General features: G+C 40.6%; 2 long non-coding RNA genes across 2 annotated transcripts; both read left to right on the top strand.

Moving 5' to 3' along the window:
* The first annotated feature begins 36,480 nt into the window (after positions 1-36,480).
* On the top strand, positions 36,481-42,958 carry LOC103094831 (uncharacterized). Its single transcript, XR_001629710.2, has 3 exons — positions 36,481-36,717; positions 37,292-38,356; positions 42,632-42,958. It is a non-coding gene; the product is annotated as an uncharacterized LOC103094831 (long non-coding RNA).
* Positions 42,959-50,855: 7,897 nt separating this feature from the next.
* On the top strand, positions 50,856-63,857 carry LOC130459001 (uncharacterized). The gene is made up of 2 exons (XR_008918306.1): positions 50,856-58,542; positions 63,643-63,857. It is a non-coding gene; the product is annotated as an uncharacterized LOC130459001 (long non-coding RNA).
* Positions 63,858-72,089: the final 8,232 nt, after the last annotated feature.

The following is a 72,089-nucleotide window of genomic DNA, read 5'->3' as shown; positions in this document are numbered from 1 at the left end:
GAAGAAGGGACCATTTTACCTAGGTAACTGGTGAGGATAGTTGTCCTAATTCCTGTAATATAAATGTCAGCTGATGGAGGAATAGCCATTTTGGTTAGTTAAGAGACTAACTCCATAGATGTGTAGAAGTAAGGACCTGAAACCCTAACCTATATGTCAACATAAGGGGAAATGTAGCTTAACAAATTCAACAAACATCCATTAAGCTCCATTGAAGGCAAATTTCTGGAAAGAAAAATGACACAGTGTATTTCTGGGAGAAGCTTACATTAATTTGGAAGTGGTAGAGGAGGAGACACGTGTATTTTTATTTGTATTATAGAAGGAAGGGAACAATGAGAACAAAAGAGAAGCCCAAAGTATACTAGGAAAATTTGAGAAGGAAGGACATGGAATTTATAATCTAGTAGGAGACCATGGCACGTGGACAGATAATTATGATGAAAACAGACCATAATAAGAGTGATGGAAGATGCTTTGCCAATTCTATAGAAGAAAAGATCAATTTTGACCAGAGAATCAGGAAATGATTTATAGAGGGATGGCATTAACTGTGCCTTTATAAACTGTGCCTTGAGGGCAAGGACTTTTGTGTTTCATTTTGTCCCTACTACCTTGGACATAGTAGGCACTTAATAAATGCTTATTGAATAAATGAATATAAGTTAAGTAGATTCATTTTAAAAAACCTGACTGGTGATTTAATTGCCTTGGGGAACTACTGCTAGGGAAATTCTACCAATGTGGGTCCAAAATAGTCAGGTAACATATCAACGATGAGATGCTAAGTGATTTGCCCAGGGACAAATATATAGTATGTATTGAGACATATTTTTAACTCAAGTTTAGGAGGTTCTAAATTTAGATTTGGAGGGGACTTTGGGAGTCATTTATTTCAGCCTCTTTATTTTATAGATAACCAAACTGAGGCATAGAAAGTTTAAATGATTTGCCCAGGACTTAGTACTGTATAGGTTATGAGTACTAGTGTCAGAATTTGAACTCAGATACTCAAGAGCCCTTTCAAGTTGGAAGAATGAAAGAAGGTAACACAATATATGGAAGGGAAGAAAAAAGCATTTCTTCAGAATTTAGTATAGTCATAAATATTATTTCATTTGATTTTTACAATAACCCTGGGAGGTAGTTGTTATAATTAACCTCATTTTACAATTGAGGACACTGAGGAATATAGAGATGAAGTAACTTAACTAGTAAGTGTGTGAAGCTAGATTTTAATTTAGGTCTTTCTGACCAGGGGGGTGATTGCTCAGTGAGGTGGCACAGTGGATAAGGTACCAGGTCTGGAGTCAGGAAATCTCATCTTTCTGACTTCAAATCTGGCCTTAAACATAGGAGTTGGGTGACCCTGGGCATGTCACTTAATCCTATTTGCATCAGTTTCCTCATCTGTAAAATGAGCTGGAATAGGAAATAGCAAACCACTCCAGGATCTTTACCAAGAAAACCCCAAATGGGGGCACCATGGCACGACTAAACGACAACTTCTTGACTCTAGGCTCAGCCCTCTATTGACTGTACTCACCTAGCTGTCCCACTTCAGAAAGGCTTCAGGAACTTCTGATTCATTCTTGTACAGCAGCCATGCTAAGCTTTTTCAATGTCCAATTTTAGTACATATGTGGATTGGAAACCTATAGATGAAGTTCAGCTGTTAATCACCTGAGCTGTTAAAGGAGCAGAAAATCAGAGGCTTCTGGGACAGGATGCAGAGAAGGGTTGGAGACAGGCAGCTTAGAGACAGCCATCTATCCCTGCCTGCACCCTGCCTCCCCAGGCTCTTGCCCTTGTCCTCCCATTAATTAGTCACAGGAGGGTCACCCCACTTGTAGGAGGACTTCTTCGCTTTCTCTAGTCCCTTCTTGTGAGCAAGTCCCTATATGACTCTGGGACTTTGTTTTCACATCTGAAAAATGAAGGAGATGGACTCGAAGACCTCCAACATGCCACCCACTCCACAGTTATGCTCTTCTGGCTGGGTGCTACTGCTGGAAAAGCCACACTCTGTCCCATCCTCACCCCAGCCCACATACCTGCAGGCCAGGGAGTGAGAAGAGAATGGAGAAAATGGTGAGGATCTGCCAATACTTTAAAAGGATGGTTTTTTGTCATGCCCTAAAGACTCTTGTTTTTCTTTCTGACCATGCATGACATCCAAGCAGCTCCTGGTAGCTTGATCTTGGTAAGGAGGTTCAGTGTGCTGGGGATGAAGGTGGGTATAGACAGAGTTGGAGAGAAAAGAGAGACAGACAGACAGACAAAGTTGTTTGTTTCCCTTATTATCATTTTAGCTTTCATGGAAAAATAACCAGCAATTTTGGTCCAAATTCATGCACAAAAATTCCCTCAAAGCTGAGGATAAACGTTTTCTTTACGAGACACACACACGAAAATTAATACCTGTATAGAAATAAACACTGAATGAGCAATTAAAAAGTGGGAAACTAGTCTGTTTAGAGGCACAGATGCATAATAAGGAAACCAGTCTGTTGAACCTTGGGTTTATCCCTTGAAAGGGGGTGATTTGATTTTGGGAAAAGAGAACCTGCTTGAAGTCCCACATTTTGGGAGATTTGGGTGGAGGAATGTGATGATCAAATCAAAAAGATGTCTTTTCCCCACTGAGGCTGTGCAGTTTGCTAATCTCTTTGCAGAGATACTAAAAAACATCATGGATATCTTCATAGTTTTCACTGGTTGAAATTGAGGGGTAAGGGGAGAAGAGAGAGACAGAGAGAAACAATTAATAATGTTTTTTTTTAATTAAAAAAAAAAGCATTAAAATTCCAGAGCAGAGAATTTAACTAATCTCTAATTACTAAAAAGTGATACACAATTTTGAGGTAGCAAAGATGTATAAACACTTAGATTCCAATTAAGTACTTCCCTGACTCTAAAAGTCCCAGGCTAATACTTGGCTTTCCAGTGGCCTGTATCACTCAGCCCTTAGGGACATTTTCCATTTATCTGTCCTCTAGCTGGGGACTTGACTCAGTAGCTTGACTGCTTATCACTCACTCGATCAACACACCCACTGAGCTTCTAGTCTAGGTAACTTGTTTTAAGTATTTTAAGTATTAAGTCCTGCCAACCCCATTTGGGGGTTTATTGGCAGAGATACTGGAATGGTTTGCCATTTCCTTCTCCCAGTCATTTTACAGATGAGGAAACTGAGGCCAAAAGGTTAAGTAACTTGCCAGGGTCACAAAGCTAATAAATCTCTTTGGTCAGATTGGAACTCTGGAAAATGAATCTTCCTGACTTGGGTCCCAGCACGCTAGCCATTGCACCACCTAGGTGCCCATTTCTAGTCCTGGCACAGAGTAGATGCTTAATAAATCACACTTCCTTCCTTCTGCTTACTTCACAGTGGCATCAGTTCAAATGACAACTTCTGTTCATAACTATGAGCTTCACCAGCATAGGAGGTAACTACTTTTTCTAAGCAGAGATCCTTCTAGAACAGTGGTTCTTAACCAAGGGTCTGTGTGTAAAGTAATTTAAAAAATACATTTTGATGATTATATTTCAATATAATTGGTTTTATTTCACTTTATACATTTTTACTTTATATATCTAAAAACATTCATTAAGAAAGCGTCCAAGAGATTTTACCAGATTGCCAAGGCACTCTAGGACACATAAAAAGAATAAAAACTTTTATTAAAGAAGCTAATTTGAAGATTGTTTATTTCTGTTCCTAAAGGGTAGCTGGAAAAAAGCAGAAAATTAGGCTTTGTTGTTGTTTACTGTGCATTTTATAACTTGGTTTTACCAAACATTTTTTTATGCCTTAGAATTAATAACATATTGGTTCCAAGGCAGAAGAGTGGTAAGGGCTAGGCAAGGGGGATTAAGTGACTTGCACAGGGTCACACAGCTGGGAAGTGTCTGAGGCCACAATTGAACCCAGGACTTTGTCTCTAAGCCTGGCTGAACCACTGGCTGCCCCACTTCAGAACATTTTAAAATATGTACATAGAAGAGAACCCATTTAAAGAGCCAGAGTTTTCTTAACAATGGTATAAGGCCCAGTTGGAGGATTGTATTGGTTTGGGGATGTGGCCCTGGCTAGTTTATTTTGGGGGTGAGAGGATGGGACTCCATAGGCTGTTGTCTTTCCTCCAGTGGTTTATTTCCCTTTCCTTATTTAGAAAGAGGATTTGCATTTTCCCCAATTGCACGTGGTGTTGGTGGCAGGCTGCTCCAAGCTGGGGAGGCAGGAATTTGGAACAAAGACTGGAGGCTGGAGGAAATCACTCAATAGACTGTATCTGAGGTTTTGCTCTTGTTTTTCTTGCCACATCCTGATTGGTTTCATGGGGAAAACAATAGTCTCTGAAGAACTGAAACTGAATTTCACCAAGAGGGCACTGGAGGTGGGTAGTGGATTGGAGCAAAATAGAACATAGCCAGTGAGGAAATTTGAAGAACAAAAGGAAAAGAAGTTACCAAGAAAATGTATGAGAGGAAGAGAAGGGAGATTGGTTCCACAACAAGGGAGAGGGATGGTGGGAAGGCAGGCTGGGTGTCCTACTAGTATCTTTGGAATGACAAGAGAAAGCAAGGAAAGCTTCTAGCACATTGGGTAGACACCATGTAGTGAGCTTTTAGGAGGATGAGAACAAGAGTTGAAAAAGATGGGCAGACATGGATGGTTTGCCATTGGTATCATTTGAAAGAAAGAATGTATAAATCAACATCTTAGATCGATTTGAGGATTTGAACTTTCTCCTCTCTCTTTCATTTTCATGGGAGGGAGTGGTAGAGGAAAACTAAAGATCCTCCAATCTGGACTAGCCTTTTTTTTTAAGTTCATTTAATTAATTAATTAATTTAGAATATTTTTCCATGGTTAAATGATTTGTGTTCTTTCCCTCCCCTTCTCCTTCCTCCCTCCTGTAGGCAATGAGCACTTCTACTGGGTTTTACATGTCATAGATCAACGTCTATTTCCACATTATTGATATTTGCACTAGGGTGATCATTTAGAGTTTACATCCCCAGTCATATCCCCATTGACCCATGTGATCAAGCAGTTGTTTTTCTTCCGTGTTTCTACTCCCACAGTTCTTTCTCTGGATATGAATAGCGTTCTTTCTCATAAGTCCCTCAGAATTGTCCTGGATCATTGAATTGCTGCTAGTAGAGAAGTCCATTACATTCGATTGTGACACAGTGTATCAGTCTCGGTGCACAATGTTCTGGTTCTGCTCCTTTCAACTCTGCATCAGTTCCTGGAGGTTGTTTCAGTTCACATGGAATTCGAAATCTGGACTAGTTGCTGGATTATTGAAGGGCAGACCTTTAATGATTGTTAAGAGATGCAAATTGCCAAACAAGATTTAATACAATAACTGATTACAGTAATCAGTTTTAATACAATAATCTGTATAATGAATATTGTATTTCTTACTTTTCTCTATGGGTGGGAGAAAGGAGAGAATGTGGAAGTAACAATTAAAATAAAAGAAGAGTTAATGCCTGAAGTAAATTCAAGGACCTACAAAAATGCCTTTGAGCTCCATTTAGCTGGCTGATTTTTCTACACTCCTATAGAATGTGGCCCCTGGAGCATTAGACTCCCTTTCTGGAGAGAAAAGTCACACACAACTAAAACTCTGAAAAGTGACAGAGGCATCTTCTTAGGGAGAGAAATTAGCTGGGAGGATTTTCCTTGAATGATGACAAGGTGTGCAAGTGTTGTCCAAGCAGCAAATTCTTTGAAAATTAAAATGGACCAAATGGAAACCAATAAATTCATGAGACAACAAATATTAAAACAAAGTCAAAAGACTAAAAATATAAAAGAAAATGTAAGGTATCTCAGCAAAAATAACTGACCTGGAAAAACAAGAAGAAAAAATTTTAAAATCATTGGGCTTTCTGAACAACATCGCAAAAGAAAGACCTTAGACATCATATTTCAAGAAATCTTAAAGGCATTGCCTAGATCTCTTAGAACCAGAGGGGAAAGTGAAACTACAAAGCATCTACCAGTCACCCTCATTAAAAACTATTTCCCTCATTAAAAAAAGCTGAAGTTTAAACCTTAAGACTATAAGCTAAAAGAGAGATGGCAGAACCCTTTCCTTCTCTTATGGAAAAAAGGCAGCACCTCAGTAAAAGATTCTAGCTAAAACTAAAAGCTGGTAGCAGAGAGAAGCCCCACAACAATGTGCAGAGTAGAGCAGTACCCTGAAAAGGAACATGAGTCACGCCTGGCAAATATTATATGCAGGTGTACTGGGAGCAGCGTAATGACATCACCAGAAAACATTTGTGGCTCTGAAGCATGAGAGACACGGGTTATCCCTCCACATGCTTTTTCCTCTGGTGTGCCTCCACCATGTGTTTAATTGAATTCAATAAAGATTTATGCAAGATACTGAAACATGATGGTGATACAAAGACAAAAATAAAAATAAAAGATCCTTTCTTCGTAAAGAGACTATATTTCTTTTCAAAATTTGTTTTCTTTCATTTAGCAAAAATTCTCCTTCTCTTCCTCCCACCCCAAATGTCATCTCCAAATGAAAAGAAAAACAAAAGCTATCGCAAATATGTATAGTCAATCAAAACCGATTTCTACATTGTGTTAAAATTAAAATTAATGTCAATAATAAAATGTCATATTTTAAGGGACTTATTAATGATCATCAGAAATAAAGGAATAAAAGGGATACAAAATAAAGACTGCGTGCCCATGACTCATTAGCCATTTAAAAATCCTCACTCACCACCACCATGCTCCCCAACAGGGCCAAAAAGAGGGCGGGACCCTCCACGACCCTGCCTAATATCCCCTGTCTACAGGAAGTATGTAAGGAGAGGAAGTCAGTGGGCTCCTGGGAAATGTAGTTCTTTTTTTAGGGTAACAGATTTTCAATTATAAATTCCCTCTTGAGATCCATGGAAGACTAATCTCTCCAATGGATCTTGTAAACATAACCAACTTTGAAATTACAATAATTTGAGGATAAGAGGAAAAGAGAACAAAACCAATGATTGGTAGACATATTGACAAAAATCCAGTTAGGGGGCAGTCCCCTTCAGCATAAAAGTATACATACAAGACAAATGCATTCAACCCCACACAGTTCAAATCACCACATCCCAAAGTTCACTCTGGATCTTCTAGTGCAGGGCGTTGTCCATGCAAGCATCTTAATAGTGTTGTCTCCAAACAGTTCACTTTCTGGTTTCGGAGAGGTAGCATGTTTCTTATCCTAAAATTACTCTCAAAAAGAATTTAAACTTTGCATTTTAGAATAATTATACAATTGGCCTTGCCAAAAAAAAAAATATCTCATTCTTCACCTCTTTATTAAGAGACAGAGAATAGTTTATCACTAGTCCTCCAGAATATTATCATTACTCCTCTAGAATCATGGTTGGTCACTATACTGATAAGAATTCTGAATTCTTTCAAAGTCAATTACCGTTACCATATTGTCATTGTAGAAATTGTTCTGGTTCCCTCCACTTCCCTCTGCATCAATTCGTACAAGTCTTGCCATCTTCATCATTTCTTATAACATAACAGGAGTCTCTCATATTTATATACAATTCCTCCATTTATGTATACTCCTTCAGATTCCCATTCTTTACCACTACAAAAAAAATTAGAAATATTTTTGTACATTCTTAGAGTGTGTTTTGCTTGCTACTAATAGCTCCCTAAATCTCTTTCCTGGAGCTGTTCAGTCATTTTTCAGTTGTATTCAGACTCTTCATAATTGCCTTTGAGGTTTTCTTGGCAGAGATGTTAGAGTGATTTTTCAGTTCATTTCACAGATTAAGGAAACTGAGGCAAACAGGGTTCATTGACTTGCCCAGGGTTCTTCTTATGGATTTGTAGTCAGGTCTTCATGACGCCAGATTAGGAATTCAATCCACTGTGCCCCCTAGCTACCCTTCTTTAATCTACCCTCTTTCTAATTCCCCCCTTCTTCCTTCTTTTCCCTCCTATTTCCCTGTTGGATGAAATGTATATACATGTGTGTGTGTGTGTGTGTGTGTGTGTGTGTGTGTGACTGTCTAGTCTTCCTTGTTTTGAAAAGTTCAGAAGAGAGTGAAGTTCAAATGTTAGGCACTACTCCTACTCCCTTCCAGTTCCTTGTAGGTATTTGCTTGTTCACCCTGATTATATGAGATAAATCTTCCTAAACTGTGTTTATTTTCCCCCTCCAGTGCATTCCTCTTTCCCTCTCTTTCCATTCTTATCTTAAGATCATGGAGATATAAAAGAACCACTCCCAGCTCTTGTGCTCATCTATGACCCTGATGATGACAGGGTTCAGAAGAGACATATGCATCATTTTCCCATATTCAAACACAAGCAGTTTATCTTTGTTTAGTCTCTTATCATTATTCATTCATGTTTACCTTTTAATGTTTCTCCTCACTTTGGGGTTTGAACTTCAAAGTTTCTATGTGGCTCTGGTCTTTTCCTTAGGAATGCTTGGGAATCTTCTATTTTATTACAGATCCATTTCTTCTAGTGGCATTATTCTTAGTTCTGCTAGATAAGTTATTCTTCATTATAAGCTCACATCCTTTGCTGTCTGGACTATTATATGATAAGTTCTCTACTCTTTTATAGTGGTGGCTGCTAAATCATGTGTGATCCAGAATGTGGTTTCTCAGTATTTGAACTTTTTCTTTCTGGATGCTTGTAGTACTTTTTTCTTTGTCCTTGGGACTCTGGATTTTGACTATGATTTTCTTATGAGTTTTTATTTGGAGGTTTCTTTCAGAAGGTGACTGGAAGATGCTTTATATTTCCATTTTATCCCTGATTCTAAGATATCTGTGCAGTTTTCTTTTAAGATTCCTTGAAATATGATGTCTATGGTCTTTATTTTGTCATATTGTTCATATATATATTTATATTTAGTTGTTGTTATATTATTTAATGTTTTCTAAAATTTTTTCCCTCTATTTTCCAGGTCATTTTTTCCCCTCTGAGATGCTTTACATCTTCTTCTATATTTTTAGTCCTTTGACTTTGTTTTAATATTTTTTATTGTCTTATGAAGTTATTGGCCTCTATTTGGTTCATCTTAATTTTAAGGGAACTTATTGCTTGGGCAAAGCTTTCTATCTTTTGTACCAAGATGCTAATGCCGTCTCCAGTTCTTCCAGAGCTCTCATCTTTTCTCCATTTCTCCCTCAAATGTTCTCATTCTATTCATAAAAGCATTTTAAACTCTTCTTTAAAAAATCCTCTTGCTTCATCTTTTCCAGAAATTCTGGTTGAATTTTTGCCGGTGCTGTGTTTTTCTCTAAGGCTTTGCATGTAGATGTTTTGGAATAATTTTCTCTTGAGTTTGTGTCTTGAATTTCTCTACCATCATAATTGCTCTCTGTGGTGAGATTCTTGTTTTTGGTTGTTTAGCATGCTCATTCCTCCAGACTACTTCCTGACTTCAGCTTTGATGTAAAGGCTTGACTAGCCCTGTTGCTGCTTTTGGGGGATATTGAGGTTTGTGCTATTCTAGAATTTCAATGATAGATCGGGGACCTATAAGCTTTCAGAGTTACACAAGTGATGTGCTCCAGGGCAAAGTCTGCTTATTTCCTCCCTGGTCTCATCTCTGCAAGTTCCTGACCTCCATTTAAATCTGGTTAAGAGTAGGCTGCTCCAGTTAGCCAGTTGGAAAGCTCGATTGTCTCAGAGTGGCAGAATTGTAGGCTCCTCTTTGGTATGAGATTCCTGCTTTGGTTACTTCTCTGCAGGCTGAGCTGGATGCTGTAAGTGAGAGCCTGGTTTTGCCCCTATAAGCTGAGCCATGGCATTATCGAAGCTGCTGTGACTGGCTTCTGAATTTCTTCCTTCTTCCATACACACCCAGGGCCTCAGGAATGTCATCCCCTTGAGTAGGTTTCCTTCTCACTTTGCCCTGATTCTGTGACCTATGATTGTGTACTGGGGAGCTGCCAATTGGCACTTTTCTCTGTAATAGTATTCCAGTGTGGATCTAGAGGCACCCTGGTATGAGTCGAAAACTTCCTCTTACCCTATTATTGCACAGCCTTTCCATGGATTCTAACGTACTTTTTGCTAGAGTGTTGTGTACAAAATAGGTGCCTACTCGAGCCCTTCCTAGTGTCCACAGAAGGTCCTTGGGTAAAAAGTTGTGGACTGACTAGTAGAGAAAGGTAGACAGAGGGACCGAAGGAGGATTTCCCAAATAGAGCAGGATTCAGGGGCAGCTGCCCAAATCCCTCTCTGTCCTTCACCATTAGCTGGCTCCACTGGACCTAAGAGACAGTTTAGTTTATTTGGGAAAGGGCATAGGAGGGAGAGTCTTAGGTCAGAAGAGGATGAGTCCTTCCTAGCTCATTACAGAAAACTATACCCAGATCAGTTAGAGTGGGAGACAAGGAAGTGTATGAACTGATATGATGGTGGTGATTCTGCAAGGAGTTATGGGGAGGAGGAGAACTGGAGGAGGGCATCAAGAACCCCAAGTTCTGATTTCCTTCCAGACACTGGGACCAGAGCCTCCCTCTGGGTCACCACTGTCTCTTTGCTTAGGAATGGGAAAGAGGTGAGTATGGGGAGGTGGCAGCAAGTAGCTGTGATTCCCTGGTCCTAGTTCTTTTTTTTTATTTTGTCATTATAGTAAATACAACCTCCCTTCATTAGCATCTAAAACCCTGCAGGATCTGACTCCAGGCTAATTTTTCAGATGGATTTCACATTGCTTCCTGTCATGCGATCCATGTTCCAGCCAACTGGGTCTATTTGCTATTTCATCTATGTCTATGTGACAATAATAATGTCAATACTATTTGTGTAATAATAACAGTAATTTGTATGATAATACTATTTGTATAGCACTTTAAACTGTGTAGTGTATTTTCTCATCTCACTTGGTTATCTCATTTGGTCTTCACCATATTGCTGTGGGATGCTATTATTATTCTCAGGTGCTATTATTATTCCCATTTTATAGATGAAGAAACTGAACCTCAATGTGTCCCAAAAGGAAATTATCTTTCTCTTAAAATCTCCCTACCTCCTACCTTCCCTATTATTATGAAATATATCACCATCCTCCCAGTTCTAAAGGCTCATGACCTAGGAGTCATCTTGGACTCTACTATCTCTCGTCCACCATATCATATCCAAGTTGTTGCCAAGGCTTATTGATTTAACCTTTGCACCATTTCTTATTTATGCCTCCTTCTTCCCTCCTCTGGCACTGCTACCACCCTAGTACAGGCCCTTATCACTTCATCCCTGGATTCTTGCAGTAGTCTGCTAGAGGGTCTTCTTGCCTCAAGTCTCTCTCTAGTTCATCCTCTATTCAGCCACTAGAGTGATTTTTCTAAAGTGAAGGTCCAACCATACCCAATAAATTCTAGTCTCCCTCACATATTCAGGATCAAGGACAAAATGCTCTGACATTCAAAGCTCTTCCTAACCTATTTCCCCCTTCCCCTCCAAGCTTTCCAGTCTTCTTACACTTTACTCCCCTCTAAGTGCTCTTTGATCCAGTGATACTGGCCTCCAGGCTATTCCAAGAACAAGATACTACATGTCTCAGTCCCTGACATTTTCTTTGGTTATCCCCCACCCCTGGAATGCTCTTCCTTTTCTGTTCTCTGATATTTCAGGTTGTCTAGTTTGAAAAGGCGGCTTTCTGTTTTTGAACAGGACAGGAACTCCTTTTAATGAAAAAATAGGGATCTCAATGTTTATAGGGCTAGACTGGATGCCTCTGGTCCATTCCAGCTACACCTGGATGGTCCATGTCAAGGATCTTATGCTTAAGGAAGTGGCAAGCATGATTAGGGAGTACCCACCATGGTTTCAAAATAGACTCCTTCCTTAGAAAAGAAGAAATTCCCAACCCTTCTTCATTCCTTATTTACTATTTATCCTTTATCTATCTTGTTCCTACATATTTGTTTGCTTCTTTTCTCCCCCCTTAGACAGCGAGCTTTTTGAGAGCAGGGTCTACCTATGGCATATTTGTGTATGTCTAGCTCTCATCACAGTGCTTGGGCACATAGTTGGTGCTTGTTCCATATTTATTGACTATTTAGTATTAAACCTGGGAGAAGTTAAGTGACTGAACTTCCAGGATTCACACAGCTTGTCAGCATCTGAGGCAAGACTTGAACTTTGGTTTTCCCAACTATAAGTGCAGCCTTCTGTCCATTATACCACCTAGCTCCCCATTTTAGTGTAGCATCACTCACTCTCTCTTTCTTTCTTCAAATGCTTACCTTCTGTCTTAGAATCTACACTAACTATAAGCTCCAAGACAGAAGAGCAGTAAGGGCAAGGCAATTGGGATTAAGTGACTTGTCCAGGGTCACACAGCTAGGAGTCTGAGGCCAGATTTAAAGTTAAGTCCTCCTGATTTGAGGCCTCACTCTCTATCCATTGAGCCACTTAGTTGCCTCAACTTCCTGATGATAATTAAAGAGAACACATCTTTCTGGAAAATAAACTTATTCTCTGCCCAAATGGCATTTTCTTCCATCATCTTGCCTTCCTTTCCTATCCTGCTTGGCTCCTGCTTCCACCAGTCTGTCTCCCTTTTTTTAGATAGGTTGGACATCTGAATCTCTGTCAGCTCTCCCTCAGGTTAAGAAAAGGCTCTCTCACATTGTAGGGCTTAGGGAAAGTTACTTTGACAGGCATGCTGGCCGTTGATGCCAAGGGGTTATGTGAAAGCTCCTATTCTACAATTTGTGTGTGTGTGTGGGGAGGAAATGGAAGGAAATGTGTTGGTTTACTTTGAAAACTCAATGGGCCTCACCATGTCAGAATGGGGTTCTTGTGCCTCTGAGTTGCCTGGCCCCAGAAAGCTCTAGTTATTGACAGGGGCTGCAGAGCAAGGAAAGAAATAAAGCAAGGTTTCATCCCAATGAGCCATGTAAAATATGACCCAATCAGCCACTGGGCATTAGGGCTTTGCTCAGAGTCGTTTTAAAAATGGAAGTCAAGATTGACTCCGAGTCTCTCTCTGACTCTAGTAACTTGATGGAAAGCATTTAAAATATTCTTAGTTCCTGGGTAGGAACACTAAGTATCAGAAAACAAGTAAGTCTTGGAGGAATAGGAGAGGGGAGAATCATGGGGAAGGGAGGCTGGACAATATGAAGGTTTGGGAATCAATGTAGTAAAATGGATGGGGATGGACTGTAGAATAAAGTGATTCTTAGTTTACCTTGAAAGTATTTAAACAATTGGGAATACTCCTTCATCTTATAGAGGGATCATTCCTGCTGGAGCCAGTTTAACTACCAGGGTATGAAGGGATTTGTTTACTAGGTCAAAAAGGTTTTTCTCTGGGGAGCAGTCTAGGGTCTCTTCAGTCATATTTCTCTTAGGGCTGCTGCTATCTGCAGGGTATATGGGCTATTTCAGGGAGATGTGGCACATCTGGTGTGAGGGTTTGCCAAACCCTTTTCAGAGCTGCTCAACCGTCTTTGGGGTCCATCTTTCACCCAGCTCTCTCAGCTGGGGCGCTAAGAAGCTGTAGTATGCCCAGAGGCATAAAACCATCTCAGTAGATGGGTTAATTTAGGTTGAGGGTAACTGACAAGTCTCGAACCCTATCAGTGAGTTAGGGGCATGTCTGTCCCACATACGTGAAAACTTCCCCCGGTAGTATAGGTCATTGAGCACAATTTATTCCAACCGCATGAAGGAAGCTAAAGGAGGCTCTATGGAACACTTAAAGCTTTGTCAGATATTGAAGATGCCAAGGTCATCCACTGCATCCTGGGCCATTACTAGTCATTCTGATTTTTGTCTTTCCATTAGACTTGGCTGACTCTGGAAGGGAGAGTGAGGCTGATGACTTGGGGCAACTCTGCCTCTCATAAATCGAATTCACTTGCAAGTCAGGATATCACCCCATCATGTCATTGGCCCTCTTTGAAAAGGAAGACTAAAAAACAGTTATTCTGAGGTCCTGCTACTCATGCAGCCTCTGCAACGTGACTGTGTGGCCTAGGGGCAGAGACAGCTGGGAAAAAAAGACAAAACTCTCTCCAAAAAAGAGGAAATGCCCTCTGAATGGTGAATTGTCAGCACTGATGAGGTATATAATGAGAGAGAGAGACAGACAGATAGACAGACAGAAAGACAGAGACAGAGAGAGACAGATAGACAGACAGAAAGACAGAGAGAGAGTGAGTCAGAGAGACAGAGAGAGACAGAGAGGCAGACAGACGGACAGACAAGGAGACAGAGAGAGAGAAAGAGACACACACACACACACACACACACACACAGAGAGAGAGAGAGAGAGAGAGAGAGAGAGAGAGAGAGAGAGAGAGAGAGAGACTGTTGGCAGGCTTCCAAGGAAAGTTTACCATTATGGAGGTCTTTGAGGAATGAGAAGGAAGTGGAATGTTATTCATCCAGAACCAAGCCCTCCCCCACAATTCTTACCTGTGTAGTTAGTATTGGCTAATTTCTTTTCATTAGTCAGGTCCTATTCCCAAGATTGGGCGAAGCTAACAGGAGGACTATGGTGAATTGTACTTCTGGGGATTATTGACATTTTGTATCATGTGACTATGGAATGGGATGGTAGAACATGATCAGGGGATGCTATTATTGTCTCACCCAAGCTTTGAAAAATCTAAATTGCTCTGAAAGTCAAGAACAGTGTTCAAATGCCCTCTCAGCTAGTGTGACCTTACCCTCTTCTTCCTCCAAGTGCTCTGTATGGCAGACTGAGACGTATGGACTTGGGTTCTTCATCTGGAAGGATGGGACTAGATGTCTGAAATAATTTCCAGCTTAAAGTCTATGATGCTAATTTTTCTAGGCAAAATATTCCCAGTTACGTCAAAATGATGTTTATGTGACAGCATTATCAGCCCACTGCAGGTGCCCTTTTTTTTAAGACCCTCTTGTTGTTCGTGTGCATCCTTAAGAGTGTCACCCACAGCATCCTGGGACTTCTGCCACTTTTAATCTCTAGATTATACTTTTATTTTGTTGTTCAGTCATTTTTCAATCAGGCCCCATTCTTGGCAGAGGTCCTGGAGCTCTTTGTCATTTCCTTCTTCAGATCATTTTATAGATGAAAGAACTGAGGTAAGCAGGGTTAACAGCCTTGCCCAGGGTCACACAGCTAGTAAGTATTTAAGGCCAGATTTGAACTCAAGAAGGTGAATCTTCCTGACTCTAGGACTGGCACTCTATCCACTGTGCCACCGAGCTGCCTATGGTTTTATTTAGTCTGCCTACGGTTATATTTTCTTTATTTTTGGCAATTACACCACACTGTTGAGTCATACTGAGCTTGTTACTAATTCACATCTCCCTCATTCTTCATCTAGAATTATAAAATATAGTTAGATTGTTCTTTCAGACTCCATGCTTCTATTAATGTCATACAAGATTTTTCAAGTAGCTACTTCACAGTGTTCACTGATATTGGGCTTGCAATTAGTTTTTTAAAAAGTCTTTTTTTAAAAATCAGGACCTATTATCTAGCCATGTTTATACTCATACTTTAAAAACATTTGATCTTTAAAAAAAGGAAACCCCTACCTTCCATCTTAGAATCAATACTTTATGTTAGTTCCAAGGCAGAAGAATGGTAAGGGCTAGGCAATGGGGGTCAAGTGACTTGCACAGGATAACATAGCTAGTAAGTGTCTGAAGTCAGATTTGAACTAGGACCTCCTTTCTGTAGGCTTAGCTCTCAATCCACTGAGCTACCTAGATGCCTCCAAATTGCATTTTTTTTGAAAGACTCAAGAACCATCATCACTGCAATGACCAACCATGACGCCAAAGGATTGAAGATTAAGCATGATGTCCCCCTTTTGACTACCAAAGAGGGGACAGGCTCTGTACGGGATGAGACATGGCCAATGCAAGAATTTGTTTTGCTTTCTAAGCATATTTGTTAACATGGATTTTTTTTTCCTAGTGGGAATAGGGAGAAAAGAGAGAAAAATGGATTTTTTTTTCTTAATTCAAAACAATTCTATTAAAAATTTTCATCTTATTAGATGTCCATTGTTCTGACCAGTCATGATCTTTGGGGATTCTAATAATGCTATTATCCAATGCATTAGCTTTTCTTCCAATATTCATGTTCTCTATAAATTTGATAAGCGTGCTATCTATCCTCTCATTGAAGCCATTGATAAAAGTGTTGCACAGAATGGAGTCAGAGTCAGAGGTCTATGGTATGCCACTAGGGATATTCCTTCAGTTAATTGTAATGGGGTCTGTCGGGTGTGTGTAGACCTCCTCTATGGCTCCTTCCTACAGGAGAGGTAGAAGATGAACCTGCTGCTAGGAGAAGAGTGATGACACGTCATGGAAGGACGTAGAGAGATTTAGTCTTCTATATTTATTCTGTAACTTGTGCTGATCTACTATCCACATGGTTAGGAGGATCTTTGGGACTGGCTGGGTAGCCAGATCTGGGCTCCTTCATAAAGATCTTGTTGGCCTCATCCAATCTTTTTAGCCTCTATGGTAGCTCCATAATTCTGACTTGATTCCTTTGACGATAGTGACCAGTGAGGAACAATGCTGTAAAGGGAGTAGCCTTGGGATTTTTTCTTATAAAACCCTATGAAATGGGCCTTGGCTCTTGGCTTTTGTCTAGCCTTTTCCATTTTAGGTGAAGAGAGAGGGCATCCTAGTGTCCTACCAGCCCAGTGCCCCTGGGTCCTGCCATCTAGGTTTGGAAGCCAGCTCAATGTTGATGTTCCTAGGCACAAGGAGCAACCTTAGAGACAAGGTCTCATCTGACTTCACGAAATCTTTAGATGAGAACTTGATGAGGTCAGTGAGTGCTACATGTATGACCAATGCAACTGTGAGCTGAGATGGGGTAGGGGAGAGTCTGATCCTAAGCACTAGGGAGAAATGATTATATTTTTGTTATTGAAAGGATTTCAAATTACCTTTGTAAAAGTGAATTAATGTGAAATGACTACGTGAAACCTGGGTGCTAGTCACTCTAACCTAACAGTGGGAAGAAGGGGAAAGCGTCAGAGAGAGTTGGAGCTGATGGCATTAGAGAAGAGATGTCTCAGACCTCTAAGAGGATCCCTGAGGAGAGGTAGCTGGCCCAGATTTGAGAGAGGGCAGAACAAATTTGTTGTACAGTCAATCAATTGGTAAGCATTTTTGTTGTCGTTCAGTTGATTCAGTCATGTCCTACTCTTTGTGATCCTAGATGGGGTTTTCTTGGCAAAAATGCTAGAATGGTTTGCCATTGGAAATCAGCAATGCTACCATTCAGAGTTTGGCTTGCTTTGTTGACCATCTAAATTTAAGAAAATGATGAAGAAAATGTTAATAATGTAGATCAAACTTTAAAAATGTTGCATGAATACACCACCTTCTAACCCAAGCTGATTGTTAAACATTTACCAGCACATTCCTGGTTTCTGGTCTCAAGATGCTGGAATTCTAATGGGAGAGATAACAGATAACAAATACAGAAACCAGTATGTACAGGATAGATAAAGAGGAAAGCACTGGCACCTGGGGAGACCGGGGAGGTTCTGGGAAAGGACTTCTTGAGAGGGTAGCTTTTAGGATGAATCTTTAAAAATATTTTTTTTTTTTGGAAAAGACAGTTACTCAAGTGGCATAGTAAGAATGGTCATTAGAAAGCATTTCGCCCTAAAACTTGGGGCACTCTCCCTCAAATAAATACATAGAGATCTTGGTGAGAAAGAGTAGGCAAAAGCTTATAGTATAAGGGTAATAAAGCATACAAACTGTGCAGGGAATTCACAATGACCGTTGTAACTCATAACTCCAGAACTAAAGGACTTCAGAATGTTTTCTCCAGAGGTTTCTTACATGTGGTGTACGGTGGCTTGTTGGTGATAGATAAGAATTGTTCTGTTCCTCTGCTCTGCTCTTCTACTGGGCTGGCTACTTGAAGGGCTCAGCGTCTCAGGTGGATGAGTAAAGGTTCTTCTAGGCTGAGTCCAGTAAGTCCCTCCACTGGAGAACTGGGTCCTTGCTGGGCTGGACTGGACTGATCACTGTCACTAGCCAGGAAGTTCATTGGGTTAAGTCTTTTTTTTAAAACCCTTACCTTTTGTCTTCAAATCAATATTAAGTATTGATTCCAAGGTAGAAGAGTCATAAGGGCTAGGCAATGGGGGTTAAGTGACTTGCTCACAGTCACACAGCTAGGAAGTGTCTGAGATTTGAATCCAGGACTTCCTGTCTATAGGTATGGATTTCAATCCTAGCTCCCCTCCTGGTTTGAGTCTAAAAGAAATCCAATTCACAAGGCAGATCAGCAGCTCAGTGGATAGAGCCAGGCATGGAGACGGGGGGGTCCTGGCATTTGGTGAGAAGGGAATCAAGTCTTGGATAGAAAAGTTTGAATCTTCCTCTCCCTATTAATGAATAGCCATCAGAAGTTCAGCTTGAATCTGAAAACTACATCTTTTAGGCTAATAATACTTATGGGAGTAGTAGATATGATTCTAGTTTCAGATACTTCCTAGCTGTGTGACCCTGGGCAAGTCATTTAAGCCCCATTACCTAGCCCTTACTGATCTTCTGCCTTGGAACTAATACTCATTGTGGATTTTAGGACAGAAAGTAAGAGTTTTAAAAAATTCCAATTCATGTACAAATCAAGACATCATCCTGTGATATTACTAGCCCTTTCTGAAAATAATAGACTGACAGGGATTCTGAGAGGCAGAGGCTAGGAGCAAGAGCATGCCAGGTACTGGGGAAATTGAAGAAACGGGATGGCGCATTATGTGTGATGAAGTCAGTCAGTATGACTGGACCATGGAGTTCATGGAGGGGAGGAATGTGTTAAAAGGCAGAAAGGGGCCAGGTTGTGAAGAGCTTTTAAGTGACATACAGTGGAGTTTATTCTTGCTCCTAGATATAACAGAAAGCTATTGGAGTTTATTAAGTAGCGACCATTAGACCTACACTTTAGGAAAAGAATTCTGGCAGATGGGTGAAAGATATGTTGGAGTGGGGAAAGACTTGAAGCAGGGAGTCCAGTTAGGAGGTTATGGCAATATATAAGAAGGTAGGACCTGGACTGTCTGCCCTTTGATCCAGCCATAGCACTGCTGGGTTTGTACCCCAAAGAGATAATAAGGAAAAAGACTTGCACAAGAATATTCATAGCTGCGCTCTTTGTGGTGGCCAAAAATTGGAAATTGAGGGGATGCCCTTCAATTGGGGAATGGCTGAACAAATTGTGGTATATGTTGGTGATGGAATACTATTGTGCTAAAAGGAATAATAAAATAGAGGAATTCCATGGGAACTGGAACAACCTCCAGGAAGTGATACAGAGTGAAAGGAGCAGAACCAGGAAAACATTGTACACATAGATAAACACACTGTGGTACAATTGAACGTAATGGACTTCTCCATTAATGACAATGCAATGTCCCTAAACAATCTGCAGGGATCTAGGAGAAAAAACACTATCCACAAGCAGAGGACAAACTGTGGGAATAAAAACACCGAGGAAAAGCAACTGCTTGACTACAGGGCTTGAGGGGACATGTCTGAGGAGAGACTCTAAATGAACACTCTAATGCAAATACCAACAACATGGAAATGGGTTTGAATCAAGAACACATGTGACACCCAGTGGAATCGCGCATCAGCTATGGGAGAAGTGGTGGGAGGGGGGTGGGAGGAAAAGAAAATGATCTTTGTCTCCAATGAATAATGTTTGGAAATGACCAAATAAAATAATGTAAAAAAAAAAAAAGAAGGTAGGACCTGAACCAGGGTGATGGCTGTATGAGTAGAGAAGGCATATATTTATCTGAGAGAGGGAAAGAGAGAAATGGTAACATTTGGCAAATGATCATGGATGTGGGATGAGCATGAGTATAAGAAATGAGTCAAGGGTCGCACTAAATTTTTGAACCTGTAAGACTGGAAGGATGGGAGGGTCTTCGATGTTTTACAAAGGCTACCATTGTAGTGTGGAATGTCATGTACTGCTCTCAGGGAGGTAAGAATAGACATCTCTAGCCTCTTCTACCCCTCTCCTTCAAGGGAAATTAGTTCCTGGAGGAGGAGCAAGCATGAAGTGGGAGCCAGAGGCTACCATGCTGCTTTCCTCAGAGACAGGGTTCCAGCTAGAATCATATCATCTGCTTCCTTAAATATTATTAGCCTAGAAGATGGAGTTTTCAGGTTCAAGCTAAACTTTTAATTGTTATTCTTTAATGCAGAAAGGAATATCTAAAGTTCTCTATCCAAGACTTGACTCCCTTCTCACCAAATGCCAGTTCCACAGCAAACACAGAGAAAATAGCAAGAAATCCATTTATCCAATTAGATAACAAAAGAGAAATCAGAGAAATATACAAATTTACATATACAAATAAATATACAAATATGCAAAATACAAATATATATATATATATATATATATATATACCAAATAATACAGAGTGAAGGAGCTGTGCCATTAGGTTTGAGATGACTCAGTTCAACCAAGAGGGAGAATCTCAGATCTTACCCAAGAGGAAAATTCCCTAAAGTCTCTAGTGTAGCCAGCTGGGGAGATAGGGACCTGCTAGCTCTAGTTATATTGGCATTTTTTTTCAGTCTTTTTCTTTCTTTGTGGCCTAAAGAGAGAATGTGGCATTAAGCATCTTCTCTCTTGAAGCCAGTAGTCAGAAGAAATCAAAGAGACTGGATCTCTCTTCTTTCTTGTTCTACAATCCTGCCCTACCTCCCACAAAGTCATGGGGCAAGTCAACGAAGAGAGACTCCAACAATACTGGGCCTTAGAGCTTGGTTTATAGGCAAAAAAAGAGGGACTTAGAAAAAGTGGTGGACTTTAGGGAAGAAATAATGAACTGCTAGAGATATACTGAGTCTGAGATGTCCCCGTGACACTCAGTTTGAGATGTCTAATAAGTAGCTGTTAACATGGCTCAGAAAAGACCAAGACTGAATAAATATACCAGGAAGTTATCGTCATAGAGATGATAACTGTAGCCATGGCAGCTGATTAGGTTTCCAAATGAACTAGTATAAAGGGAAAGATGAAGAGAGTTCAGAACAGAGTCTTGGGGGACATCCATAGTTAATGGGCACAATGTGGAAGAAGATCCAGCAAAAGAAAGGGTGCTCAGATGGGAGGGAGACTCAAGAGAAAACAAAGTCATGAAAACTGAGAGATAAAGATTGTATCCAGGAGGAAGGTGGTTAATAGTATCAAACGTTCCAGAGAAATCAAAAACAATTAGGAACTGTGAGAAGATCTTCAGATTTGGCAATTATCCTAAGAGATCCACAATTACTTAGGAGAGAGCAGTATCTGTTGAATGAGGATGTTAGTAACCAGATTGCAGAGGTCTAAAGAAGAGGAGATATGGATCATTTTTTCAGATAATTTTTAGCTAAAGAAGAGGAGGAGATCTGTAGGACTGAGTAGTTCATGGGGATGGTAGGAACTAAAGAGGTTGGTTTTGTTGTTTGTTTTTAAGGAAAAGTTGGGAGACTTTGTAAGCAGCAGGGAAGGAGCCAGTAGATAGGGAGAGGTGGAAGAATAGAGAGTGGGGGTAATCTGAGGGAAAGGTAGGAGGGAATGGCATCAAGGATACCTTTAGAAGTTTTGGCCTTGGCAAGCAGAAGGGCCAACTCAGCATCAGAGGTAAAATTAAAGGAGGAGATAGTAATGTATAATATAAGAAGGATATGAGATGAAGAGGATGGGGAAAGAGAGACTTGGCTTGAGTTTGTTCAGTCAGATATGAGTTCAGGTCCTGAACTGAAAAGAGGTGTGTGTGGGGGGGGGTGAGACAAATGAGCTCAAAATATTCACTCTGATGAATGGGATAGGGAATCAGGAATTGAAGTAGTGTTGTTTTACTATAGTGAGGACCCAATTAAGCATAGCCAGCCAAAAATTTGTATTAAAAAAAAATTGTAGCAGGTTGACTCTGCATTGTTTAGAGATTTTCTCTAGTTCTCTTAAATAGATACAAATAGTAGGAATAATCCAGGGTTGAAGTTTGGCAAGACCTGTGCTAGGTCAAGGAAGCAAGGAATTTGAGGACAGAGTACAGAATTGAACGGGTTCATCAAGGGTTTGAGAGAAGTAAAGGAAGAGAGTATGACCAGAGCAGAGTTGATGGCCTGGGATAGTAGTACTAAGGCATAAAGGTATAAGAGGTCATAATGAGGACAAGGAGTAGATTCAGGAGGAAAATAGCATAGGGGAAGATGAAAGAGTATGAGCAGAGGGAGGGAATTCAGAGTCCTTGAACATGAAATTAGAATACTTGTGGATGATGTGCAAAATCCAGAACAAACCATCCCTGTTTTTGGTTGATGTGAAGTAGAAAAATTGATCAAGGGAGATGAGTTGATTGAAGAACTGGGAAGTTAAGATATGTGGGGGAACATCAATATATATATTCCAGTTCCCTGCAATGATGGCTAGAGTTGGGGTACAGAGGAAGACTGAAAGCCAGGTACTGAACTCATTGGGTGGATTTGTAGATAATAGTTATCAGAATCTGGATTGGGGAACAAATTTGGATTTGAAAGGAGTGATTGCCAAATGATGGTCATAAAGGGAAAGTGTGAAAGTGGCAAGGAATATTCCCACTCCCCGGTTATGACCATCATAGTTGGGGATATGAGTGAACTTGCAGCTAGTGGTGGAGAGGGTATTCAGGGATATAGTGTTATTAGGAAGAAGCCAGATCTCAGTGAGTGCCAGAAGATAGAAGGAGCAAAAGAGGAACTGATGTAAGAGGAGAGGGAGTTGAGGGCACAGTGGAAGGGGCAGGTAGATCTAGAGTGGGACATTTTGGGGGTTGGTATTGAAGTAGATGGAAATGAGGGATTATGCCTATCACAGGAACAATGGATTTAAAATGCAGGAGGAAAGATACAGTTTTTTAAAAGTTATCTAATTAATTAATTAATTTAGAATGTTTTCCCTTGGTTACATGATTCATATTATCTCCCTCCCCTCTTTTCTTCCCCCTCCCATAGCCAATGAGCAATTCCACTGGGTTTTACATGAAAGATGCAGTTTTTTTTTTTAAACCCTTACCTTCTGTCTTGGAGTCAATACTGTGTATTGGCTCCAAGGCAGAAGAGTGGTAAGGGCTAGGCAATGGGGGTCAAGTGACTTGCCCAGGGTCACACAGCTAGGAAGTGTCTGAGGCCAGATTTGAACCTAGGACCTCCCGTCTCTAGGTCTGGTTCTCAATCCACTGAGCTACCCAGCTGCCCCCAAGATGCAGTTTTTGAATGGGGCTAACATGGAAATTTGTTTTGCTGGATGATATTTATTATGAGGATTTTTTAAAAAAATTGTTGTTCAACTGGGGAGTGGTGGATAGCAAGGACAGATAAAAATGATTGTAAAAATTATTCTTATTAATATTATTTTTAAAACTGTTACGTACCATCTTGGAATTAATGCTAAGTATTGGTTTCAAGACAGAAGAGCAGTAAAGGGCTAGGCAATTGGGGTTAAGTGACTTACCCAGAGTCATACACAGAAGTATCTGAGGCCAGATCCAAACCTAGGACCTACTGCCTTTAGACCTGTCTCTCAATCCACTGAGCCACCTAGATGTTCCTATAAAATTATTGTAAAATTTAAAAATCACCAAAAACTTATGTAGTAAGAAGCTAGAGGGAATAGAGGTTTGTTCTTCTGCAGTTGGAGGGTCACTAGAGCAGGAATTAGGAGAATAAGAGGAGGTGGGGGTCCGGTAGGAGCAGTATTCTAAGACTTTATCTCATGCATATTAAGCTAGTTTTCCCCTCAAAGATACCTAAAGATTTAATTGTCTCAGGGGACTAAGGCTCTGCCTGATCACCTGCATATAGAAAGTTATAAGTGCTAGTTGCTCCATGACGCTCCATGACCCACAGTGGACCATCATGGACAACTCAGAAGATCAATGCAATATCCTTACTGAATATCTTTGTTGATTGTCCTTCCCCTGTTATGGATGGCTAGGTAAATCTCCCTTTGTTAGTGTTGAATGCTCTGCACAGTATCTTATTTCATGCTAATAAATTGACAGGGAGCCTACCTGAGGCAGATCTTTCTTCCAATATGTGGTGAGTCATGTAGTATTGGTTTGCAGTGGTCTTATTAATATGGAAGATGAATGGTTCTTGGGCTGGGGAATCAGAAATACGTCTATTCAAAATATTTAAGAAGATAGACAATGTCTACTTACTTTAGAACTGTGGATTATGAATTGTGAACTATAACTGTCTCTAGACCCTGTGGAATTCAGTCCCTGGTAGAAAATGGCAACTATTTGCACATGGCAAGGATAGCACAATTATTGGTCTAGAGGAATCTTTGGTTTTGTGTCTCTTTATTTGAGTGATCCTGAGCTGTTCATCACTACCCTTGGTGGCATCCTTGTGAATTCAAGATGCCAAGATCTTTTACTTTCTTCTATGAGGGTTAATTGTCACCAGGAAGAATTTTCTGCATTGGTGAGGATGACCATTGACAGGAGAAGGAACTCAAGCTTTGACTTGGCTGGTCAGAACCCTCTTTAAGTTGTTTGGCTATCCTGACTTCATCAATGTGGTCAATCAAGCAACCAAGCAACCAAGCAACCAGGAACAGTGACACGCTAGCCCTTGATGGCACTGGCAGTATGCAGTGTCAGGGTAGGGGTACTTGGCTTAGCACAGGACAGCCTTGCTAGAGCCTGGTATAAGAGGAGAGAATTCAGGTCCTAGTAGTAGCAGGACCCATCATACTCCTGCCCCAGCATAGGCGGGAGGTGACAGCACCCACAACAGGACTCAGGTCAGGCCCTAGCAGGGATATTGCCTATAGTAGCACTTTGGTTCTGGTCCCAGGGATAGTGTCAACAGGCAGTAATATGGGCCCCAGGGCAGGGGAACAGGCATGGTCATGAGTCTCAACAGAATAGACACAAGTACAGTCAGTGGCAAGTCAGGCCCAATGTAACCTTTGCTTATTGCAATATGGAACTAATGGGGCCCCTCTACACTGCTGCTATCAGGACACTAGCCAGTAGTCATTGAATATTTTTTTCCCTGGGAAAACATGAAGAACCAAGGGATGGCACTGAAGTATTTGATTTCTGGTGATGGGGAGATGTAAAAGTATCCATCCAGCCTCCATAGAAAAAGAGAAGTCACTCAGACTTCAAAATGAGAAAAATTTTAGTTTTTACAAGCCTTTCCTCTCCCCACTCCCCACCATCTTGGCTAGTGGACTGCAGAAAACTGAATGTGTGGCTAGTGATACAGGGTGATTTTCAGCATTGTCACATGCAAAAGAGTAATCACCTCCTGGCTAGCGTACTATAAAAGATGCTGACTTTTTTTTAACATGTTGATACAATTTTTAATAATTGTTTTCTGACATTCTGTGATCCATGTTTTCTTCCTCCTTCCCTCACCTCTCCTCTTCCCAAGATGGTAGGGACAATGATATAGGCTGTATGTGTATTGTCATACAATATATATTTCCATGTTCATCATGTTGTGAAAGAAGGCATCACTTACGCCAGAGAAAAATTCATGGAGGATGGGGCAGCTAGGTGGCTCAGTGGATAGAGAGCCAGGCCTGGAGATGGGAAGTCCTTGGTTTAAATCTGACCTCAGATACTTGTGTGATCCTGGGTAAGTCACTAGGCAGTTCCAATTGCCTAGCCCTTACTGCTCTTCTGCCTTAGAACTGATGTTTATTTAATTATTTTAAACCCTTACCTTCCCTCTTAGAATCAATACAAAATATTGGTTCCAAGGCAGAAAAGCATTAAGGGCTAGGCAATGGGGGTTAAGTGACTTACCCAGGGTCACATAGCTAGGAAGTGTCTGAGGCCAGATTTGAACCCAGAACCTCCCATCTCTAGGTCTGCTTTCAATCCACTGAGCTACCCAGCTGCCCCCTAGAATTGATATTTAGATGGAATGTAAGGGTTAAAAAACAACAACAAACATTTGGTTTAGGTTTGAGTCATTCATTGAGACCTTTCTGGTTTAGAATTTCTTCTGGCGCTGTCCATGTCCTACTTTTTTCACCTCTGAGGTCAGGGTTGTTCAGTAACAGCCTGAAAGCCATTTAAGTGGCTGTAGCCAAGATCTTTAGGACTTTGGCACCGAAGGGGCTATGTGGTAGAAACAATACTCTAAGGCCCTGACCCCTGCAGGTTAAGCTAGTTTTTCCTTAAAAGATATTGAAACTGCCCTCAGATTAAATTAGCTCAGGGGACGAAGGCTCGGCTAGTTGATGAGGCTTCTTGGTTGTCTGAGTACAAACACACACACACACACACACACACACACACACACACACACACAAGAAAACTCCAGCTGCTCCCTGATGCTTGACCAGTAGACCACTGAGAGGCAGAGAAGCTGTACTCAGCTGAATCAATGCAATGTCCTTGCTGAATATTCTCCTTGATTATCCTTCCCTTGCTCTGCTAGGTAATTCTCTTTTTGTTAACTGCTGAATGTTCTGCGAGTGTCTCATTTCATTTCAAGGGATTGTCCTGAGTCAGATCTTTTCTACAACAGGAAATCTTGCTAACCATTGAGGAATGAATCCAGGAAAAATATTGAAGGGAGGTAATTGGAAGGTTCAAGGTTGACCTTTGAGATTTTAGCATCTAAATGACCTGTCAAGTCATGGTATCTGGAAGTCTACTGGATGTCAAGTATGACCAAGAGATGGTATGTTTCCAGCCAAGAGGCTGCTATGTCTGTGCCTAGTTTAGAGCAAGCCTGCCATTATTGCGGTTCTCAAGACTCATGGACCTTTTTGAGCAGGGACTGACCCTGTTAAATCTTTTGGGGTTTCCAGGAATCTACTGAGGAAGTAGCCCATCTTGTGTCAGATGTGAGTAGGGTCTGGTGATAATGGAATTTGGAGCAGCTGAAGGTCTAGGAAGGAAGACAAGGATGGAGGGAGAAGGAGGAGGGAGGGAATATGTTCTGGATGGCATCATCTGGGGAGTAGCACCTGACATTCTAGTTGACATTAATCTGTTAGTCAGGATTCTTTGGATCTGGTCATTAATGAGTGACAAATATACAACCGACTGACCAATATTGGGCTGTCTTGTCTTGTCCAAGGATATCATAGGAGACTTCCTAAAATTGTTTAGCGAGTGTTGGAAGATAAGAGTATGATACTATGGTACAGTAGAAAGAGGATGGAATTTGGCTTCAGATGATGAAAGTCTAGGCTCTCTCTCTTTTTTTTTTAATCAGCGTGACTTTGGACAAATCTCTTTCTTTTGAAGGGCTTTCTTTTTCTTATCTGTAAACAGAAAGAGTCAAACCTCATCATCCCTAAGATTTTGTCTAGCTTTAAATCCTACAGTTTGTTTACATGTAGGAAAGAGAATGTTAGTTTCCATTCCCTCAATCCAGTTGATAGAATTACAGAAAGCAAGGAGTAAGTCACAACCTGTTAATATGTTGACTGAAATGCAAAGATGAGTCTAACTCTGTTTTTTTTTCCTTAATAAAGTACGAAGAAGCTTCTTATTGGAATCCCAAAGTACTTGGCTACTGACTATCAGAGTTTGGCCACACCCCTGATGTCCTTCAAATTAATTAAGTCTACCAGATCTGGAAGCAGCCAGGGTTGGAAGCAGATTTTTGGATTGAGACTCCTGTGCCTCTGCCAGTGGCAAAAGAGGAATTACTTGCCCATCAGGAGACACCATATCCAAAGAGGGGGAGAGAAAGAGACAGACACACCAAGAGACAGATTAGGGCAGTGAGGGTAGAAAGCAGCTTCAAGGAGTGTTACCTCTGCCAGCAGAAAAGAGAGCTAAATATGGGTTCAAGAGAAAATTAGCCTTGACAATTGAGATTTGAATGTCAGAAAGAGGAATGAATCTATCGAGCAACCAGTAAGATGCTGCAAGGTGAGAGTCAGGAAAGGTGGAGCAACATAAAGTCACCATAAGAGGAGAAGAGACATTCAGGATCTTAATTTTTTGAGATATTATTTGCCTTGGCCAGGTGTATTCTCTATTTGTGTACCTCATTCCTAGTGTACACTCTTCCCACTAGTGTTGTATGTATTTGTGAGACAGTGCACAAATGTTGTACAGTTACTATCCTTACAATGCCATTTTTATAAATGCCTTCTCTTTGAACTAATTGTGCTTACTGGCTAACTATTAAAAGTGACTGTACTGGTAGGGGCTCATGAGTTATAGAGTTTTTAGCTATGTAGATCTGTAGAATATCTTTAAATACAGAAGTATCAGTCCCCCTGGAGACCCAATTTGCAAACCTGTCAAGATAGGAGGATTAGATCCTACAATGAATGCTACACCCTAACCAGTTATTTTACATGGGATGAATAAAATAACTAGTGTGAGTAGCCCAAATAACACCATGAAAATAACATCAACTAGAAATCAGGAGACCTGCATTCTAGATCTGTCAATTACTTGCTGTGTGACGATAGGAAAAGGCATAGCACCTGTTTCCCCCATCTGTAAAATGATAAAACTGCCAGCTTAAAAGACCTGTTGTGAAGATCAATGTCATAATTTTTATAAAAGTGTTTTGTGAAGTGTAAAGCACTTTACATACAGCATGGTGTTATTATGTGGAAGTGTCAATAACTTAAGTGAACTTGGGTGCTTTTCCTTTATTTTTAAAAAAAGAAATTTTCATTAATTTTGCTTTTTTATCACTCATTTCTGCCCTCATCTCCCATAATTGAATCCTTTATGACAACAACAACAACAAATGAAACTCATTACACAAAACTGACAGAGTGATGCCTGAACGTGCAATATTCCACCCCCAGAGTCCCCCAGAGAGGTGTTTCTCATTATCTGCTTTCTGGGATCAAAATGGGTCATTACAATTAATTAGAGTTCAGCCAGCTTTTAGGGTTATTTTCACTTATATCATTATGGTGAGTGCTGGAGAAGGAAATGGCAAACCACCCCAGCATCCTTGCCAAGAAAACCCCATGGATAGCTATGCTCCATGAGGTCACAAAGAGGCAGACGTGACTGAGCAACAACAATTTGTAGTGAACAACCAGTTGATCTCTTGTTTCTGCTTTCTTCACTGTTTATAGCTTTCAGTCAGTTCATATGAGTCTTCCCATATTTCTCTGAATTCCTACATATCCCTTGCTTCTTATGGCAATTTATATATATCAACAAAACACTTTCCCTCCCAGAAACACCAACAAAAATGTTGGCCACTTTATCTTGCAGAAAGTATGAGAGCCATATACTCAGACATTGTAATAAGAGTATGCCATCATTTTCTCTATGAAAAATGAAACTTTGTAGAGAATTTGCCTCTCTATTATTGGCGACGATGATGATGGCGGTGGTGATAACAGCTCACATTTACATAATGTTTTAAGTTCTTCAAAAAGATTCACATACACTATCTTATTTGCATTTTTCTTTTGCAGTGATGTTGGGAGAATGGTGAAAAGGGGCAGTAGATGCTAAGAATTCTGTAGTTGCTGGACCATCCATAAACATACATTTAGAAGTTGGTGTTCTAAATGTGAGATTTTTTTCCTCTGGTGACCACTGAATAGATATTCACGTGGAGAAAGAAAGTCTTGTTTTCTTATTATAAATGAAACTTGTAATGTAAAATGAGACAAAAGGAGGTTGCAGCTAAATGGAAGGATGGCTCCCAGGTTTATTTGTAGAACCAAATAAAAGAAGTGGTTTTTTTTTTGTTTTTTTTTAAACATGCTTGCAAGGGCATCAAGAAGTATCATTTGTGAGACGTTTTGTTAAATTAGATTTCAGGGCTTATAATGAGCATTTGCTAAAATATCACCAAGAAATTAATTGGCTAATGGATAAACATCTGTGGTAGAGGTAGCAAAATTTTAGGAAGAACATGGTTAAGTGTCTTCAAATTAAATCAATATGTTTAATACTTAATGAACTTAGGGAGAAGCTAGGTGGCTCAGTGGATAAAGAACCAGGCATAGAGACCAAGGCCTGAGTTCAAATGTGGTCTCAGACACTTCCTAGCTGTCAGGTCTTGGGAAAATCACTTGACCCCCATTGTCTAGTCCTTACTCCTCTTTGCTTTAGAACCAATATAAAGTATTGATTATAAGATGGAAGGTAAGGATTAAAAAAAAGCTTAGCGAGTTAAATGAAAAGAGGAATGTACTCCTTATGGAATGCATAGGGAAAGATAGATGATGGAAAATATAGTTCAGGAATAATGAGAGGCCAAAAGCTTTTTTTTGCCTAAGTATCATGAAAATTTTTTTGGAGAAGAAATTTTGGAGGTTTCAGACACTAATAAGCACCAATGTTACAAAACTAAAGTCAATTTCATATTAATGGATAGGAAATTACTAGTTACAATGTGCTAGATACTTTCAATTTAGTTGCCTACAAACATTCAGAATCTACAATTTTTAAAGGTCAAAATTAATACCAAATTAGAAGAAAGAATTAAAATGAGAAGACATAGTATGCAAATGAAGAAACTTTGACCTGACATTTAAACAGACTATCAAAGTTAAAAAATGGGAAATAAATAAAAGAACAGATATCAATACAGATGATCACCATTTCAGTTCCTCAATAAACATTAACTGACTAAGTGTCAAACACTGTGCTAATCTAATGGGGGAAACAATAAGGTAAGATATGTAAAAACAGGTTATATACAAGATAAACAGGGAGTAATTAAAATAGGAAAGGCTTAAGAAATTTGTTTGGGAAAGAAGATGGGATTTTAGTTGGGATTAAAGGAAGTCAATAGGAAGAGATGAGGAAGACCATTTTAAGCATGGGATATAGCCAAAGAGAATGCCTAGAACTGAGGTTAACCAAATAGTTCAATCACCAAAATAATGAGACCAAAGAACCTAGAAACCACCTCATTCACAGCAATCAGTCCCTTTCTCTTCAGTGTTTCTACTCCCACAGTTTTTCCTATGGATGTGGATAGTGTTCTTTCTTGTAGATCCCTCCGTTCAGGATCACTGCATTGCCACTAATGGAGAAGTCCATTACATTCAATTGTACCACAGTGTATCAGTCTCTGTGAATAATGTTCTCCTGGTTCTGCTCCTCTCTGCATCAATTCCTGGAGGTCTTTCCAGTTCACATGGAATTCCTCCAGTTTATTATTTCTTTGAGCACAATAGTATTCTATCACCAACAGATACCACAATTTGTTCAGCCATTCCCCAATTGAAAGGCATCCCTTCATTTTCCAATTTTTAAAAATTTATTTATTTTTTATTTTATTTTATTTTTTTCCCCATTTGAATTAGTTTATTTAGTCAATTTAGAACATTATTCCTTGGTTACAATAATCACATTATTTCCCTCCCTCCCCTCCATCCACCCTTCCCACAGCCAACGCGCAATTTCATTAAGGACTTGTGTCCTTAATCAGAACCTATTTCCATGTTGTTGTTTGCACTAGGATGTTCATTTAGAGTCTACATCCCCAACCATATCCCTTTGATCCATGTATTTAAGCAGTTGTTTTTCTTCGGTGTTTTTACTCCCACAATGTTTCCTCTGGACGTGGATATTGGTTTTTCTCATAGATTCCTCCAAGTTGTTCAGGGTCATTGCATTGCCACTAATGGAGAAGTCTATTACATTTGGTTGTACCACAGTGTATCAGTCTCTGTGTACAATGTTTTTCTGGTTCTGCTCCTCTCACTCTGCATCAATTCCTGGAGGTTGTTCCAGTCCCCATGGAATTCCTCCAGCTTATTATTCCTTTGAGCACAATAGTATTCCATCACCAACATATACCACAATTTGTTCAGCCATTCCCCAATTGAAGGGCATCCCCTCATTTCCCAATTTTTGGTCACCACAAAGAGCACAGCTATTAATATTTTTGTACATGTCTTTTTCCTTATTATCTCTTTGGGTTACAAACCCAGCAGTGTGACTCCTGCCTTCTTTTTTATCAGTTGATGCCTAATAGATTTGGCTCCATCCTCTTACTTTCACCTATGCATATCTATGTTCATTAAGGAGATTGGTCTATAGTTTTCTATTTCTGTTTTTTGACCTGCCTGGCTTTGGAATCAGTGCTGTATTTATGTCATAAAAGCAATTTGGCAGAACTTCTTTGCTTATTTTGTCAAATAGTTTGTATAACATTGGGATTAGTTGTTCTTTGAATGTTTGATAGAATTTATTTGTGAATCCATCTGGACCTGGGGATTTTTTCTTATGGAGTTCTCTGATGGCTTGTTCAATTTGTTTTTCTGATATGGGGTGGTTTAGGTAGTCTATTTCTTCTTCTGTTAGTCTAGGCAATTTATATTTTTGTAAATATTTATCCATATCACCTAGATTGCCATATTTATCGCCATATAATTGGGCATAATAATTTTTAATGATTGCCTTAATTTCTTCTTCATTAGAGGTGAGGTCTCCCTTTTCATCTTGGATACTGCCAATTTGGTTTTCTTCTTTCCTTTTTTAAATTAGATTGACCAGTACTTTTTCTATTTTATTTGTTTTTTCAAAGTACCAGCTTCTAGTTTTATTTATTAGTTCAATAGTTCTTTGACTTTTGGTTTTATTAATTTCTCCTTTGATTTTTAGGATCTCTAATTTAGTCTTCATCTGAGGATTTTTAATTTGTTCACTTTCTAGTTTTTTAATTTGCATGCCCAATTCACTGACCTCTGCCCTCCCTAATTTAATATATGAACTCAAGAATATAAATTTCCCCCTGAGTATTGCTTTGGCTGAATCCTATAGATTTTGAAAGGATGTCTCATCATTGTCCTTTTCTTCAATGAAATTATTAATTGTTCCTATGATTTGTTCTTTAACCGATTTTGTAGAATCGAATTATTTAATTTCCAGTTAATTTTGATTTGCCTCTCTATGTACCCTTTCTAATTATTATTTTCATTGCCTTGTGGTCTGAGAAGGTTGAGTTCATTATTTCTGTTCTTTTGCACTCGTTTGCAATGTTTTTATGCCCTAGTACATGGTCAATCTTTGTGAATATACCATGTGCTGCTGAAAAGAAGGTATATTCCTTTTTTTCCCTATTTATTTTTCCCCACATATCTACTAACTCTAATTTTTCTAAGATTTCATTCACTTCTTTTACCTCTTATTAATTTTTTTGCTTTGATTTATCTAGTTCTGATAGAGGAAGGTTCTGGTCTCCCACCAGTATAGTTTTTCTATCTATTTCATCCTTGAGCGCCACTAGTTTCTCCTTTAGACATTTGGATGCTATGCCATTTGGTGTATACATGTTGAGTACTGATATTTTCTCATTGTCTTTACTGCCTTTTATCAGGATGTAATTACCTTCCCTATCTCTTTTGACTAGATCTATTTTTACTTCATCAGATATCATGATTGTACTCCTGCCCTCTTTTTAGCTGCTGATGCCCAATAAATTTGGCTCTATCCTCTTACTTTCACCCTATGCATATCTACCTTCCTCATACGTGTTTCTTGTAGACAGCATATGGTAGGGTTTTGGTTTCTAATTCACTCTGCTATTTGCTTGCATTTTATGGGTGAGTTCATTCCATTCACATTCAGAGTTATGATTACTAGCTGTGTATTTCTGAACATTTTGATTTCCACTCCTAGTCCTGCCTTTTCTTCTTTCACTATTTACTTCTACACCAGTGTTTTGTTTTTATTTAGTCCCCCTAATTCCCACCCTTATTTTACTTCCCTTTCTACCCCCCTCCCTTCTTATTCCCTCCTTATTTTCTTTACAGTCTTTTTAAACTACCCCCCCACCCTCTCCCTCCTTGGTATTGCTTCCCTTCCTACCAGTCCATTCATTTCCCTTCCACTTCCCTATAGGGCACAAATCAATTCTGTGCTCCAATGTATTTGATTTTTCTTCCCTCTTTGAGGCAATTTCAATGCACATAAGAGTTGAGTATTTCCTCTCTCCAACCGGTTTACCTTTCCAGTGTATTGATGTTCTCCCCCTCCCCCGCCATTTACTTCTTTGTGACATATAAATTTACCCCATTTTGTTTCTTTTCCCATTTCTCTTAATATTAACCTCTTTTTTAACTCCAGTTGTGTGTGTGTATATACATATATATATGTATTTATGCAGACATATATCTATATACATATTTATGTCTTGGCATTTCATCCTATACAGTTTGTCACTGTTCCCTCTAAGTATAATTCTTCTAGCTACCCAGGAGATAATAACAATTTTTAAGAGTTACCAATATCCTCTTTTCTTGTAGAGATACATATCATTTTAACTTTTTAACCTTAAGAAAAGTTTATTTGTTTTTTGTTTTGTTTTGTTTTTTCCCTTTAAACAGTCCCTTTCTCAAGTAGAAAAATATGACAGCTAAGAGGGTTAGTAGTTTATATTTGTAAAATCTCATGGAAGATAATGGTGGTAGGATATTACATCTATAACCCATAAGAAGCAGTGGAGGAAAAAATAAATTTAAAGAAAGATGGAGAAGAGATATATCTATGCCAAATCTTCCCAGGGCAACTAGGTAGCACCACTGTAGATTGTACAGCAGGCCTGGAGATAGAAACACCTGAGTTCAAATCTGACCTCAAGACACTTGTACTAGCTGTGTGACCCTGGGTGATTCACTTAACCATGTTTGCCTCAGTTTCCTCATCTGTAAAATGAACTGGAGAAGGAAATGACAAAGTATTCCAGTGTATTTGCCCAGAAAACTCCAAATGGGATCATGAAGGTGTGAAATAACTGACCAACAAGAGAAGTATGACAACAGAAAAAGTTGGACAAGATTGGGAAAATTATTTTTAAGATATTTATAACAAAATTCTTTTAGATACTAACATCACAGTCTCCAATGTGTTACATGAGAAAATTGACACGATAGTAAAGAAAACAAAGATGAAACAGGTAGCTAGGCTTGACCAAATATCCCTGGAAGAGGTAGGTTTGTGCTGGTGGAGACATAATTTTTAGTTATTGAGGACCGAGTTTTATGGTATCTGAAAGAAAGAGGCTGCATTTGCCTTTGTCACTGCCCATGCTAGTGTTTATTCTATCAGGATCTATGCTACTCTCCATTCTACTGTTTGTTGCTGTTGCGCCTATGCCACTGGCCACTGCCATATCTTTTGCCTGTTACTCACTGCCAATGGGGACCACTCTACTTCCTGTTTTGTTTTTTTTTAATAAAAACCCTTACCTTCCATCTCAAAATCAATATTGTGTATTGGTTGCCAATTTGAAGAGAGGTAAGGGCTAGGTGATAGAGGTTAAGTGAGTTGTCCAAGGTCACACAGCTAGAAAGTGTCTGAGGCTTTATTTGAACCCAGGAACTCTAGACATGGCTCTCAATCCACTGAACCCCCTACCTGTACTTCCTGTTATATCATTGCTCAATGAGCCAGGGCAAATTTTTTCCCCTCCCATCTGATTTTTTGAATTGAGGATAAGTAGGATTAAATGCTGCTTCTCCATTCTAGGGCAGAAGCCCTAGTACTCAAACACACTCCAAAGTAATAATCCTATATCTGTGTTGTTGAAACTATGGCATTGTGCTGGAGGGGACTGCTCCCTTCCCCTTCTCCACTGTGCCTGAGGTCATTTTTTTACATCACAGGCCCCTCTGTCCAGCAGCCCAATGGGAGTCCTTCCTTCCTCCCCTGTCTGGGTAAGGGGGTGGGTCATATGTGGTATGAGGGTGCAGTTTGGACACTAGGTCTCTAAAAGGTTTGTCATCACCAACCTATATCTATAGTCTTCCCTTGAGCTCCTTCATGGAAGCTTTCAGTCTTTCCTTCTGGATATAGGAACTCTGCTATTTATCTTTCTTTGTTTTAAATGTTTACTTTCTCTTTATAAATAGGATTAATATTAGTATTTGCTATTAGTATTACTAATTGACTAGTTTTTGCTAGTCAGGGTGCATTTATGAGGAAACATTCAGAGAAAAGATACAGATAGAGTTAACAATGAGATATTTTGCCAGAAAATGTCTGTGTCTCAGGCTGAGGCTCAGAGGTAATAAAAGATAAAGAGATTTATAGATACTTTGATATTTCCCAGAGTGGAAAAGGGGTTTTATACCAGGAACCCTCTAGTGAGTCAATATTGGAGTAAGGGGCAAATAGATATGGATGAAAAACCCAGTAAAAGTATATTTGGGGGTGGCTCAGAGGATCGAGACCAAACCTAGAAACAGAAGGTCCTGGGTTCAAATGTGACCTCAGAAGCTTCCTAGCTCTGTGACACTGGGGAAGTCATCTCACCCCATTTGCCTAGCTCTTACTACTCTCATTGGAACTGATATCTAGTATTGATTCTAAGACAGAAGGCAAGGCTTTTTTTTTTTTTAAAGAAATAAAATATATTTTAGATTCAAATATTGTATCTTCTGGAGGTCTATGTTCAGAGGCATATATGTTAGTTGGGAAAATCTGACTCATTAACTGTTAGGTTCCACTGTCACATTTGCATGGATTATTCATTAGTCCAAATATAGGTCATACTTTCTCTCTTAAACTTGGCTTGTATAAAACTGAAGTATAGCCTTTTATAATTGGTGTATCTATATGCATTTGTCTCTTCCAAGAAGATCTTATATTTAGGGTGCCTGTGTTATGACCAAAATGGGAACTTGTTAGTTTCCCAACAGAGCCTTTCCTTGAGAGAATGGGATTTGGGAAAGGAAAGTGTCCCTAGAGAAAGAATGATGAGGTCATTGGAGATCTGGAATAACAGAGGTAAAGTGCCACCCAAAAAGGGATGGGGATGGGAAAGAGTAAAGAAGGCAGCCAGCAATGACAACATTGGCTGTTTTCTGGAAGAGTTTAATCTCACTAAAGCTGGGAAGGAAATTAGGCATTTTACAAGGCTACCTTTCTGCCCAATTTATACAATCCCCAAATTGCTCTCTTTCTGCCTACCCATCAGTTCAACTTCATCCCCCCATAAATAACTCTTCCCCACTTCCCACAGCACAACCGTCCCCCACCTCATCTATGAGGCAGGCCACCAGGGAGGAAGTGAAAGCTCTGAGGGTAGATGGGTGACAAAGAAAGGATAAGGGTTGGTTGCCAAAACAAGGCAGCATGGTATGGCCTTAAGAACATGGAATTGGGAGTCTAGCAGAGCTGGGCTCCAATCTGGGTTTGTTCCTAATTAGCCGTGTGATATTAGGCAAGTCATTTCCCCTTACTGAGATTCCTTTTCCTCATTTATAAAATAAGGGAGTTGTAAGCAGATGACCCTTGAGGTCCCTTCTCGCTCTAAAGGTAAGATTGATCTCTAAGGAGTCTTTCCCCATTTAAATTCTAGGAGCCTATCTGCATTCCTGCCAATCAGTCAACATGTAGCAGAGCTCAGGGGGAAAAAAGTATTCAGGCTGCCTTAATGAGCACTAATCAACCAGTGTGGCTGAAGACCTTCCTATTGTGGATTCCTTGACCATGTCAATCAAACACTTTGTTGGGGAAGAAAGACCTCTATTGAGCCCAGGGAGAGATTATGTTTGAAAAGACAAACCAAACTGAAGAGCCAGGGCCCTGCAGGGTTTTTCACAGTGGCCCCCAAGCTTCAAGAGGAGAGTCCCTTTACAAACTCCCGGGTGGCTGGGAGCTAAGATGAACAGAAAGCCCAGCCTGCTCCTGCGGGAAATATTCCGTCTCCTAGGTGGTTGGGGAATTGCCCGAGTTTGGCTTTGACAGCTTTTCCTAAACGAGCTTCTGTCCCATCGCCGGTAAGCCCCCTAGCACTGGGGAACCCAGCCCAGAACAGGCCACCTCTTTCACCGATCGCTCAGACATCCTCCCGTACGAGTTCCTGCTTCCTAACTAGAAAGATTAATGACCACTTTCGGATTCCATCTTCTGCTCCTAACCGCCTCCTGTCATGCTCCGCTTCTTTCCCTTTCCAGAAGGCCGGGAGACTAGAGACACCTCCTGGAGACTGTGAGCATAGCCTCGCGCTTTCCCCTCCAGCCAGCCCAGGGACATCTTCCCCCCGCAGGAGGCTGGTTCTGGTACCTCCTTAACCCCTGAGCCTCCTAGGAGCACGGAAGCCTTCCGCTCTCGGGGCCGGAGGCATGCAAGGCAGCTTTCCCAGCCCCAAGAGCACGTTCAGTCATTGGCAGTGTCCGTCCCTGTCTAAGCCAGTGCTGCTGAAGGAGGCAGCCGATGCCCTACCTGCGAGGGCGCATTTGACAACGCTCTGCCTGCCGTGAAGAGCTCGGGAGGCCCCATGGAGCTCTAGAAATAATAGAAGGAGAAAAGCGCTCTCCTTGGGCTCTGTTTGAATCACCCTTGCCGAGTCTGCGGAGCAAGAGATTTAAGTGAATAGGACACTCCAGCGCCCACTTAGTCCCAAGGGGCATTCCCACCTCAGGTAAATACCAATTCCACAGATGGCCCTGTAGGGGCTCGTGCGAGAGGAGGGGAAAGGCAAAGAGAGATTACAGGGAAGTGGCAAGAAATTGGTCATGGAGGAAAGCTATTTTTATTCTCTACAGCTGCCTGAATTTCTCTGAACCAACTAGGCAGTGTGAGTTAAAACATCTCCAGCTGAGACCAAGCCCTGGTGCAGTTCTAAACTTAACTGAGGGAAGGGGGGAGGAAGAGAAATCCCTCAGGAACCATGTACCCACAACATTCAGACTCTGGAAAGATGATCCCTTCCTTTGGCAAGTTAGCCATTTACACGTTCGAATGCCCTTCATGGTCCAGAAATAGGCATCTCTCCTCCTTCCTGGCCCCCAACCAGGACCAGATTTTCACTTGAGTCAGGAGCATTGGAGTTCTGAGGGTATTACCAGTATGTTTATCCCAGTGTTTGAATATCTTCCTTTGGGTAAAGGCTAAGAGTTAGCACAGGAAGACAATTTAGAATAGGATCATTGATTTAGAAATGGAAGGGGTCTGGGTAGCTCGGAAGCTCAGTGGAGTGAGAACCAGGCCCAGAGATGGATTAAAATCTAGCATCAGATACTTCTTAACTATATGACCCCCTGGCAAGTCACTTAAGCCCCATTATCTAGACCTTCCAGTTCTTCTGCCTTTGAACCAATGCACAGTATTGATGCTAAGAGGGAAGGGTAAAAAAAAAAACAACCCACAAATAGAAGGGGTCTCAGGCCAGCTAGTTCAGCCCCCTCACAAGGAAACTGAGACCCAGAGAGGTTAACTGATTTCCACCCCCCCCCCCCAAAAATCACATATGTGCTGAGTAGCAGAGCTAATGGCCAACTCCAAGTCCACTGATTCCCGATCCAGTGTTCTTTCCACTGCAGTGACCAATCCATTTTACAGATGAGGAAACTGAGACCCAGGGAGGTTAAATAGTATGCCCAAGGTCATACACAAATATCAAAGCTAGGAAGTGAACCCAAATCTTACTTTTTCCAAGTCCAGACTTATTTCCTCTATAGTAACTAATATTCTGCCATAGAATTAATTAATTGGACACACAGTTCTGCAGGGCAGCTAGGTGGTATAATAGAGCACCAGGCATGGAATTAGGAAGATCTGAGTTCAAATGTCACCTCAAAACACTAGCTGTATGATCCTGGGCAAGTCACTTTTTGCTTAAGTTTCTTCATCTGTAAAATGAGTGGGAGAAGGAAATGGTAAACCATTCCAGTATCCTTGCCAAGAAAACCCCAAATGAGGTTGGTAATGAATGTTGGACAGGACTGGACTGATTAAACAACAAAAGTTAGTTTTGGAAGGCATAATATAGGACTTTTGTGGAATTAGCACAGAAATGTTTCAATAGGGGGAAGGAAAGGATGATAGATAAGTAAGGTCTGGGTCCCAGGTGAGGAGAGGGGCATTGCAAAAGAGGAAGGAACATAGAATTATAGAACTTTATAGAGTTGGAAGTGATTTTATAGGTCCTCTTATCTGGTACTCCCTCATTTGATTTGCTTTTTTAAAGTTGTATTGATGCTTGTTTTGTACCTGATGGTAATTTCTCAATGTTCCCATTCTTCCTAATAAAGACAAACAGTTAAACAAAGTCAGGGGGTCTTAGTGACTCACTCTGACAGCCTATGCAACATACTGCATCTGTAGGCTCTCATTTCTCTCTCAAAAAAAGTGAAGTGTGTTTTATCATCTGTTTCCAAGGATCAAGGTTATTTATTGTATTTAATGTGAGCTCAGCTGCCTTTTAGTGTTATTTTCATTTAAATTATTGCACAAACTCCTCATTTTCTAGATAAGAGAATGAAAGCCTTGGAGGTGGGGTAACTAGCTGAAGGTCACACAGGAAGCAAGCAGGGGCGTCAAGGTTGTCATGGACATAACTTTGTTCTACTTTCATACTTTTGTCTAGACTAGAAGGACTTCCTCCCCCAAAAGTCATATTAGAAGCCACTAAGCCCCAACAGAAGCAGCTCTAAGCTAATAGAGTAAAAAGAGCAAAGACTTTGGAGTCAGAGGACCTGGGTTCAAATCCCATCTGGGGGGGATACTACCTGTATGATGTTGGGTAAGTTACTTACCCTTCTTTGGGCTCATTTTCCTCATCTAGAAAATGAGAGGATTGGACTAGATGGTGTTTAAGGTCTGTCCTAGCTCAGAATTTATGATCCTCCAACTGTTGAAAGCATTTTACAAAAGAAATGTGCTTCCCTGAAGTTTCCTGGTATGAAGCATTCCCTTTTTGGGGGCCTGGCAGTCTTAGAGACTGGGTAGGTGATAAAATGGGTAAAGCTGGGCCTGGAGTCAGGAATCTGACTAATCTGAGTTCAAATGTAGCCACAGATACTAGCTGAGTGGCCCTAGGTAAATCCTTTAATCCTGTTGACCTCAGTTCCTCACCTGTAAAATGAGCTAGAGAAGGAAATGGCAAACCATTCCAGTACTTTTGCCAAGAAAACCTCAAAAAGAGTCAAGAAGAGTCAGACAACTGAAAAACAAGTGAGCAATAACAGTCTTAATGCTACACTTGGGCTTAGTATTGTTAGAATGGCAGAATTTGGTATTGGCAAAGGAAGAATTTAATTTGAATTATGTCAATGAGGGATGCTTTAACTGGACTTAGACTAATAATAACATCCAATACCCTGCTACATCTCATGTTAAGACTATCCATTAGATGAGGTTTTCTTTCTCAGGACAGCATTCTTGTTCACACTAAGGTGTGAGGGACCTGATGATTATTGATTTTGTTAAGGACCAAGTTAGAAGGCAAGGCTAAAACCAGAGGAACACTAACATAATAAAAGAAAAGAAAAATATGAAATATTATAATAAATTATAAAACTAATTATATAATAATTCTCAGAATCTCAGATTTGGAAGGGATCCCTGTGGCCATCTCTGCTCACCCATACCTTAAAAGAAATCCCTATTACAGTATCTAAGACAAATTGTCATCCAGCCATTGCTTCCAGGTAAGGAGACACACTACCTATCAAGGCAGCCCACTTCAATTTTGGATGGCTCTGTTAGGCAGATTTTTGCTCACATAAAATCTAAATATGTGCCTCTTCCTAACTTCCGCCCATTGCTGCTAGTTGTGTCCTTTCAGTCACAGGCAGAGGAGGGAGAGTCTCTTTTGTGTGTATGATGTGGGAAGTAGGGGAGAAGGGGGAGCAGGAAGAGGAGGGGTTGATTTCTTCTAATCTCACCACACAAGCAGTTGCGTATTTGGCCTTCAGTTGAAGCCAGCCTTTACTGGGCTGAAAGGGAAGTAACAACTCTTGGGAGTAGATTGCAGCCCTATAGGCATAGCAATAACTATTTAACAGATAATGAATGGTCTCATTCTATGAGTTTGGAAAGGCGCCTATTTTGGGGGTATGGTGGGGGAGGGGTGAATTCCGGGCTTACTAAACTTACTGAATGGTATGTGAAAACTTTATTATTTCGGTTTGACTTTTTGGTTGGAATAAAATTGACCACTAATACTGATAAAGAGGAAGTTTGCAATGGTGGAAACATACCACCTGTGTGGAAAGCCCCAGAGCTCCAGATTGCTCAAAAAATGTACACTATTTCTGCACGCCCACCCTTAATTTCTTCCTCAGCCTTCCCATTCTCCCCATTTCCCTTCAGAACCAGGAGCCCCAATCCACCCACCCATCCACCCACCTACAGAGAACAAAGTGGCACCTGGACCAAAAGATAGATAATAGCTATTTCCCAGACACAGAGCCGATCAAACCATGTTAGAGCAGGGGTCTTGCTATCAGAGCCACAAGAAAAGGCTCAGATGTTTCCCTGAACTGCATTTCCTTTGATTTTTTTAAAAATGGAAAAATAAAAAACAACCCACCCTAAAATGATTAAAAAAAAAAAGGCAGTCACAGTCTCTATCCTGCTTCCTGCACCTGGACGGGGGACAAAGAATGTCATAGCTTTTCAGGAAACAGCCCACTTGTCAGCATCTCAGCTCTGGGGGAACAAAGGGCTGGATTCATTAACACAGTATCGACCCTGAACGTTCCACCCGGGCCACCTCCCCCGGAGTTACTCAATTCACACCAAAAATGAATTGTAATTGGACTTTTGTAACCTTTGAAATCCCCAAGCAGATTGCTAGGATTTTGAAATTTCCTCTAGCCTCTCATTTGCATGGGGGGCGGGGGGAAGCCCTGGAGGACCCCGGGAACTCTGCTGCGTCGGATGTGACTTTTCTTTCTCATCCAATTCTTAGTTCAGGACCATTAAAAGAACGAGGCCAAAGAGACAACATTTCTGAAAGTAAAGACATGACAACAAAAGGGTCCGAAGATTCCGGCGCCTGTTTCCCGTTTGGGCTGTGGGAATGACGGCACTTTACTTCCATTTTTCCACCACATCGCCGGGCCCCGTCAGTAGAAAGACGAGCCGCTTTCAGAGCAGCCTCCTATTCCCTGGAAGCCTGCTTTCCCTTGGTGTGGAGCAGCGCGTTGATTTAAAATCTTCCTCCTTCAAAGAACAGCCAGGCACGCTCTGCCAAGATCATATTTAGTCACAGCAATAAAAGCGTGCGTGCCCTGTGCGTGCTGTATATTTGAAAGCCTGATTATTCCCTTGCAGGCAAGAGAAGGGACCTGCCTGGAGAAATCTTGCCTGCTGGTGTGTGGCAGCTTGTCAAAAATGTGAGAAGCTAGCAAGGCGACCTCTTTCTTCTTTCGGAAAACAATCCACATGACTCCTTACACTCCTGAACTCTCTTCCCCTTGGTCCCTGGCCTCACCCTCACCAATTCATTCCCCTTCTCTGGGGCTGCAGTCAGGCTTGCTTAATCTGCCCCCTTCCCCAGTGAGCTGCCCAACTGTGACAACAGGCAGGCATGCAGGACGCTGTCCTGTTGCAATAACACTGTTAATACCTTTTTTCCAAATCCTGCCAGTCAGTCAACAAGCATTCATTAAGGTCCAAGACACTGTGGCAAAACGAATTTAAAAACAATTCCTGCCTGCAGGAAGCTTCTATTCCAATGGAGGAAGGCAACAAAGAAAAGGAAGCTGAATCTGGTGGAGAACTATGAAGGTACCAGGCTCAGAGACAGGGTAGAGAAAGACCAGGAGTGTAGCCTGGAGAGGAAGCAGAAATGGCTGACCTGAGGACCATTTTTAAATGGAGGTTTGGGGATGAGCCATCCAATCTGTGGGAGAGGCAGAAGGTGAGCTAGTCGCTTCCCATGTGTGAATTCTAGAGCTGGAGTGAACTTCCAGCTTGAAGAAATTCTCAGGGCATGGTAGAAATCCCCAGTGCAGCTTGGAGAGAAAATCATTTAATGGGTTGCCCGTGGATGGCTGTATTTTCAGCAATCTTTGGTTGGCTAGCCTTGCCCCTCTTGATGCCCAGTTAAGTAAATTAAACTGGAAGGGTACCAGCACCCTACCCCTTTCCATTTGTAAAGATATACCAGGTTTGAATCATTCTGTGGGACATATTCATGCCTATTTCCTGACGTGTTTACTTTTACTGTAGCTATCAAAAAGAACATATTTATTTAAGCGCAAAGACATTGCTTTAAATCAAATAGCATAGTAAATTAAGTGAAAGAAAAAAAGAGCCCTCTATAATGGTAGGGATATACTCATCGCCCTGTACATGTAGGGAATATGGCTAAAGCATAGGTATGGACAGTATATGTGGAGGGATAAGTGAGACTAAGGCAGCTCACTCTTTTGGTACTAAATTGCTGCTAATATCCTCTGGTCATATCATTAGACTGCTCTCTGCTGAGCATCATGTCTCGTTCTCTGTGACATCATCTCTGTTGGGCACTTCCAATTGGGTTTTTAGTTGCATTGTTTGCTGAACTACTCTCTGCCATCATCTACTGGTCTTCAGTCTTTCTGTGCCATCTGCTATTCTCTCCTACCATCTGCTGGGGTATAACTGCTGGTAAGTCTTTCCTGTTAAACTTTTTTTTTTAATTCTGCATCACCCTGGGTATGGTAAAGGGGCCTTGACAGCTGTACCCAGCCTGGTAGGCAACAAAAGACAGTCAAAACCTTCAGGCTAGAATGAAATCTGTTCTTTTAACTCACTTTTCTCCTATTGCCCCCCTAAGCTCCTGACCCCAGTCAGCTATCTGACTTGGAGTTAGAGGATTCCTTTTGATTCTTGTGAGATTTCTCATTATCAGTCAGTCCTTTCAAACAATTCTGGGAACTCCTTCCAACAAAATTCCAGAGGAATTATGTGGTACTGGGTCAAAGAAGTTCCCTTCAGCCCCCATAATGCCCCTGATTGACTTGCATATATTCCTGGGGATAAAAACAGAAAAGCCAGGTTAAGCTAGATGGTTATCTACCTGGGATTAGTTCCTTTGTTCTAAATTCCTGTAAGTGTGTATTTGTTGTTGTTCTGTCATTTTCCTGTTGCTTCTGACTCTTGATGACTCCATTAAAGGTTTTCTTGGCAAAGATATCAGAATGATTTATTGGTTCTTTCTCCAGCTCTTTTTTTTTTTAACAGATGAGAAAATTAAAGCCAACAGGGTTAAAGTGACTTGCCCAGTGTCACACAGCTATTATCTTATCCCCAGCCATAACCATTGCACCACCTAATTGCCTTACCTGCTATGCTTTATTTAGTATTCCTGGCAGGCACATACCTGCTAGTCTTCTGAAGTATGGTTATTAGAGAAGAAAAGGCATGGAAAGGCAGGCCTCCAGATAGCTTGGGGGAACCAATCAGGAGATAAAGACTTTTCAGCAATCCAGCCTGGCATAATAGTATATTTGGGGTGGTATCTCCTGATAAGCAGCAGGACCAGCCTGGAGGCCTTGTTTTGGAACTGGAAGACTTGGATGTGAAAATTTGCTCTGCACCTTACTTTTAGTGTCTCCTCTCTAAACCTCCATTTATTCTTCTGTAAAATGATGGTGTTGACCTAGATGAATATTGAAATCCCTTCCAGCTCTGATTGGATGGCTTTATAGGCTAAAGATGGTTGGCATCCATTCTGGGAGTTATATAGCATGTGTGCATTAACATTCTTCCTTCTTTCTCACTTGATCACTTGTAGGCTGAACCGTCTGGGCTGATCTGCATGATGGTTACAAAAAAAAAAGGGGGTGGGGGTGGAAAACGAATCCAGAAAAACAGAACAGGCAACAAGTTTAGTTTATTCTGGAAAATTTGTAACTAGAGCTATCCCTTAGGAATGGACCTCCTCTAGTGACTGATTCAGGGGTGTAGCCTGTTAGAATGCTTACCTGTCTGTCTATCTATCTTTCTCTCATATGTATGTCTGTCTTTCTATCATCTATCCGGCTGTCTCTCTGTAAATAAAGATCGTCTATCCATCCATCTAACCATCCATTTGGATCTGTCTGTCATCTAAACATCTACCTCTCCATCTCTAAGCATCCATTTGTCTGTCTGTTTATATATATATAGTTATATATATTTGTGAGAGGCAGCATGGTTCAAGACCTTAGTGATTCATACTAGATGTATGCCTCTGGGCAAGTCACTTTACATCTCAGCATCCCCAGGCAATTCTCTAGGACAGTCAATTTCAGAGGGAGTTCTCCCACCAGGATTTCCTATACCAGTGAGTTCTTGGGTCCATATGAATAACTTCATTTATCTAATATAACCCACCTATAATTTCTTTCTTTTATTTTTTTTCTTTTCCCCAGTTCTCTATCACTCAGGCACAGGAGATGGGAATCATAATTCCCACTTCCTCACTCCTCAGGCTGTATACTGTGAATTCTTTTCCCCTTCAGGGCTGCACATAATGCTCACTTTAATTTAATTTCACCTGGACTAACAATTTATTTGGTGCTTTACAGTTTACTTGAGGTTTCCTGGAACAGGGGTGTGCTGGAACCAGCTTGAACCAGCTTCCCAGTCCATTGTTAAACTTTCATTTATGCCCTGGAAATTGGTAAATGCTACAATTCCAGGCTTTGATTATCTAGATTTTAAAAGGAATAGAGAAAATGTTAATACTGCATATTAAATTTGAATTTTGCCTTGTGTCCTGCCACCTACAGCCTACTGTCCAACATTTACCATTACACCCCTGGGTTTTTCAGATTCAAATAACAGCTTCATATGGGCTGTCCCCTATGCCTGTAATTCCTTCCCTTCTCCTTTCTTCTTCCTGGAATCCTTAGCTTCCTTCAAAGCTCAGCTCAGGCACCATCTCCTCCAGAAAGCCTTTCTTGAGTCCAATAGTTGTTAACCTCAAAAGTTGTTAGAACCTAGAAGGACTTTGTTTTTATTCATCTCTGTGCATGTTGTGACCTATCAGCAGAGAATAAATTCCTTGAGGTCAGAGCTGATTTCATTTTTGTTTTCCTTGACCTAGTGCCTACTATCTGGTATCAAGCATTTATTAAACACTGATAGTGTGCTACACATTGTGATAATACTGACAGTTCTTGCCCTTCAGAAGCCAGGAGGTACTTAATTAATGCTTGCTGTTAAAGCACTTTTCTCCTGACATGAAGATGTAGGATAGGTAATATGAGTATTATGATCCCCATCTTACAAATGAACAAAATGACGATCATTTTGTTAAACAACTTGCCCAAGATCACAGAGCTCCTAAATGGTCAAATCATGCTCAAACTTGGGTCGTCTGACCAAAAAAAAAGGATTCATTCTTTTTTCAAAGAGGTATCAGGCAGGGTGCATTAAAAACCAGAATCCTACTATATGTTGTTTACAAGATACACATTTGAGGCAGGGTGACACACACAGAGTAAAGGTACGAGGCTGGAGCAGAATTTATTATGCAGCAGCTAAAGTAAAAAAAGCAGGAGAAGCAATCATGATGCCAGACAAAGCTAAAGCAAAGATTATTGAACATCCATCCACTCTTTTAGGTATGGAGACCTAGAATCCAGTAGAGACCTCAAGGAACAGGGAAAACTAGTAGTCTGTTGTGGAGTCCAATCTGCCATCATCAATAAAGATGGGGGACACGTCTTGTACTGGGAGTACAAGTTCTTAGACTCTTCTAATCCACTATATGGAGGTCTACTGCTGCTCTGTTCTGACTCATTAAGTCAATAGTACAGTGTCTTTTTTTGGAAGGGGGTAGGCAGCCATGGGATTTGGAATCAGGAAGACCTGAGTTCAAATCCAGTCTCAGACACTCACTAGCTGTGTGAGTGGCTCAACTTCTTTTAGCTGCAGTTTCTTCATCTATAAAATGGGGGCGATAAACCTACCTCTCCTCCCCCCTCCTTGTTGTGAGAATAAAATGGCATAATATTTGGAAAGTGCTGTGCAACACCTTAAAACAATATGTAAATGCTAGCAGCAATTTAAAAAAGAATCTCATTAGCCCCCAACCAAAGCCTTGCCTATCTTTAACTTTTACTTACAGGATCTCCTTCACCTCTATGAGTGGATTAAAAAAATGATCACCCCCCCCTCCCAAATTACAATTACAAACCTGGAGTCAGAGAGTGGATAGCATAAGAAGCAGTCTTTATCTTTCTCATGAGGTGCAGATGCAAACATATAGATTCCTGACATAAGACCCCGGCTCCCCTCTGTCCGATACCCCATAGTCTGGGGGCTGAATGTACAATCTGGGTGGGAAGCAGCAAGATGCAGAGTGTGAGCTCATCACAAGCTTCCAGCAGGGAGGGGTGACTCCTCTGGCTCCTTAAAGTATGAGGAGATAAGGAGGTAGTATAGTCTAGTGGTTTTCATCCTTGAAGTGAGATAAGAGGCTTCCCCACTCCCTGGGCCTGTGGCAATAATAAAATGTCCTTGAAGTCATTTTGTAAGCCTAAATAGGCTTATTTAGGGCGGTGGTGGTGGTGGTGGTGGTTTGAGGGTGGGATGGATGTCCACCCTGAGAAGAACACATTAATTCCTTTTATTCCCTACATTTAGAAATGGAACCTGGGACTCTTCAGGACTGGAACTTCACTTTTAGTACTAGAAACTCATAGGCTCATAGAATTTAGAGTTGGAAGGAAACTTAATGGCTCTCTGGTTCAACTGATCCCCCCAAAGAATTCCCCACTATTAACACGTATACTTGACAGTGATCAGTTCACCTTTGCTTGCAGACTTCTACGGGAGGGGAATCCACCCCCATCAATAATTATAATGAAAAACATTTATTTAGAGCTTAGTATATGCGAAGGACTATGCTAAGTGCTTTACAGTTAGCATCATATTTGATCTAATGGGAAGTTTAACTAACATCAAGTAGAAATTTGGCTCCAACAAAGCTGGGCTCTCTGCTCAAGCTCAAGGAACTAGCCTGGAACCAGAGGTAGATAAGAGCCCACTCTTTATCTTTTTTTTTTTAAACTCCTAGCATTTTGTCTTAGAATAGATACTAGATATCAGTTCCCAGGGAAAAGGGGAGATAGGCAAAAGATAGGGTGCCCAGGGTCACATAGATAGGAAGTGTCTAAGGCAAGATTTGAACCCAGGACCTCCAGACTGGGCTCTCTATCCATTGAGCTGCATTTATCTTCAGGAAGGGCCACTGACATTTGATTCAGTCTTTATTTTTCTCTAGCTCTTGAAAGAAAACTGGTCCCACTTTCTGCCATTTAGAAAACACTTGTGGGTGGGAGCTCCAATCAACATTCCCATTCTATGGCTAGCCAGTTCCTATCTATTCCTACTCAATCCTGGTGGTGCAGAATCTCCAGTCTAAGTGAAAATCAACCCCCTTCCCTTCACCCATCTCTCATCCTCATCTACCTCAGGGCTCTCTCTTTCAAATCCCCTCCCAGCTCTACCTCCCTTGCTATTGTGCCCCATCCAAACCTCAGTTATATTGTAGGAAACTTTACTAAGTTAGATCTCCTTCTTTAGTGACCCTTCCAAATTCTAGTACTGAAGGAAGACCTGATTCCTCTCCCCCTCTTTCCCACCACCACCTAACCCTAACAAGACACTGCAACTCTGTGGAATCCCTCCAGGATTGGATATAGCTTCTCTCATACTTCTAGACAGGCTGGAACATCTGGAGGAATGGGCATACCCCTTGTTGTCCACTATTGCTTACAGATAATCACTCTGGAATCTCTTTTCTTGGTCCACTTTATCCCTATCCTCAAGGCAGGCCCCTGGAGAATTCTTCCTCCTTTCTCAAGAACGTCAGTGCCTTGGAGCAGAAATATTTACCCTCCACCTCCTAACTCTATACAAGGGATCTTCAATATATGTTCCCTCAAACACTTTGGCCTCCCAGTCATCAGCCTCCTTGAATCCCTTTGCCTTCACTTCCACCCCATTCAGACACAGACGATAATCCTCTAGATTTCACCAGCATGCCCAAGGGTTCTACTTCTAGACCTCTGAACTTCTTCCATCTGACCACAGCCTCTTAATTCTAGCTCATTATTCCTCCCGAGTTTATACTTCCACCCCTAACTGCTCTTCCTGGCCACCACACTTGCTTTGGCTTCTTTCCTCTCTTTCCAAACATGATCCTGTAGTTTCGTGGTCTCCCAAATGGGGTACCTAGCTAAGTGCCCTTGACTTCCCTTGCCTTGGACTCACTACAATAACAACACAAATCTAAGATCCCTGGCTGGGGTTAAAAAAAGTAGACTTTTAAAAGAGAAAAGAGAATTATCATTTAAAAATATTACTTATCTTTATATCACCCTTTACATTTATTTTTTGTTGTTTATTTATTTTATTTTAAATCTTATTTATTAAATTATTAACATTTTATTTTACTACTATCAAGTTATTGGCATTTTTATTTTATTAGTAGTAAATCATATAAAACCATTGCTATTAAATATTAATATTTATTTTAAACATTTAAATTTATGTATGTGTTATATTAACATGCATTCCCTCCATCCCCTTTCCCCATTAGAGAAAGCATTGTTTGACAAAAAGACATGTAAAGGGAGCAGCTGGGTAGCTCAATGAATTGAGAACCAGGCCTAGAGACAAGAGGTCCTATATCAGCATTGGGGAAGCCATGACATGTGTGCAGAGCTGGCACTCAGGGAGTTGCTCCATTCCCTATTTTCCCAGGGCCTGAGGACATTTTCTGCATGCCCCACCCCTCTGTCCAGTGGCCCAAAGCCAGCACTTTCTCCCTCAGCTATCCAGTAATCCCTGGGCTCACAGATGGCTGAATTTGCCCTCTGGGCACTCAAACTGGGAAAAAGGTTAGCCAACCCTGTCCTAGGTTCAAATATGGCCTCAGACACTTCCTAGTTGTGTGACCCTGGGCAAGTCACTTAACCCCCATTGCATAGCCCTTACCATTCTTCTGCCTTGGAACCAGTAGAAGGTAAAGGTTATTAAAAAATGTATACATGCTTAATTTTGTTATATATATATTTCCATTTCTATATCATATGCATATTTTCTGTTTTGTGCATTTTATAATGTTGAATATAGCTATATATAATATACATAAACTATATACATGTATGTGTATAATATTGTAAGGGGGAAGAGGGGTTTAATTTTTTTTTTAAACCCTTACCTTCTGTCTTGGAGTCATTACTGTGTATTGGCTCCAAGGCAGAAGAGTGGTAAGGGCTAGGCAATGGGGGTCAAGTGACTTGCCCAGGGTCACACAGCTGGGAAGTGTCTGAGGCCAGATTTGAACCTAGGACCTCCCATCTCTAGGGCTGGCTCTCAATCCACTGAGCTACCTAGCTGCCCCCGGTTTAATTTTTAAAAGGGTTGGACTTATAATTTATGAGCATGGTCACCAGGAATTTAATTAATTCCAAAGAGATTTTATTTACAATTTCATTACAAAATGAAGAAAGAGCGAAGCAAGAAATCAGAGAGAGGATAAGTAAGATATCTAGCCTAAACATTAATTAATTTGCTCCCCGCTCCTGGGTAGGGAGAGTTAATTCTTAGCAGGAGGGGCCTCTGCTCTTGTAGTCAAGGCCTGGGGATACAGGGAGCCTCTCTCAAGAGGATAGTCTTTCCTGAGGCCAGTCTCTTCAGAGGAAAAACAGCAGTTAAGAGTCAGCTTTTCACTCACCACATATCAGTCCATCAGGAACAGGGTCTCAGGTCCAGTCAGCAGATCAGAGAATGAAGAATTCTTCCTCTCACAGGAAGTAACAGCTCCTTTTAAAGACATTTTCTCTTGTGTCACTTCCTGTGTCTTCCCCTAATTTTTACATCTGCCAATCACAGTTGATGCTCTGCTCTAGGACTGCCCAGAAGGCAGTCAGTCAATTCTGATTTACCACCCACTATTGCACATATGGGTCACAGACCTCCCACTTCATGATTAAGTGGGATGTTTGCACTTTTGGTGATTAGATCTAAAAATTGGCAGATCTCCATACTCAACTTTAAGTACCGTGTCTTTTCTCTCATGGGGATTCAATCTAAAAATAGGGGTTACAATTTAATCTTCACAATCAGGGGAGAGTTAAGTATTTTCATTGTTATTATCAGGGGAGAGTTAGATTTAATCTTCAATATATATGTCTGTGTACATAACTTATAACTGAAATATACATTTAATGGGGATGCATGCTAAATAATTTTACTAGCAATACAATAAAAAAGTTTGGGGACCCCTGGTAGGAGTTAATCACTTCATTGACAAACTGTTTTTAACTCTGGAAATTCCTTGCCCAATTTTGTCCTAGCACTACTTTTCATTCAGAGTTCAGAGGATGCTGGCTTGCAAGGCTTCCTGTAGGAGATAGCATTTGAGCTGGACCTTTAAGATAAGACTTCAGGATAAGACTTAGGATAAGACTTCAATGCTTAGAACTTTGAAAAGTAGAGACTGACTAGGTGAGGGGGTTGAGGGGGATAGGCGGGGAATGTTGACTTCTCCCTTAGAGATTTACCCATGATAGTAGAGAATGAGAATGGTGGAACCTCAGAGCTGCACTTCCAAAAAAGGATTTTTTCAGCTTTAAGAAAGGTATCATCATTAGCAATTTGAGCAGGGTTTCCTCCTCACTTTCAACAAACACCCTCAAGTTGCTCTAGAAAGAGATACACAAATTCACACAGAGGGTCATTGGATGATGGAGTTCCAAATACTATAGAGCAGAATAACAAGGTTTGAGAAGAATACTGTAGCTGGATAGTCATACACTATTACTGTCCTATCATAAGTCATGGCAAACTCAACAAGAAGGACCATCAGAAGACCAGAAACCCCAGGAGTTGTTGATACTGGTAAGCATAGACATGGGCTGTGTTATTGGTAGGGACAGCAGCTGATATAAATTCAGGCTGTGGCTCTCAATAATAACTGTTTTCACCTGCTGCATACCTATGCCCTCATTCTCTCTTGTTCTTTCAGCTGTGACAGCCATGATCCATTGACAACAATTATGTGTTGGACTTTGTAGGGAAAAGGTTTTACCTGGTCCAGTACCAAAAGATGGATGGAGCTCATATATAGAATTCTTGTGAAGTGAAGCAGCAGCAGTATTTTACCTCCCCTGCCCTTACACACTGGCAGAGAGCTTGAGACTAAACAGTCCTGCATTCTAGGAGGGATCCACTGAATGAGCCTTGAATGATGGCAGTATCCTGGTCTCCCAAACTGACCACTGATGGATATAGAGCCCAAGCTCATTCTGTGCTTCCTGCCCAATCCCTTGCCTTCCAATAAGCCCAAAGTTTGCAATTTTCACATTGCCCCAAATGCACTGCAATCAGCTCTATAGTCTTGGTCCTGGGCTCTTTTGTAGCTTTTTCTGCTGGATTTGCTACCTTCCTCCTTTCTTCAACAAAGAGTGATAGGGAAGGGGAGAGGTCACAAAACTGTCAGACAATTTAATGTAGAGTCAGAGAGCTATAGGCTTGCATATGTCTATGCAAGCATCTCTTTATAGGAGTGGTTTGTTCCCTCTTGCTCTGAGCTTGTTCTGTGTTGGCATGAGAGGGAACATTGTGGGCAAAGATACAGAAGTAGGAAAATTGAAGGGGTATGTTTAGGGAATATCTCCTAGTCTAGTTTGACTTCATTTTGCCCTTTGTTTTGAAGAGAACAGTGAAATCATGGAATGAAGAGTTGACTTGGCCACGAATTGGATTTAAGTGAGTCAGAGTTGCCCAAAATTATCAGCCTTACTCTCTCTTTGAGAGTCATTAGAGTCTAGTGGTAAAACAAAAGTCAAGATGACTGGTGATGGACTGGGATGCAGTGGATGACCTTGGCTTCCTTGATGTCTGGCCAAGGTCTAAGTGCTCCAAGGCATGAGCTTCGGCCGCCTTCAAAGCCATTGGAACAAAATGTTCTCATCTGTCCATTCTGCCATGGAAATTCCTCACATGCTTGGGATAGACATCCTCTTAACTCAGACCTACTGGTTACTTCTCAACCTGGTTTAGTCAAAACTGAACCCAGTATCTCGTCCCTTAAATGTTCTCCCACTCCCAACTTCTCTATTTCTTTCAAGGGTAACACTATCTATCCTCCCAGGCCTTCACACTCATAACCTAGATGTCATCTAGGATTCTCCATCATCTCATACCCTTTCTCACCTTGCTTTAGAAGCAGTGCTTAATCTGAGAGCATAGGAAGGTTGTTTTGGAAGAGAAACAGACAGTGGTAAGTGATGAGACCATCATAATAGTTCTGGAAGGAGGTGCTAAGGTTTTGAACCCTCTTGTGAATCTTAAAATTTCTCAGACTTGTGAATGATAAAAATTCTCAGACTCTACCTTAGAACATTTGGTTAAGACCATTCCCCATTTTAAACAATGAAGGTAATTGATCAGGAATGTGAGAACTCTAACATTACTCCACCCATACTTAAGCATACTTTAGGGGAAGATAAAGTTGTAAACTCCTTACTGAACAATGAAAAGTACTTAACTCATACTTATAGTGAGGCAAAAGCCCTTAAGCTATGTCTATTTTTAGATCTAATACAAAAGAGTGCTAAGTACCTATGAAGGTCAAATTAATCACTAAAAGGTCAGGCAACTTGAAAACTTGCAAGGGACAAACTTAACAAAAGAGGTGTGAAGTTTTAGTCTACCCAGAGCAGTTGAGAACTAAAGAAGGTGTGAATTAAGAATGGTCGGTCCTTTGGAAAACGTCTACTGTGATTGGTAGATGTGAAAACTTAGGGGAGGTGACATAGGAGAAAATTCTCTTTAAAAGGAGGTCAGAAAGACCTCTGAAGTGAGTTCAGCTTGCCAAAGCTGAATTGGAGGGCTTGGTGGCTGAACTTAGTGGAGCTAAGTTCTCTGGAGGGTCTCTCTGAACACTAGAATCTTGCTTGGGACAAATCTTGTGGTGAGTGGATTAAAGACTGACTGGTCTCTCTTAAGGCTCAGGCCTAGGCCATTTTGGCCTAGGCCCTTCATACATTATTTCCTCTTACTCTCTCTCTCCCTTTCCTTGATTCCTTATTTGTATTAATTAAAATCTCCATAAAAACCCAGCTGACTTGGGGATTTCATATTTGGGAATTTTTCCCATGGCGACCACTTTATTTTTAATATAAAATCAAGACACAAAAAATTATCTTTACAGTTTTGGCAATTCAAATCTTGAAACCATATTTTCGCGGTCACAGTTTAAGGCAACCACTCTTTTGTCTATAACACTCTAGTGGCAAAGAGGGAATGAAAAAGAGGGGATGGATGAGAGAAAAAATGTGGTGGTAGACTTAAGAGGACTTGTTAGTTATGTGAGGATATGGAGAATGAGAAAGAAAAAAGATGAAAAGATAACCAAATTATTTATGAATGCTTGGATGTACTTATATACCAATGAATTTCTCATTCACCTTTTGTGGCAGCAGCATTGTGATTTTAGAGGATCATTCATTTAGAACCAAAAAGGATCTTAGAGGTCCATGAGGTCAACCTCTTCATTTTACAAATGAAGAAACTGAGACACAGAGAGATTAAGCAATTTACCCACAGTTACATAGCTAGTAAGTATCTGAGGTGGGATTTGATCATGGGTCTCCCTGAATTCAGGTGGAGTACACTATAGAATATGCTATCAAATTCAAATATCTAGCAAAAGAAAGAACTGGAAAAGGAACTCAGGACTTGTGCCTAATGTATAATTTATGAGATCAGATGTGCAGGTGGGAAAGGTATAACTCAGCTGGGGTTATATGCGATTGTAGTTCTCTAATCTGGGTTATTTTTCTAGCTTCCTTCCAGGCTCCCCAAAGACCAACATCAACTCAAATTAAAGTAACAAAGATATTGAATATTGGGTCTACAGCCACAAGGGTAATTTGGGGCCATTTTCCTTTTTTGCAACTACCATGCTTAGCAAGAAGTCCTACCCTCTCACCCAATGACATACCTTTGGGTGCCCTACAACTCTTTCTGGGACCCTGTTGGTACAAAATTCTTTCTTCCAGCTCTGTGGGACCCCTACTCTTTCCCTGTCCTCACACTATTAGAGTAATTGTCTTTGTAAAGAACTCTCTGACTTTGGACAGGCCTGTGTGTCCTATTTAGGGACTTGGGAAATGTACACGGAGAGGGAGATGAGGTGAAGGGAAGGAAGGGGTAAGCTCATGTTTAGAAAGTGCTAAATCCAGTTATACAAAGGTCAGCTCTCTCTGGAGACGAGCCTGTCTTTAGGAACCTGGCCAGCATTTCAATGCTCTTTCAAGAAGGCTCAAATCCAAGAAGTCTCAAGTTCAAGGAGATTTTGAAAATAGGCCTTTGGGTTGTCTGTCTCCTGTCTTTTTCTGAATTCATGAGGGAAGTCTGGGAACCTGACACTTGTTTCCTTTTACCATATGTTTTCTCTTTCAAGCCAAATGGAGCAGTCACACTTTCCTTTTCATGGTGTCCTTCTGGAGGGGTTAGAGGCAAGACAGAGCAGGTAAATAGGAATTCCATCCTCTTCATTACTTCCCCAGAACCCTTTGCAGCAAAGAGCACCCAAGTGCTTTATGAGACACTGCTCTCTAAATGATTGGAACTTTCTCCCAAACACTTTGCCATGCTACATTAGCATTTATTGGTTTGATATTTACATTTGTAAGGGAGCACCCACTTCCTGGGTCCCCAGAAGGCCATTGAGTCAAGTGAAACAGGTTCTAATTGCAATTCATCCCTCTTCCCCTCCTTTTCTCATCCTACTCCTTCCTTTCCAATTCACACCCCTCTCCCCTCCCCTAACAATCTAAAAAAATAAAAAATCGGAGAACTACTATAATGGAATAACTGCCCAATAAATCTATCTTTCCTTTTGTAGACCAGAAGAAACCCAGAATTGGGTTCTACTAAGTCCAAAGACAAATGGGAAGGTTGGAGGCTCTAGCCAGAGAATCCAAAGAATGTTAAGAACCGAGGCCTTAACAATTATCATTCTAATCCAATGCCATTTTCTAGATGAGGAAACTGAGGACGAGTGAGGTACAGTGACTTGTCCAGAGTCACATGGAGTTAGTAGTGAAGCCAGGATTACTTCTGGGTGGTGGAAAGAACATAAGATTTGGGGTCAGACAACCCAGATTCATATTCTAGCTTTGCCTCTTGCTGCCGGTGTGACCTTGGGACACTTGTTTTGCCTTCTTGAGTTTTAATTTCCTTATCTTTAGAATGAAGTTGGAACAAATGGTTCATTTCCAGCTCTAGGTTTCGTGATCCTAGGAATCTTGGACCTAGACCCTTGGTCCAGTGTTCTTTCTCCCACACCACATGTCCTTTCATCTTTTATCAGCTATTCTCTCTCCATCTGGAAACAGCTCAACAGCCTCATTCCCATCTGGGTGAGACTGTCAGCCCAAAAGAGAATGCCTTTACCATGAAGTCAGGGCATTGGCGATTTGGGTACAAGAGCTCTAAGCATTTGTCTTTAATCCCCCCTTTGATTTTATGTGTGAGGCAGCTGCGGCTCAGTGGTTAAGAATCCTGGGCCTGGAGTCAGGAAGACCTGAGCTCAAATGTGGTCTCAGATACTTCCTAGCTGTGTGACCCTGGGCAAGTCACTTAAACTCCATTGCCTAGTCATTACCACTGTTCTGCTTTGGAACCAATACACAGTATTGATTCTAAGGCAGAAGATAAGATTTTTTGTTTTGTTCTTACTTTATTTTTTTAATGAAGACTATAACACATTTATGTAGAACAGAATTTAAATGTTACTAAAAAGTTTTCATTATCTCTTCCTCCAACCAACTGATCCCAATATCCACATTCTTTTCTTAAACTTCTCAAACTCCCTCTATCTTCCTCTTATGGATTTCTTCTTCTAAAATCACTTGCCCAAGGGGCAGCTCAGTGGATTGAGAGCCAGGCCAAGAGACAGGAGGTCCTAGATGCAAATCTGGTCTTAGACATTTCCCAGCTGTGTGACCCTGGGCAAGTCACTTGACCCCCATTGCCTATCCCTTACCACCCTTCTGCCTTGGAACCAATACACAGTATTGATTCTAAGATGGAAGGTGAGGGTTTAAAAATAAATAAATAAGTAAAAAAAATACTAAAATCATTTGCCCAAATTTCTTCTTACACAAACTTTATTCTCTTTCTTTGTGTCTCCAGTGCTTTGTATGCTATTGTGTGTGTGTGTATAAATGGAATTGGATATTTACCACTGCCCATCTATTTAAATTTTGGAGAAATGCAGTCTCTTCTCTTTCTAAGGGAGATGGGACGAGCAGGAGATACTTGAAGAGAGGCGACGATATTAGAAAGTTTAAGATAGATACCAAGGAAGAGGCAAAGGAATCTAGGCTGCTCTTTGCTGGGCTGCTGCTGCTACTCCTGTAGTCCCACATAACTGGATCGTGTCACTGCCACCAGGACAGAAAATAGAGACACAAGGTGGCTTGTGCCAATCGACAAGCTCACTAACAGTTGGAGGGATGCGAGACTGAAGCAAGCAAAAGCCGGGGAGAATAGCAACCGTAGAATCAAGAATTGTATTGGCTGCATCAATGAGATGAAATTTGGACTCCTCTCTGGATTAGAAAATTTAGAGGAATATCTGGATCGATTCCTTGGCCAAAATTGCCAGAGGGGCTGATCCAAGATGGTAATTCTACCTCCCACCGTTCCATTCCCAGCAAGCAACTGTTCTCTCATGGAGCTTATAACTGGTCCTTCAAGTCTGTTTTGCATTTCCTCCAGGCCACCTGTTTCTAAAAGCCAGTATCAAGCTAAACTGCAGTTAGCCCTTTCATTGCTGGTCTCATTGCACTGATGGGGAGCTTCTTGGAGCCACAGGTGAGAGCTGGGTGGAAGGTAGACATTAAAGTATATAAGCAGCCCTGAAAAGGGTTTGGCAAGTCCTCCCTTCACAAGGGTGGACCAGGTGGGAATAACTAGACTTCCTCATTCAGATCCTATACACTGCTAAAAGCATTTCCTCCATTGATGCTGATCGGCAACTGTTCTTCAATTTATAGTCTTAGAAAGTTGCCTTGGAGTACATTTTATTAGCTGTGTGACCCTAGATAAGTCACATAACCTTATTTGCCTCGGTTTCCTTATCTGTAAAATAAGCTGTAGAAGGAAATGGCAAACCCTTCCAGTGTCTTTGCCAAGAAAATTCCAAATGGGGTGACAAAAAGATGGACAGGACTGAAATAATTTAATTGGAAAAAATTAATATATAGAAAGACATCAAAAGGCATCAAAACTCAATACATCAATACAGATTTCAAGCATTCCTCAGAGGCAAGACTTGAATAAAGATCTTCCCAACTGCAAAGCTGATCTATTCATAATATCTAGGGGAACATTTGAGAGCTAACTATTAGATTTTCAGGGTGAGCCTTGGAAAATCAATTGGGGCTTCAAATTGGGGTTTGATTCATTGCCTTATTGGTTTTGAGGCTTAAGAAAATGATGGAGAAAATGCTAATAATGCCACATCTACACTTAAAGGTGTGTCACATGTACAGTTTTTCCTGAGAGCTGGTTATTTAACGTTTGCTGGCACATGTCTGACTATGCCACTTTGTCTTTCATGTAGTAGGCACTGATAAATATATTTTCAGTTGAATTTTAAAAAATTATTATGATTTTTAAAAACATTGCTGAGGGCAGCTAGATGGCTCAGTGGGTTGATTGTCAGGCCTAGAGACGGGAGGTCCTGGGTTCAAATCTGGCCTCAAACACTTCCTAGATGTGTGACCCTGGATGAGTCACTTAACACTTATTGCCTAGCCCTTAGCACTCTTCTGTCTTGGAACCAAAACATTGTATTGATTCTTTTTTTTTTTTTTAAACCCTTACCTTCCGTCTTGGAGTCAATACTGTGTATTGGCTCCAAGGCAGAAGAGTGGTAAGGGCTAGGCAATGGGGGTCAAGTGACTTGCCCAGGGTCACACAGCTAGGAAGTGGCTGAGGCCGGATTTGAACCCATGATCTCCCGTCTCTAGGCCTGGTTCTCAATCCACTGAGCTACCCAGCTGCCCCCTGTATTGATTCTAATAGAAAAAGTCAGGGTTTAAAAACAACAACAACAAAAACATTGCTGTGACTTCCCACTAAGCCTACTTCCACTAGAACCTTCCTCTATACAAAGTACAGTGAAGCAAATTTGTGCTGTGTGCTATGACTCATGTCTTATTCTGCATTTGTAGTCCATCAATTCTATCAACAGAAAGAAAGAATACTTTACCACCAGTCTTCTGAAGTTACAATTGGTCATTGTATTGATTTGAGTTCTGATGTCTTTTGGTGTCATTATTCTGCTGTTCAGTCCTGTTTATCTCTTCATGACCACATTTGAGGTTTCTTGGAAAAGCTACTGGAGTGATTTGTCATTTCCTCCTCCAACCCATTTTATAGATGAGGAAACTGAGGCAGAGAGTTAAGTGACTTGCTCAGGGTCACATAGCTATACCACATACACCACAATTTGTTCAGCCATTCCCCAATCAAGGGATACCCCCTCACTTTCCAATTTTTTGCCACCACAAAAATACGTCTATAAATAATTCGTACAAACAGGTCCATCCCCCTTTATTTTTTTTTTATCTCTTTGGGGTACAAACCCAGCAGCGTTATGACTAGATCAAAGGGCAGACAGTCTTTTAAAGCCCTTTGGGTATAATTCCAAATTGCCTTCCAGAATGGTTGGATTAATTCCCAACTCCAGCAGGAATGCATTAATGTCCCATGATTTCAGTAAGATAGGAAACTCTACCAGTGTGGGTTGACACCTTCTCTTCAACTTCCAGTCTTAGAGACGTATGTAGCGTAGACTTATTTAGGGTCTGTCCCTACTCTTCCATGCCTCTTCCCTAAGTTGTCTCTTCTGGCACAACAACGCTCTATTATATTATGTACGTAGGTCTTCCTGACTCCAGGTCCAGTGGTCACTCCAGTGTACACGTAGCTACCAGTGAATGTTTATGGCATGTGCCCTTATGGAGATGACATGACCAGTTCTCGACATGGGGTTTGGTGTTTTGTTAGGGAAAAGAAAGTTGTTTTTACCCATCCCAACTATGTTTAACCTTGGCCACTGAGCCGAGGGGAGGGATGTATCTGCAAACACACAGCCTTGTCAAAAAGATTTCCTTCTCCTTTACTATTCTTGCCAATCCCATTAATCTGTGGGTTGACTTCAGACCAAAATAAATCTCTGCCCTGGCCACTTGCTAACTAATTTTACTTTGTAACCAGAGAATAGCAAGTGAGAGTGTGCTCAGCTGGGCAACCCATGTTTATCGTGCTTTACTCCAGTAAAAAGGGAAAAAAAGAACACGAGGAAGAGCGGCCCAGCTCTGAACTCTGTAAAATGGCAAAAGGAAGGAAGAGGAGGAGAGAGAGAAGATGAAATTAGAAGAGACAAGCGTTCCACATTTCATAATTTCGTTTCCATTTTCATAATGCTCAGCGTTTCCTCATCAGCCTTGCCTATGATGACTAGAGTTGCAAAATATGAAAAAGAAAAAGGAACTGATGCTACTCTGTGGGGAGTTTTCAGGATATTATTTGAAATCCTAAAAATTTAAACCGAGGCCAATGGGCCAGGCCAAACTTTGTCTTTTCTTTGGTGCTTTACTCTGAGTATGAAGCATAGTAATACCTCTGAGGTTGGTTCCTTGCCAACTGCTGCCTGGGAAAATTGTACGGGAGAAGGGCCAGGTCAGATCATAGGTCAAAAGTTGGAAGGGATCTCTTAGGGATGATCTTAATTCAATTCCTGTATTTGTGAATGAGAAAACTGAAGCTTGGAATGGGAAAATGACTTCCCAAGGTCTTCCAGGTACTCAGTATTATAGGCATGGAATTCAAACCCATGGCTCCTGACTCCATATCCAGGGGATTCTCTTCCCCTACTGACTCTGCCATTAACTTTTACATTTTAGAAGAAGAGAAGAACTTTAATGGGCGATAGCTGCCGAGGTGACACAGGGCTTCTGCAGCAAAAGAGCTGAGAAAGACAGAATTAAGAAATATCAAATGTCAAAGCATATTCAGTTGCTAGGAGATAGAGTAATGAGAGAGATTCCAGCCAGGATGCCACTCATTACCTAGGGAGCAGGAATTTTCCAGTCCTGGTTCTCTTCCCCAACCAAGGAAGAGTATGAGAGCTCATGCCCCTTCACAAATGGTGGGCAAGAGTATCATTCTAGTATTTGACTTCCTATTGACATTTCCATTGCTATTCAGTCCCTAAATAAGTGTTTTGTTATTTGATATGTAGTTCTTTTTAAAAAACCTTCCATCGTAGAATCAGTACTGTGTATTGTTCCAAGGCAGAAGAGCAGTCAGGGCTAGGCAGTTGGGGGTTAAGTGACTCATCCAGGGTCACACAGCTAGGAAGTGTCTGAGGCCAGATTTGAACCCAGGACCTCTTGTCTTCAGGCCTGACTTTCTATCTACTGAGCTACCTCTCTTCCCTCCCTCAAACTACTTGTGCATCATTCTGAGTATCCCAAATATCACACACTGAACCTGGGAGAGCAAAGAGCTGAGTAGGACCTCTTGCTGTATATAGCTCAGTATGCTCATGCTCTTCTGATATTGAATTTTACATTTCTGAATCCTGGATTCATATCATGCCAGACTCCTAACTAACTTGTATAAATTACTGGTTTGTTTGATTCTCCTCTTTATTCTTTGATACTGTTCTGTTATAAACCCATTTAATTCTTCAGTGAACAATCTCAAATACAAGCCTGGTCCTTCAACTTCTGAAATTACTACTGCCTGACCCTCAGAGTAACACGACCTGTGTCACTGGTCTGTGACTCCTAGTATGACCACTCCAAACCCTTTCCCAGGAGTGTGATGGGGCCTCTAGGACTGGCTCAGGAAAGCTGATCGTTAAATTTTCAGCGTGAGAATTTACACCTCAGAAATCAACAAAAACTACAATTTGGGATTTGATTTATTATTTGATTGGTTGTCTAGACTTAAGAGGGTAGTGAAGAAAATGTTAATAATGCAGACTGAACTTAAAAGTGTGTCCTGCTTATATTTTTTTTTCCTGAATGAACTGGTTGTTAAAACATTTACTAGTACTCCCTTACCTTAAGATGATTAAAATATCTTCATTTTATGCAAATACCAGAAATCAGAAGTTCTAATAAAAAAGGATGACAAAATACCAATACTGATGCTTTAAATAACTTATTAGAGGAAATAGGCATATTTGGCCTTGAATTCGAAAAGTCCCTTGGATACAAAACCAAAGAACAGACCTATTACAGTATATCAAAACTATTTTTTTATTTTTTATTATTTTTATATTATTTTAAAATTTATTTTATTTTATTTTTTAAAGCTGGCATTTGCTAGAATCATGAATGAATGCATTCTCCCACAATATTTGATACAAAATGTAAAAACACTCAAATGCTTGCACAAAGGTGTTTGCAGTGACACTTGTGATGGTAAGAACCATAGGAGAAAAGGTGAGGCTATCAAGAAATATCCCTGAGGATGAACATCAAATGCTACCATAGCAGAAATGACTTGAGAAAGCTATTAAGACTCACGAAAAGCCATTTGGAAGATTTCAACAAAATCTAGGGAGCACTTAAACACCATTCTTGCCCAACTAAATATGAAAAAAAGAAATGTATAGAAAAGAGTCCTACACTTCTACCTTGGTCTCAAGTCCATCCTCCACTCAGCTGCTAATGACTTTCTTAATGTGCGGGTCCCCTGTCATCTTCTCCACTCAACAAACTCCAGTGGCTCACTATTACCTCCAGGATAAAATACAAAATTTTGTTTGGCTTTTAAAGCTTTCCATCACCTGGACCCTTCTTAACTTTGCAGGTTTTTTTTATGCCTTATTTCCTTCTGTAATCTGCAATCCAGAGATACTGATTCCTTTTTTATTTTTATTTTTCACAGGTTGTCTCTCAGGCCTGAAATGCTTTCCTCCTCATCTTAGCCTCCTGGCTTCAATTTGTCCTCCATCCAGCAACAATAGTGATGCTCCTAACACAGAGATCTATCCATATCATTCTCCTCTCAAGAAGATTCAACACTTCCCAGGTTCCTCTAGGATACAGGGCAAAATTCCCCTGCTTCATACTTGAAGCCCATCAAAATCTGGTTTAAGCCTATCTTTCCTGGAGGATTATGTTACTCTCCCTCTTCTGTTTCTTGCCTCTATTTTTTTCTTGTTCATTTTCGGAATGTTTTTCCTCTTTAAAACTCAGGTCAAGTGGGAATAGTCATTGTTGGAGGGACTGTGAGAAGATAGGTACAGTATGGTACATTTAAATTAATGCAGCTATGAATTAGTACAACTATTATGGAAAAGAATTTTGAATTTTGAAAATAAAGAAACTAAAACATTAATACCCTTTGGCTCATACACTTCACTAATTAGCTTATACTCCAAAGAAGTCGTTGACAAAAAGAAAACCCACAATCTGCAACAAAATATTGACATTCTCATGTTAAGTGAAAAGAAGAACAAAGCAAGTGACCATTTACAGAATTCCTCTTTACAGAGGAAAGAAAAAGAGTTGACTTCATTGTGTCCTTGGAGTCAAGAAGAAACATGATTTCCTGGGACATGTGGTCCTTTCATCTTACATTGCTCATGATCAGCCTAAACAGAAAGGAGGTCTTACTAGCTCCAAGGCCAGCAATCTATTCACTATGCCAGAGAGAGGTCATTGCCCAGTTTAACACAGGTTTAGAATACAAGCTCATTTTTAAAATACTACAGAGCAGGATGGGGGAAAATTGCAAGCAATTCCAATTTGTCAAATAGAAAAAAGTATTGGGAGCAAAGACTAACCTGAAGAAAACTGGATGTGACCCATCTAATTCATGCAGAGTTGAAAGGGACAGGATGAGAACAAATAGATAGAAAATGGAATCTATTTGTCAGAATTTTTATAATAATCTATTTATATTAATTGGCAATGGAACTAATGATTTAGTTCCAGATGTGTGATATTAGGAAATAACAATGGCACTTAAGAAAGATGAATCTGGACCAAAACAAATGCAGAAGACATTCATGCAAGAGGTGAAAAATTTAAAACATCAAGGATCATTTAATTTTATTTTTATTATCATGTAAAACACTTCCATATTGGTCATTGTTGTAAGAGCACACTCACACAAAACCAAACCCCAAAATAAAATAGACTGATAGGAAAGAGTATGCTTTGATCTGCATCAAAGGGTTGTTTTTTTCCCTATTCTTTTTATTTATTTCTTTTTAAGCTTTATTTATTAATTTAACTTTGAATATTTTCCCATGGTTATATAATTCATGTTATTTCCCTCCCTTCCTCCTCCCTCCCCCCTCCCAGAGCCAATGAGCAATTCCACTGGTTTTTACATGTATCAATGATCAAGGCCTATTCCCATATTATTAATGTTTGCAACAGGGTGATCATTTAGAGTCTACATCCCCAGTCATATCCCCATCTACCCATGTGACCAAGCAGTTGTTTTTCTTCTGTGTTTCTATTCCCATGGTTTTTCCTCTGGATGTGGATAGCATTCTTTCTCATAAGTCCCTCAGGATTGTCCTGGATCATTGAATTGCTGCTAGTAGAGAAGTCCATTACATTCCGTTGTACCACAGTGTATCAGTCTCTGTGTACAATGTTTTCCTGGTTCTGCTCCTTTCACTCTGCACCAGTTCCTGGAGGTTGTTCCAGTTCCCATGGAATTCCTCCACTTCATTATTCCTTTGAGCACCATAGTATTTCATCAAAGGGTCATTTTGCAAGATATCTTCTTATTTTTAAACCCTCTTACAATCAATACTAAATATAGATTCTAGGTAGATGAGAGGCAAGGGCTAATCAAATGAGGTTAAATGATTTGCCCAGGTCTCATAGCTAAGGAAGTGTCTGAGGCCAGTGTTGAATCCAGGACCTCCTGTCTCCATGCTTGGTTCTCAATCCACTGAGCCATTATTTTATTATTAGTAATAATAATAATTTTTATAATAATATTTTAAGACCAAAAACCCAAATCATAAACCCATACAAACAAATCAAAAACCCCATGTTTTCTTCTGAATTTCTACTCCAACAGTTCTTTCTCTAGATGTGGATAGCATTCTTTCTCAGAATTGTCTTGGACAATTACAATGCTTTTAATAGCAGTCTATCACATTTGATCATCCCACAATGTTTCAGTTACTGTGTGTAATGTTCACCTGGTTCTGCTTATTTCACTCTGCCTCAGTTCATGTAGGTCTTTCCAGTTCTTAAAGAAATCAAGCAATTCATCATTCCATATATTACAATAGTATTCCATTACCATCATATACCACAATTTTTTCAGCCATTTCCCAATTGAGGGATATTCCCATGTTTTCCAATTTTTTGCCACCACAAAAAGTACAGCTATAAATATTTGTGTACAAACAGATCCATCCCCATTTATTTTTTTCTCTCTTTGGGGTACAAACTTAGTAGTGGTATTGCTGGATCAATGGGTATAAATTCTTTTAAAGCCCTTTGGGCTTAATTCCAAATTGCCTTCCAGAATGATTAAATCAATTCACAACTCTACCAGTAATGCATTAGTGCACCATTTTTGTCACATCCCTTCCAACATTTGTTAATTTCCTTTACTGTCATATTGGCCAATCTGCTAGGTGTTAGGTGGCATCTCAGAATTGTTTTGATTTGCATTTCTCTAATCAGGAGGGATTTAGAATACTTTTTTTAATATTATTATTGATTGAGCCATCTTGCTGGCCCCAAGACTTATCTTCTTTATAGAGGGGAAGATATTAAAGGAACGGGGCAGGAGATAATGGGTGATATTATTACCTCAAAATGGAATTGTGAGGACATCAGCAATTATTGACCCATATACCTATGTTACTCCATTTGTCAGCCACTCTCCTCTGATGTTATGGACTAGTTCCTCTAGTAGTGTTAATAAACCTACTATTGCTCAGCAACCTCTCTGGCTCATTTTCACCAATAATTCTTAAGTCTTCTAATGTCTAGAATATTTTGTTCCATGACCTCTATGAAGTCAGTATCAGTATTAATAGTAGAAATATAGAACATTCATCCTAGGCATAAACATCAAGGTGATGGAAAGTAATAAATTCCCATTTTCTCATTTTGTTCTTATTATTGTCCAGTTGTTTCAGTTATATCTGACTCTATGACCCCATTTGGGGTTTTCTTAGCAGAGATACAGGAGTGGTTTGTCATTTTTCTTCCTCAGCTCATTTTCCAGATGGGGAAACTGAGACCTAAGGCTACCTGAGGGTAAAGTGACTTGCCTGCTAGAAAAATGAAGAGGATGGAAAAGCTCTGTGTGTTCAGACTATAACATGCAGTTGGATGGATAGCCCATTGAACTGTTTCATAAGAACCTATATCTTGACAGGTACTTTAAGATGGTTGATTAAATAATTAATTTAATAAGAATTAAATACGATAACAAGTTAAACTGCATTTGGAATAGTGTTTTTAAGATTTGGGTTACTTGCCAATGCAAAATTCTGTGTTTTTAACACCAATGACTCCTCTGACTGATGCTGTAGCTTTTCCACTCTTGGAATACCAGCCTCTGACGGAACAAAACTATTTGTGACCTAGAAGGCAATGAAGAAATGCAATGTGGGCAAAAGTGTGCTGCAGCAAGTTTTCCATAATAATCTCTATGCAGGAAATGAATAAAATGGTGTATCATCTTTTTAAAAAGTATGATTGAAAAGGGAAGCGAGCCAATTATGCAGGGGAGCAAAGGACAATAGACAGATAGCTGCACTGGTACTGGGCCTCCAGTACCCTGGGTAGGTTTTTGGAAGGATCTGTCAACTATGATATCACGATTGGGTGATGTCTCAATTTGCTTGGAAATTAGATTTACCAGAGACAGAATTTCTCCGTCATTGGTCCTTTTCTAAAAGGAAAGACAAACAACAGCAACAACATTAAGTGCCAGGCACTGGGTCAAGTGCTAGGGATAGCAAGAAGGCAAAACACAGTCCCTACCCTCAAAGAACTCAGAGTCTTTTGGGAAACTCTGACAAGAACACACAAATGATAATGATCAAAAGACAAATAGAGGTAGGGATGATGGGATTTCCTGGGGCCATGAACCTGTACTCCATGCCTCTATGACCCCATTTGCTTTTTCTTTCATAAAAAACATCCCCAAAGATACACCTTTAAACTCACATCCCACCTGGGGTTGGCCACCTGAACCTTTCTCTGAAAGCTCCCTGAATTTCCTCCCACGATTGCCCAAGGGACAGAAAGACCTCTTGTTCTTTAAATTATGACCTTGAGGCCCAAGTTCCCCCCTCCCTTGTTTCTCCAGGATCCCTGTTCTTTAGCAAACCATCAGGAAGGCCATTACCCTCTCAGTGGGCCTTTTATGGTTCACAGTCTAGTCCAGTGTGAGAAATCTCAGGTTGTAATCTATATATCCAAGGAGGCAAATGAGGCCACACTCTCCTATAACTCCAGCTTCTCCGTTAAACCCTTTTCAAGACAAAGTCAGCTAAAGGATCTCTCACCTCCTCGGCCCTGGAGGAAAACGATTTCCTTTTGTCTGTCAGCCCCTTACATAGGGATCTGCCTACTCTCACTGGTCACCCTTTCTCTCCACAGTCTCAGGACTATAATGTCACTCTCATGGTTAACACTAAGGACTTTGGAAAGCTGGCTTTGCTGAAAGGCTGACTGAATGCCAGGAGAGCATAGCAGTGGGTGCCAATCTCTATATCAATTCTGCTTTTGATGTTGACCAAACTCATGGATGTTTCTCCAGTGTTGTTGGTTCTCAATCTGGTTTGTACATTTGCTCATCCATTAACTTGACAAAAATGTATTTAGTGCTTAATACCTATAGAACACTGGGTGAAGAATGTCCAAAATTGAGATAAGATGCAATCTCTTTCTTAATATAGCTTTTAGTCTCGTAGGAGGATAAGACACAAACCCAGATAGGTGAGGTATGGCGATCTCATGTGGATACTGCTGCCTTGCAAGTGGCCTGGTGCTGATCTGGACTCCACACCACAAGGGAGACTGTGATTTCCATTTTTGTGGGAGTAGAAGGAAAGCCAAGCTCATACCATCAGTCTATTGAGGAAGGAGCAGTAGGATCCTGGACTATTATGGGTGGGCATTCTCTTCCTTTCTACAAGAGAGGAGCCAGGCTAGCATTACATCTATCTTCCATACCTCATGTATTGGTACTCTAGGAGTATGATTCTATTATGGTATGATACAGGCTGCAGAATATAAGGCACATTTCCTGATAACTCTAGGGAAGAAGGGAATGGATTGGGGAAGAGTAGGGAAGGGGAGAGGGGAAGAAATGAGGAGAGGGAAGGGGAGAGAAAGGAAGGAATGGAAAGAGAAGGGAAAGATGCCCTTTGGTAGCTCTACTATAACTGCTACCTGGATATCCCCAAGGATTCTGGGATTGTTCTAGGTAGAGTTTCTCACTCATTACCCATCTGGACAATCTAAGCCCACATGTTCAGCTTGAAGAGGAGGAAGAGGACATGGAACAGAATGCAGAGTAACTAGACTAGTGGAACCAGTAGGTAATGTTGCTATAGATTCCATAGAAGTTAAAGAGGTGTAGATTTTCAGCTGAAGGGAATTTGGGTGAGGTTGGAGGGTGAAACTTGTGTGCAAATGACTGAACTTAATTCAAGAGCCTCTGAAACCTTTGAGTGCAATAAATTGAACCTAAGATAGCACTTGGGCTATCTTGACCCCTTGTTTATTGTCCTGTGTAGAATCTTTAGGACCTCTGGCCTTGACCTTGCCTCCTGCCACCCTTCCCCTGGTGCCTTGTTGGGATTTATATATTTCTTTTATCCCCTTCAGCCCTTGCTCCCTCCTCTGGTTCTTTCCAGTTCATTGACTTGTCTTTTCCATTCTTGACACTCGCGTGTTGCACTGAATTTCTGACCTCCACCTTCTTCACTCCCCAAGCAAGGGAGGAATCAATCAACAGCATGGACTTCATTCATCTCCAGTTTTGGTCAGTGTCCAATATCAGGTAGGGGGCGGGGAAGGACAGCGAAAAGAAGAAATAAAATTTGGAAGTGAAGAAAGCATTGGGACAGAAATAGAAAAGAAGGAAAGTGGCAAGCTGCAATGTTTTTAATTTTTTTTAATTTAAATTAATTTATTTAGTCAATTTAGAACATTATTCCTTGGTTACAAGAATTACATTATTTCTCTCTCTCCCCTCCACCCACCCTTCCTGTAGTTGACACACAATTCCACTGGGTATTACATGTGTCCTTGATCAAAACCTACTTCCATATTGTTGGTGTTTGCATTAAGATGTTCATTCAGAATCTACATCCCTAACCATATCCCCTCGACCCGTGTATTCTAGCAGTTGTTTTTCTTCTGTGTTTCTACTCCCATAGTTTTTCCTCTGGATGTGGATAGTGTTCTTTCTCATAGCTCCCTCCAAGATGTTCAGGATCACTGCATTGCCAATAATGGAGAAGTCCATTACATTCAATTGTACCACAGTGTATCAGTCTCTATACAATATTCTCCTGGTTCTGCTCCTTTCGTGCTGCATCAATTCCTGGAGGTCATTCCAGTTCCAATGGAATTCCTCCAGTTTATTATTCTTTTGAGCACAATAGTATTCCATCACCAACATATACCACAAATTTGTTCAGCCATTCCCCAATTGGAGGGCTACAATATGTTTAAAGCTGAGAGATGAATCTGTGGATCTAATTGGGGCTGGTTGAATGAGTACCAGATATGGAATCAGAAGAATGAGATTATAAGGCTGGTTCTCTAAGGTATGACCTAACCTTTCTGAATCTTAGTCCCTCATCTATAAAATGAAAAGATAGATAGGGCCAGAAAGAAAATCTATAAGTTCCCTTCCAGCCCTAAGTTTTTGACTCCATGATTTCTTACTTTATTTGGTGGGTCATGGGAATCCACTACTGTCCCTAACACAGCTGCCTCCCATTTAGGAGGACAAAAGATGGGCAAAAGCTTCTCATATCCATGACCAATTCAAAACATTAGGTGGACACTCAAGCTTAAAAGTCCTCACAAGCAAGACCAATGGCAGTAAGGTCTTTGAACAAATTTGGATGCTCCCTCTGATCTCCCATTACCAGTTTTGCTTGGTCTCTCCACCCTCAGATCCTGCTATTTACTGCTCCCTTTTGCATAACAATTTTAGTAATTAACAAGGAAGTATTCAAATATTTTCCTGAACTCAGGACTATGAGAAAGAATTTATTTGGTACTAAGTTAAATAGCAACTGGGGAAATGATCACTCCCCATATAAGTTACAGTTGAGTGTACCTGACCCCTGGACTGTTACCCCTCCGTTTTTGTTCCATTGTTTTCAATCAGTTTTCAACTCTTTCATGACCCCATTTGGGACTTTCTTGACAAAGGTCCTGGAGTGGTTTTTAGGAACATGAGTCTTCCTGACTCCAGGTCCAGTATCCTATCCACTGAGCTACCTAGTTGTCCCATTATTCCTTTGCTTCTACCAGTTGGAACCCTTGTTGCAAACAGTTCCGTTAGGGTGTGCAAATCCACTCTTACTTTTGTTTCATTAAGAAATTTTATTATTGGACTTCTGGAGCAGGAAAGTTATCCCCAAAGACCTCATCATTGCTATGGAAGATGACTAGTTACTCTTCCCTTCCCCCTGGAATTTAGCACTGCCATGGGTGGAGGCAGATTAAATAGAATGATAGGATGTCTACATAGCATATAGTTTATTGGCAGGGAACTCCTAGAAGATACCCACTTTTGTGGCTGATAAGTCTTAACATTACAACTTGCCTCCTTAATGGAAGACCTAGAGATTAAGATCTCCCCATCACTTCCCTCCAGTTCTCTCTCATGAAATGACTACTTTTAAAATCTACTGTATACTTAGTGTCAATACAATATTTGAATCCTTCAAGAGATCTGTTTGGCTGGAAAATGAGGGGATACCCTTCTGTTGGGGAATGGCTGAATAAGTTGTGGTATCTGTTGGTGATGGAATATTATTGTGCTCAAAGGAATAATGAACTGGAGGAATCCCATGTGAACTGGAATGACCTCCAGGAATTGATGCAGAGTGAGAAGAGCAGAACCAGGACAACATTGTACACAGAGATTGAAACACTGTGGCACAATCAAACGTAATAGACTTCTCTACTAGCAGCAATGCAATGAACCAGGACTATTCTGAGGGACTTGTGAGAAAGAATGCATAGAGAGAAAGAACTGTGGGAGTAGAAACACAGAAGAAAAACATATGATCGATCATGTGTTTTGATGGTGATATGATTGGGGATGTTGACTTTAAATGATCATCACTCTATTGCAAATAATAA

This window comes from Monodelphis domestica, chromosome 4, assembly GCF_027887165.1.
Source record: "Monodelphis domestica isolate mMonDom1 chromosome 4, mMonDom1.pri, whole genome shotgun sequence".
NCBI lineage: Eukaryota > Metazoa > Chordata > Mammalia > Didelphimorphia > Didelphidae > Monodelphis > Monodelphis domestica.
The sequence above is the reverse complement of the archived record's forward strand: the minus strand, read 5'-3'. Positions and strand labels throughout refer to the sequence as shown.